Genomic DNA, 72089 nt, shown 5'->3' on the forward strand with positions numbered 1-72089 from the left:
CAATTTCTAGTGATTGTCAATTCACAAATTAAAACTGACTACATATTAACAATATCGCAACTACTTAAAGCTAATCAAAGAAATATATTTTAAGGGCTGGGAGTATGGCCTAGTGCCTAATATGTGTGAAGATCTGGGTTCAATTCCTTGGTATCACATACATAGAAAAAGCCAGAAGTGGTGCTGTGGCTCAAGTGATAGAGCCCTAGCCTTGAGAAAGCCCAAGGACAGTGTTCAGGCCCTGAGTTCAGGCCCCAGGACTGGCAAAAGAAGAAGTATATTTTTAAATTAAGAAGATGATAACGTCCCCCTTCATTCTTTTTTTGTTTCTGTCACCAAGTACTCAGTCCTCTCTCACAATTTCTTGTGCATGATTTCAGAGACATTGGGGGCATATAAATATAACAAATTCATATAATAATACATGAATAGCCTTGTCAATCATAACATGTCACTAAATAAAAAGCCTTGATTTACTTTTGTTGTTGTGGTAATGTATAGAGGGGTTACAGTTACATTTGTCAGGTAGTAGGTGCATTACTTCTCACACATTGATACCACTTCTCATGTTTTTGTCCCCATTTCCCTCTTCCCACCCCCTCCCAATCATCTTGTTTTCCCCCTTCCCTTTTGTGCTTATTCTATGACTCTAATCCACACATTTGTTTTGATCTTAGCCCTAAATTTACGTGGATTTGGCACAACTTGTTAAACTTTTCTTTTTGCCAGTCACTTGACCTCAGGGCCTAGGCATTGTCTCTGAGCAATTCAAGTTCAAGGCTAGCACTCTACCACTTGAGATACAGCACCACTTACAGTGTTATGGTGGTTAATTGGAAATAAGAGTCTCACGGACTTTCATGCCTGGGCTGGCTTTGAACCTTGATAATCATAGCCTCCTGAGTAACTAGGATTACAGACATGAGCCACTGGTGCCTACCTCCAGCTTTTTCTGTGTATGTAGTACTAAGGAATCGAACCCAGGGCTTTAGGCATGCTAGGTAAGCACTCTAGGCCATGCTTGTGGCCCACAACTTGTTATACTTTTTCTGAGTTTGTTTGTTTGCTTGCTTACTTCCCTATGCTCCTACCATTTGTGTCTTCAATTCTTTTTTTTGTGAGTCACATGGGGCTTGAACTTTTGGCCTGGGCACAGTCCCTGAGCTCTTCACCTCAAGGCTAGTGCCCTACCTCTGGGCCTGGGCACTGGCCCTGAGCTCTTCATATCAAAGATACCACCCTACCCTTGAGCCAAGCCCCACTTCCCATTTTCTAGAGGTTATTTGGAGATAAGAGTCTCAGGTCCTTTTGTGCCCAGTCTGGCTGTGAACCTTGATCCTCAGATCTCAGCCTCCTGAGTAGCTAGAATTACAGGCGTGAGCCATGGCGCCTGCCAGGCTGTGTCTTCATTTCTGGGATCGTTAAATCTTTTTTTTCTTTTTTTCCCTTTTTTACATCTTTCCCTGAGGCCTGACATGTCATTCTCTTTTCTTCATCCTTATCTTGCCAGCTCTTTCTTGCACTTTTGCTCACATCAGTAAAACCTTCAAATTCATATGAACTATTTGGTTATTTTTAAAACTTACTTTAGGGTCCCATTTCTAGAAGCATTTACATATGGCATCAATTTCTCATGTCCCCATTTCCTTTCTCATGTGTTACCTGTGCTTACCTCATGCGAGTTTCTTTTTGATTCCTGCTTTTAAGAGCCAGTTATTTGCAGAAGATTCATCTAGAATAAGAGAAACAGTTGTTCTGCTCAATAAAAAGAATTGGTGTTTTTCTTTTTATTTTGATCATGTTTATTCAACTCTCTTTCATCATCTCATTATACTTCCCTGAGCCCAGTAAGCATACCCAGACAGTACTTGTTCTACATTCTTATCCTTCATTTTAAAAAATGCATGCTAATAATTCATATAAGTTCACCAAGGTATTTCATTACATTCATGACACCATTTTATAAGACGGACCACTCATTTGTTCTCATTTTCCCTATTCCCCATTATTCCTTATTATTCAACAGCTTTCAGTGAGTGTCATTTTGTCATCTTCATTTACACATAGTATTTCAGTATTCTTTTTCTCCCACTCCCAGTTAATTCATTTGAATAATCCTATGAACATGTTAATTCATTTGAATAATCCTATGAACATATTACATACATTTTAGAAATGCATGCACTGATAGACATATATACCTATATAGTATACATATACATTCATACACATATATGTATACAGTGTATGTGTATATATCCATATAATATCATTTGTGTATATATTCATATGCACATGCGCTTACACATATGTTTGTCTAACCTGCATTCATAAGAGAAAATGTACAACTTTTTTCTTGAACTTGGCTTGCTTTGATTAACATGACACTCTGGTTCCATCCACTTCTTTGCAAACATAATTTCACTTTCTTTATGGATGAGCAATACTCCATTGTAAATTTATACTGCATTTTATTGGTCCATCCTTTAGCTGTAGAGCATCTAGACTGTTTCTAGAGCTTAGCACTGTGAGTAGGCTGCAGTGAAAATGGGCATTATGAGTGCCTCTGTTATATTCTGTCTTACATTCCTCCAGATATATGCCCAAGAGTGGTAATGAGATGGAGCCAAGCATAGTTCTATTTTCAGTTTCTAGGAGCCTCCATATTAATTTCCATAGTGCTTGCACTACATTACATTCCCACTCACAGTTGTATAAGAGCTCCTTTCCTACTATCTTCATCAGCAATGATTGTTGTTTCCAATCTTTAAGATGGCCACTGTCACTAGAATGAGAGGAAGTCGGGATGTGTTTTCATTGCATGAACAAGGATGTTGATCACTTCTTTAGGTAGGGTCCTGAAGAATCACTTGCACTTCTTTTGAGAGAAATAGATTCATCCTAAAAGTCCATACCCAGTAAGACAGTTTTTAAAATGAAAGTAAATTACTTTTCAAACACACAAATGTTGAAAGAATTAACCACATGGAGACCATCAATGCAAGTGTTATTAAAAGAGATTTTTTTGCCAGTCCTGGACTTGAGCTCAGGGCCTGAGCACTGTCCTTGGACTTTCTCAAGGCTAGAGCTCTACCACTTGAGCCTCAGCACCACTTCCAGCTTTTTTCTATGTATGTGGTACCAAGGAATTGAAAGCAGGTCTTAGTGCAGGCTAGACAAGCATTCTACCACTAGGCCAAACTCCTGGCCCCAGCAAGATTTTTTTTTAAAGATAATTGGGGAGCTGTTGAAAATGTGGTCTAGCCTTTCTCCTACAACTCAAGAACAGAATCACTTCCAGAGCTACCAGCTGGAAAGATTACTTCCACAAAGACAACCTGTCTCTGGATGTCTTTTTTTTGCCTTCTTTCTTTTTGTTTTTTTTTATAATCCCAAAGGGACTGTCAAGCTTCTAGCACCCCACTTGCACATGTTTCTTAAAATCTTTAAGAAATATATGAACAGGTTCTTTCTTTTCTGGGATTTGTTGTTGTCTTGAGTGTAGCTGGAGAGTTTCTGGAAAATTAACTGAACAGATTGTGAAGCACAAAACCAATATACAAACCCTTGGAGACACTCTCCGAAAAAGTCAGAGTTCAGTATACTAAAAGGCTTGATTTGGACAGAACCTCTACTTAAGCACAGAAAGGCAAACCTTTCCACGTACTCTGCAAGCCTTCCCGAGCTTTCTCACTACAGGGAGCAAAGACACTCATAACACTTCCTTTCTTTCTTTGCAAGAGAATTCATGCTAAGAGAAAATGGATGATGGCAAAGGTGCATACATCATACACTATCAAATCTTTATATGAAGTGCTTTCCCATTATTAATTCTCATGGCAATCACCACACTCGGTTGCATTCGCTATTAGATGATATACTGTATGAATAAGGAATGGTATTTGCTTGTTAATTATTCTGTCTGGTTTATAATTACTGCTCAATTACGTCTCAGTTTGACAACACAGCATTTAACTGAATTCAGTCAGAAGTGTGTGCTTTTGCACATACTTTTAAGTACCTTCAACAAAAGTGTAATTAAAGTTAGGTTTTGTTTTGAAATATTTTAACTGGTCACTGGTGGTTCATGCTTTAATTCTAGCTACTCAAGAGGCTGAAATCTGAGGATAGCAGTTCAAAGCCTGCTGACACAGAAAATGCTGAGACCCTTCAATTATCCCATAAAAAAAAGCAAGTGGAACTATCAATCAAGGGGTAGAGTGCTAACATTGTACAGGAAAAGTGAGGGTTCAATATCAAGGACCTGAATTCAAGCCCCCCTACCCAGCACAAAACTTAGAAAATGTTGCTTATTTGAAATAGGAAAGGGAAGGGGGGAAAACAAGATGATTGGGAGGGGGTGGGAAGAGGGAAATGGGGAAAAAAACATGAGAAGGGGTATTAATGTGTGAGAAGTAATGCACCTACTACCTGACGAATGTAACTGTAATCCCTGTGTACATTATTCCGATCAAAACAAAAAAGATCCTAAGAAATGAAAGTCGGGGAAAAAATGAGTGTTATACTTCTAAAGTGAAAAATAAAAATGTTGGCTAGAAGAAAAAACAACTTAAAAATGTTAAGCAGGATTTATAATATGGACCTAATTAATCTAAAAATGCAAATGTATGAAAAAGATTAGACTGATACATTCAGAATTTTACTATTCATTGAAGTCTTATTCTCAGGTCTCTTCCTAGGAACTTCACCCACTGCCATGATATTAATCTTTTTTCCCCATTTTTGCCAGTCATGGGGCTTGAACTCAGGGCCTGAGCACTGTCCTTGGATTGTACTTTTCTCAAGGCTAGAGAGCTCTACCACTTGAGCCACAGGACCACTTCCAGCTTTTTTCTATGTATGTGGTACTGAGGAATTGAACTCAGGTCTTCGTGTATGCTAGGCAATCAGTCTACCACTAGGCCAAACTCCCAGCCCAATGACATTAATCTTTAAGAACTGCTTCTAGCTTAATGGTTTGAGTCTATGTAGACTTCAAGGTTAATTTCTTTAATGCTTACTAATTACACATCCAGCAGACATTTTTGTTTTTTTGTCAGTCATAGGGCCTGACCTCTGGGCCTGGGTGCTGTCCCTGAGCTCTTCAGCTCAAGGCCACTTGAGCCACAGCACAATTTTTGGTTTTCTAGTAGTTAATTGGACATAAGAGTCTCATGGATTTTCGTGCCTGGGCTGGCTTTGAACCACAATCCTCAGATATCTTCCTCCTGAGTAGCTAGGATTATAGACGTGAGTCACCGGTGCCCAGCTCCACAGACATTTCTTGACAAACATATTTGAGATTGAAGTGAGGATTTCCTGGTCCTACATCAAAACTGTTCTTCCCCCTATGTTCCCTGCTCAATTAAAAAGAAAAAAACCCACTATCCATACAGTTATAGGCTCCAACCTCAGTCATTATTGATCCTTTCTTCTCCTCCCTATATTCTCCTTTCTTCTCATCTCTATATTTCTAGCTGATCTTAAAGCTCTGTAAATTTCTCCAATAAATGTTGATAGTTGTCACAATACATACATGACAAGAAAGTGGTTGGTATAGCATTTATTACAAAAGAGTTTCCCTCCTGTTCTTTCCTAGACTCACTTCCAATCTCTAGGGTGATGTCTTTTTCTGAACTTCTCTGATTTTAGTCCATCTGATCAAGTGGTTCTCAAATGGGCAAAATTCCGCTCCTTGGGGACATTTGCCAATGTCTGGATATTTATTTTGGCTAATAGTGGTAAAGACTAGTGATGCTAAAACTCACAGGACAGCTTCTGGCCTCAAATGTTAGTAGGTCTGAGGATGAGAAACCTGGTTAGAAATAATCTTCAAAACTCCTCAAACATACTTACATCTGAAATAAACTAATATGAAAACAAGACAGTTTAGTTCACTTATGTCACATTGCTTTTCATCCTCCCCTATTCCCAATATTTATAGTGTTATTTTAATCATACAGTCAGCTAACATTTGTTGAGCACCACTGTCTGCAGGGATTATTCTAGGAATTCGGATAGTAATGGTTGGGACAGAGATAATATTAAGCTTATGTGATTGTGAAGGAGGCCCACAATAAAATCAATGACAACAAACAAGATATCTAAATTTAATTTAAATACCACACATAAACCTTTCATAAACTTCAACCGGTTGTTATTCATTTTGTACTTTGTAATTAAAAGAGAATAGCTTTGAGGTCAGAGTATGGCCTAGTGGTAGAGTGCTTACCTACCATGCACGAAGATCTAGGTTCAATTCCTTGGTTACCACATACACAGAAAAAAATCCAGAAATGGTGCTGCAGCTCAAATGGTAGAGTTCTAGCCTTGAGAAAGCTAAATGACAGTGCCCAGGCCCTGAGTTCAAGCTGTAGGACCGGTAAAAATAAAAAAAAATCAAAAAGAAAAGAGAAAAGTTTGCTAGTCTTTCTCCTGCCTTTTGTCATCTTCTATATTCCAAATTTTGTCAGCTATGCTTTTTTTATTAAGTTACATATCTATTTGAAATATCATCCGATGAAGTGGTTTCTGAATTTTGTTGTTAAGTCCTGACCTGGCACTGTTCCTGAGCTCTTCAGGTCAGGACTAGGATGCTATTACTTTGAGCCATAGTGTCACTTTCAGTTTTTTTCTGGTGGTTCACTGGGGATAAGAGTCTCATGGACTTTGGTGCCTGGGCTGGCTTTGAACCATGATCCTCAGATCTCAGCCTGTTGAATAGCTAGGATTACAGGTATAAGCCATTGATGTCTGGTATTTGAATCATTTTGAAAAATTATATAAGGTAGTTCAATTGATAGAGTATTACAGCATTTATGTCATTGCCATTTCCATCTAAATATAGATTATTATTATCAATATCTACAGTTATAAACAAAAAGATTTCATGGGAAAGTGGGTTGTTAGTTATCAGAATGTGAATATCAGCTGGAACAGAGCTCCATGTGCATGGATATTTAAAGCAGAAAACTCCAGTGCACTCTCTTTATTTGAAAAGCAAAATCCCCCCCCCCAAAAAAAAGAAAAGCAAAATCCCTTTGATTTTAGAATTCCACAAAGCTAACCCTTTGGATAATAGTGCTAATATTTTTTATTGATTACGTCCCTTGGGAACTTCCAGTTCATGCTAAACCTTTCTTGGCTTCTGGAAGGGCTGCAGTTAGAACCATTTGATCATTTCAGACTACCCTGGGAGCCATGCAGCCATGCGCTCTACTTGTTTATTGTCTTTTGATATGACACAGCCAGGTCCAAGGTATAAATTAACTATATGAAGTTATGAGTGTACCTGTCCTATGAACAGTGGCCTGTATGCTTAGGAGTTAATTCAATCTTACCCTATCCCAATGACATAGTCATATTTAGGAACACCTGGGATTAGTTTCCGGTTCAGTCAAACCCAGTATAGTTGATTAAAAGTGGTTTAGGGCAAGTCCTCTGTGTTATTTAAAGGAGACTGGTCTCATATCACCCAAGACTCAATAAGTTGGTTTCCTTTATATTATATTAAAAACTCAACTCATTCTCTACCTTAATTAGCTGCATTTCTAGAGCAAACATTTTTTTTGTTATTATATGTTATCTGTTGCTGTACAAAACCACACTAAAACTCAGAAGCTGTAAACAGTTATCTAAATTGCTTTTTACTTTGTGGATCAGTAATTTGTACTCTCCACTTCCTTGAGCTGATTCTTCTGCTAGTCTTGCCTGAGGTCACTTATGTGACTGGAGTCATCTGGCAGATCAGATGGGGGTTAGTTTTCCTGAATTGCCATGGATAGTGAATAAAATAGAGAACACATAGTTAAATTTGAATTCTAAAGATGTAATTAATGTATGTGTGTGAGCGTGTGTGTGTGTGTGTGTGTGTGTGTGTGTGTGTGTGTGTGTGTGTGCTGGTCCTGGGGCTTGAACTTAGGGCTTGGGCTCTCTCCCTGAGCTTTTGTGCTCAAGGCTAACACTTTTCCACTTAGCCACAGCTCCACTTCTGTTTCCTTTTTTGCCGGTCCTGGCTTGAACTCAGGGCTTTAACACGTCCTTGTGCTTTCTCAAGGCTAGAGCTCTACCACTTGATCCACAGCACCACTTCCGGCTTTTTTTAGGTATGTGGTACCGGGGAATTGAACCCCGGTCTTTGTGCATGCTAGGCAAGCACTCTACCACTAGGCCAAACTCCCCAGCCCACTTTTGTTTCTTTTTGGTAGATAATTGGAGATACAAAAATCTCAAAGTCTTTATTGCCAGACTGTCTTCAAACTGGATCCTAGGATTTCAGCCCCCGAGTAGATAGGTTTACAAGTGTGCGCTTGTGGCACCTGAAGGAACTAATATTTTTATGCATAAATATATATACTTGTATAAACCACATAGAAATTTATCCAAATAAATTTATATGTATAAACATTTGGAATATATGTATATATACAAAAATGTTATTCTATGTTCAACTGAAGTGCAGATTGAATTTGAAGTTATAATATTTATCTAGGAACTCTTTGTGAGGGTCCTCTGTTAGATAAGTTCATCTCTGTTCTGCATAGACATCTCCTGTACAGAATAGCTTTAGTAGCTTCACACATGGTATTAGAGCATAAGGAAAACAAGCTTCATTGAAAATACATGGTTTAAGCCTCTTGACATTGGCAGGTCCAAGTCCAGGGGGGAGGAGACTAGATAATAGTATGGAGACAAGGAAGTATGGTGTGTTTGGCGATAGCCTTTTCTTAGGGCCTTTTCTAATTGTTCTTCTTAACTTATTTGCCTTCATCTGACTTTCTATTTTTTTCTAATCTCTCCTTTTCTACACTCTCAATTCATTTTTTACAGCAAGTCTTCTGCTATTCATGAATTCACCGATTACTGGATGTCTTATGTCATCCTACTCCAATTTGGTCTGGGTAATTGAGGATTGGTCATCTTACAAATAACCCTTATTGCTGATGTCAGTTGAGAGCATTATTTACCAGGTTCTGTAATTATCCTAAACTTGATTAACACCTCATTTTCTTAAAGTATATTCAAATATTTCCATAGGTCTATAAAAGATAGTTTATTGGGCTGAAAATGTAACTCCGGTGCTAAGAGTGCAAAGCCATAAGTTTAAATGTGAGTGTTTTTTGTGTGGGTCATGGGGCTTGAACTTGGCCTGGGAGCTGTCCCTGACCTCTTCCCCTCAAGACTACCACCCTACCTTTGAGTCAAGTCCCACTTCCCATTTTCTAGAGGTTAATTGGAGATAAGAGTCTCAGGTCCTTTTGTGGTCAGGCTGGCTTTGAATCTTGATCCTCAGATTTCAGCCTCCTGAGTAGCCAGGATTACAGGCGTGAGCCACCGCACCAGGTTAAATATGAGTTCTATAATAAAAAAAGAGGTAAACTTTCTGATTATGTTCAGTCCTGAAATCATTTCTTCCTCTTTCTTTCTTTCTTTCTTTCTTTCTTTCTTTCTTTCTTTCTTTCTTTCTTTCTTTCTTTCTTTCTTGTCACAGTGCCACCTAAGGCTTTTTCTGTGTATGTAGTACTAAGGAATCAAACTCAGGGCTTCGTGCATGCTAGCCAGGCAGTCTACCACTAGGCCAAACTCCTGGCCCTTGACAGACTTTTTGTAGAACGATCTATTTTTAATTTAAGTGACAGTTTCTGAGTTCTAGTCCTGAGTAATACAATAAATAACTGTATAGTTAAGGTATATAGTTGAGTCACATTAAGTACATTCAGATTGGGTTGGATGTAGCTCAAGTGATAGAGCACTTACCAAGCATGCACAAGGTGCCACAAAACGCACTTCTACACTGATATGGCACATCAAATATGTTGGATATAGCATAGTAAATCCACAGAAATAGAAAGTAGAATGGTTGATGACAAGGAATGGGGAGAGAGATATTGAGTTGTTGGACAATTTCAGTTTTGCCCCATGAAAAACGGGATAGAAAGTACAACAATGAGAATGTGAATATGATGAATACTACTTGACCATACTCTTAGATATGGGTAAGACTACAAATTTTATAACACTTTTTACCACAATAAGAAATAGTTCCAAGTGATAGAACTCAGCTCATAAATGCTAATGCAAATAGTAAATGATTTGTAGGTGACTTTTTCCCTGCCCACAGAAGCTTTTAGGACGTTTGTAATGTTTACTGTTTTAAAAAGAGAGTATGTTTAAGTTTGAGCATTTTTATTGTTTGTATTGGGCACATAGTACACTTATCTTTTAAAGTGAAGTAGGATAATAGAGACAAAAAGTACTAAAGATCAGAAGAGTACTGATGTATATATTTCCCATAATGAACAAATATTAATACTTCGTTGCATTCGTTTACAATCTTTTTCATATTTTCTTCTACTGCCTCTCAGAGGCCATGGATATTGCAAGATTAATGCACATCCTTCAGTCCCCAATTTTGATTTTGAAAGAAATTCATGCATCCCAAATAATATATAGCAGTCTTACATGTTCAAGATTGTATAAATGGCATTATTCTGTATTTTTCTGCAAGATGATTACTCCACACAAATTACGTTTGTGTGAATGATCAAGACTGATATATAGAGATCTAGTTCACTCACTTTTTATTGCTTCATAAATCTTATTATATAAATATACAACATATTATTTACTCAGAAACCTCCAGCAGATATCAACCTCATGCTGAGATATACACTATTAAAATAAGAAAGACAAATATGCACTGTATCATCAGTACCGTTATTCTGGAGGATCTTGACAGCAATGAGATAAGTAAAGGAATGAGCCACAAAGTATTGAACAGCAAGTGATAAAACTGTCATCATTTGTAAACTATGTTTGTCTACTTAAGAAGTCAGAAAGAAGCTTAGTGCCAGTAGCTCATGTATGTAGTCCTAACTACTCCAGAGGCTGAGATTAGAAGTCTGAGATCAAATGGATCATGGTCTTAGGCTAGCCCAGATAATGTTTGCGAACACTAATTTTAGCAGAAAAAGCTGGTGTGTAGGATGCGTCTCTTATCTCAGCTATGGCAGGAAATGTAAACAGGAAGATTGAGGTCCATGCTGGCCAGGTGACTAACGAGACCCTTACTCAGAATTAAGCAGAGCAAAAGGGACTGAAGGCATGTTTGAAGGGGCAGGGCTCCTGCCTAGGGAATGTGAAGTCCTGAGCTCAAACCCCAGCAGTAGCCTAATAAAAGGAGTCAGAGAGAATACAAATATAGTAATTTGGTAGAGAATAAAAGACTAGTTTATTGAAGTACTAAAGCCAGAAGGGTAAGGGTCACTAAGCTTCCCAAGGGCTGAAACATGTCTGGAAACGTTCCCATGGCAGAAATCTGCTCTCAATCATCAAAGAAACCCTCATCGCCAGCACATACATCACTTGCTTTGGACTGCAGGGGGCCGAATTTCCTCAAGTCAATTTGAGGTTCCTGGGAGAAATGGGCATGCTGCAGTAGGGATTTCAATGTCAGAATGTAGGAGGAAATGATTGCATATGCTTACAATCCCAGCGCTGAAGTAGTAGAGGAAGGAGGTTTGCAAAGTTGAGGCCAGCCAGGACTATACAGAGTTTTCATACTACCTGAACTATCTAAGACCATGAGTCTAAAACCAAACCTAACCTATACTAAAACAATGACAGGTAGCTGTAGAGAGGGTGCTGGGGCTAAGTACATGAGAATGCCACAATGGGTCACACAAACTCACCAGCAGATAAAAGGAATGTTTAACTAGTAGTGCTAGGCACTTAGTTATTTATCTGGGAAAAGTAAGCATATAACATCCTAATAGCCCAGCTTTCTCAAAAGTACATTTCCAGAAGCTTCATGACAAAACTTGAAAGGAGTCCTTTTCAGTAACCAAAGCATGGCAAAGGCCATGCCAAATCACTCATCAGAACAGAAGCAGTCCAGGAACAATAGCTTCCAGGATGAAAGAAAAGTGTGGGCAAAGTGAGGAGGAGTTGCACATTGTAAGAGATGCACGCAGAAGCTGTACCAGGCAGTTGGCAATCTGCCATCTGCACTCTGGAATAGCATTGTTCTGTCCTCTGAAGGAGAGGCAGAAACAGATCTCTGCCCCCTTCCTACCTGAATGGTTCCAAGGCACACAGATTGATTGGTGAGGTATGTGGCTATCTGTGGGTAACACCTACAGGTGATTGAATTTGGGTGGCAAGTCTCATGAACCTGGGAATCACAACTTTTCCTCTTTTCTTCGTGTAAGGGGAGTGGTGGAGAATAGACCACACAGTCCCAGGAGAGGAGGCACCTTAGGTAGGACAAAGGAGTTGTGGATACTAGTACTTTCAGCTACCAATGAAAAGGGTGCACAACCAGAGCCTTTTGTAAAGTTGGGCCAGAGTGTAACAATGATTGTGAACTTACAGGAGAAACAGCTTAGCCTAGGATAGCATTAAAAGGCAGATTGCTCCCTCTCCCAAAGTGGGGCAGCAAGCCCAGCATGCGAAGCCTTGTCCAATGTTTGTTGTGAGATAGTCCAGAGAGACTCTTGCAGTTGCTGCACAGAGATGAGTTTTGTAATCAGTGATTTGGGGATCCTATGGGATGGGGTGCCAGTGCTCTAGGCAATGCCAATGACAACTTGGTGCCCTGGGTGTTGGGTAGGCCCCAATGCTATTGAAACCCCTTTTGAGGAACCAAGGGGAAGAAGATAGAGTATTTGCCTCTTACCTGGCAACCAAAAAGCCAGTCAAGGAATGAACTGGAGATGAGTGCTTTGTACTCACACACAGTGAGTGCCATCTTGTAAGAGTGTACTGCCAGCCAATGCACAGGCTTTCAACAGGCCAAAACCATGCAGCAACAGAGGCAATTCCTGAGGTCTCTTTCCTTGTTTAATGATCAGATGAGGCCTTATAGTGCCATATGCCAGGGACCACCAACTCTCTGTATACAAAGAATTTGGAATGCAGTAGCATGCAAGCAGGAGAGGGTATAGGCTAAATTAGATCATAAGATGGGAGAAAGGAGAGCAGCCTTAGCCTCTGTAATAAGATAAAGAGGCTGAGAAGTGAAGTGTCACTGGAGACAGCATTAGCAAGCTAGGTTTGACAAAGCAGATATCTCTCATCTGTCTGTAGGCAATCAGGCTGGACAAGCCCATCACTCATTTAAGCAAGAACTCACTTGGGAGAAATGGAATCCCTTTAGTAGGGGTTGGGAAACAAGAAAAGGATCTCACAGGACCCTCAGGAAACCACAGAGAATTGAACATTATGGAGTGAGTTGTGGTGTGTCCATAACCACAAGTCACTCACTGGTCATCAAAAGCCTCAGGACCTGGCAGGAACAGCAGCCCCATTTGAGGTTGAAGGACTTTCCAAAGTAGATTGGGGGATCCTGGCAGTCTCCCAAGCCCACTGGCCAGCATGGAGTACACAGTTCAAGCAAGACACCTTAACTCACCTAGAACACAAACCCAGGGGGAACAGAGAAAAGGAATGAATAGAAATCTGTGTTCTGTGTGTGGGAGAGCAGTCAGAAGTCAGAGCACTGCTGCCAAGGCTTGGTGATCCCAGCAGGAGTGCAGAGGACTTGCCAGCAGAGGGCACCAGACACAGTAGAAACACAGCCCAATGAAAGCAGAGATGTTTAGTTCTACCATGGCTTTCAGGAAGGAGACCTAATCTTCCAACACCACAAACAGGTTTTGTGGAGGAAGGGGGTGTGGGGAAAAGGCTAACTGTCTTTAGGAAAGATCTAGAAGCTCAAGGATGGCCAAAGAAGAAAAAGTTGATATACCCATGAACTTTTGATTTCACATACAGAAGTACCCTCCCTCACCCCAGAAAGGCCAGGACCTGAAACAAACAACATGGAGGTATCTTTGATTGACTGGCCATAGAAAGCTTTTCCAAGCACCCTTTTCCTCTGCAGAACCAGCCCCATCCCTATGGGTAGTTCAGGGAAGGAACCACTGTCCCCTTCCTGGGCCCCACCCAAAGGTACAGTGAGAGGTAGGGAAGAAAAGAGACACCCACACACAAGTGAGGCAGCTGAAACCTTCTCACTCTATCAGCTACCAGTCAGTGCTTGGCATCCCAAGAAAGGAAGAAGGCTGGAAGTGGGTGTAACAGCAGCTTGGCAAGGAAAGGTGAAGCTGCAGCATGGGGCACAGGGCAAGGGCAATTGGTTGTTGTGATGCTGACGCATTAGGTGAGCACAGATTCTGCATGGCAGAGAGCCACTTCCTGTCTCCTCCTCCCACTACCCACACGCAGGAATGTTCAGGAAAAGTGATTTTCCTTCTCAGGCCTCCAGTCAAGGAGAAAACTTCATCATGAAATTCCTCTCTACCAGACCCTGCGCTGCTTCTGCCGCTGTGCAGGGAGTTAGTTCTCTCTTCAGGCTCTCAGCTTTCATCTTAACACCACCAACCTCCCTGTCACCATTTCCTGTCACCAATGTCCTCAGTCCCTTTCTTGAATCTTATTTTGAGTCCCCCCCCCCGTCTCTACTTCCAGTGAACCCTGAGAGGGTATCAGTCAGGAGGCATACACCCCAGTCAGGTGGTATTGGGTTTATATTTTGGCCTTTTCCTCATCACAGTCTGTCAACTCAAGGACAAGAGCCATGTGTCTTCTTTTGCCAAGCAAAGCACACGAGTTTATTGATGATACATACAGGTGCAGACTTGAGTGCAGGAGGTTAAGTCCATAAAATGGACAAGAGAGGAGTTAAGAGTTAAACAACAGGCTCACTATCCACCAGCTGATGTGGAAGGAAGGAAAGGAAAACATTTCCAACGAAGCAGCAGCGAATACATGTCCAGCACAAGCTCCCGTGTGGGGTTGGTCTCTGCCCAGCGATCCCACTTAAAGAAGCTACCATAGGCAAGTATGGAACTGTGGATGTTATGATTTGCCATGTCTTAATTGCAGCTGGCAGCCCTGGTGATTGGTCCCTTCACTTCAGGAAGCTAAGTTGCAAGGCAGGAAGTTACATTGCACATTGTCAGTGTACAGCCAGTCCCAGAAGTTCCCACAGAGCTCTGTGGGAGCCCCTGCCTGACCAAGGAGACAGTGATCCTCCTGAGCCACTGGAACTTTTGCCCAAGCACCTGGTGGCAGACATTTTGTGTTTAACATCTGTAAACCAAACAAAGTTCAGGTGCATTCAATGCTCTTCTGTTCCAGACTGCCACTTAAGGGACAAGGGTTTCCTGGAGAAGTTGCCTGCTGCCCCTTGTGGTGAAGAGGCCCAGGAAAGAGCACAGCATTTGGGCACCTAGCAACTCCCCTGCCAAGGCTGGCTTGTCAAACAGAGCCATGGGTGGTTCCACAGCCTGAGCCTTGGCACAAGCACTTCCCTCAGCAATCAAAGGAAACTTCAAGTCTGAAACACACTTGGCAAGCATGTTATTAATAAGTGTCATGCTCATTAACAAATGTAACGCAGCCTGCTGCAGAAGTGAGTTGCAGCATTGTGACACAGTCTCCTGACACTCTTCATCGATGTATATCTTAGTCTGGCCCTGATTTTCAGTACTGGCTTTCAGGTTATTTGGAGCTCCTGGAGCCTTCTCCCCAACAGTGGAATGGACAGTGAACATTGTGTTTCTGAGGACTGAGAGCCTAGCCAAGTAAGTATTGACTGCATGGTTAAGTGGAAAACCAGCATCCTTCAGCTCACCAAGAAACATTTTTCCCTGAATGGAAGGATATTTTGAAAGGTCAAGTATACAACTGAAAATTTTAAAGCTTTGAGCACTCCATGGATTTTTATGTTCATAGGGGAATGGCCGCTGTTTTATTGGGTGTGCTCTGTTGGCTTTGCCACCCCCTGATGGTCTGTCCTCAGAACCACCTGGGGCCCCAGGTTCATTCCAATCCCCATCCTCACTCCAGGGCCGAGCCATAGTTGTCAAATCAAACCAGATTTCCTGTTCCTCCTCATCCAGTTCGAGATCATCATCCCATTCATCTTCCTCTTCTTCCTCCAACTTGTCATTGTCCTCTCTTCCTATTGTCAGTTTGTAAACACAATAGCAGGCCCCAGCCCCAATCATCAGTCCTGCTGCCATCCAACCCATTTCCCGGGCCCGGCCCATGCTTATGTCCAAGCTGACCCTAAGGCTGGAGGTGAGAGGACCTTGCTCCACCTGATTTGAAGGAACACTTAGAGAAGGGGAGAATAATGGTTCAGGGTTGTTATCATCAGACTCTCCTAGGCTGTTTCTGTAGCTCTCACATTGAATCTGTGGATGAGAAAAAGGATTAGGGCTTTGAATTGTGCCTGGGTCTGGGCTTCACCATACAGCTTAGAGGGATTTTTGTCATTGTTGTTGTTGAGAAAATTCTATTACTAGAGAACTATTCATTTGTTCTTTTCTGTCTTCCTCTATTTACCCCCAGTGTTCACCTTTTCTCTTCTAGCATTCTCAGAGTAGGCCAAGAGTTAGGGGACATGGAAGCTTGATCTTCAGATAGCCTTCTCAACCACACACATCTCCCATCCTTTCCCCTCAAAAAGCAGACCCTGTTATCAACCTCCACCACAGTCTTCTGAATTGCTTCTTCCCTTGACTTCTGTTACTGTTCACTTGACAGTGATAGATGGATAGTCTGGCAGAAGGACAAATGAAAAACAAAAAAACAGGTAGATAGCATGGTATAGTATAGACGGTAGTTAGAACTGAGTCTGGAGTTGGAGGGATTTAACTACATGGATCATACAGGTCCCAATCTCTGCTTTTCTGAATTGTAGGCCTTAGGGTTAAAAATACTGCTCTTGGGGGGAAACAAGATGATTGGGAAGGGGTGGGGGGAGGTAAATGGGGACAAAAACCAGGAGAAGGGGTATCAGTATGTGAGAAGTAATGCACCTACTACCTGGCGAATGTAACTGCAACCCCTCTATACAATACCCCGACAATAAAAAATAAAAAAAATATTGCTGTTACCCTCCCTACTTTCCTTACTCAGGCTTCCTTGCCCCCCCCCCATCGTCCGCCATTTCCCCAGCAAAGGCCGCCACACCCCTTTCCCTGCACTGAAATGGGAGGGGGTGTGAAGAAAGAAGGGGCCAGGAGGGGGCGACTTGGACTTCTCCTGCACACATCCCAGCCCCCTCCTCAGCTGCCCCATCTCCATACCTCCGACTCTCTTTTGCACGGTTCCAATCAAGACAGTTTTGCTCCTTCTCTCGCCCACTTCGCTGCGACCTGCAGACCTGCAAACACACAGGGGACCAAGGGGGATGCAGTGTTTGGTGGGCGGATCAGCACCCCGAATCCCCTATCTGGATCGTGGAGCTTTTCTTTCCGTGCACTCTCCGTAATCGTCATCCACCCCCCCTCACCCCCACCTGAAGCCAGACATTTGTTTATCTACTAAAATGAACACGGAGTGCCATGGGGGTGGGGAGAAGGGAAAGGTATTTAAAAAGTGGGCGAAAAAGAGACACCGCTCCCATCAACCTGAACTTGCACCCTAGCGCTTTTGGGTCTGGTCCCACCCCTACCTCCTTCCAAACTCACTCGTACCGACCTGTATACTGTCTGAGCTACTTCCCTTCTTGCTGCACACGCCTGCAGAGTAATAGGCAGCTGGTACCCAGATGGAGGCGACTAGCAGGACTTCTGCTCTAGGAGGTTCTTGGTCATGTGACAGCCACGTCACCAGTGAGCTCTGGCCCCGAATCTCCACTCCCACAAGCAGTGCGGCAGGCGCCAGCCTGCCCTGTACGTCCCCACCATCACTCTGGGCCTTGGCATTCTTTTCGTCTATAACGATACCAAAAGCCAGAAGTGACAAGATCTCTCTGATGTTTCACTTTCTCTAATTATAGGAAGGGGGAGCTTCTTTTTTTCCCCAGGTTTATCGTGCTTTCGTCTTAGGAAATTGTCTCTTCATTTTTCTTGTATGGCTTTCCATAATTTTTCTCCCCCTTCACTTTAATCTCTGCACCAAAACTGGAGGAGGGGAGCAGAAAACAAAGCCCCGGCTGTAGTGCAGTTTTAATTATGTTTTTATTCGTTTACATGCTTCCATCCCTGTGGATTGAATCAGGCAACACTATTTTGCAAATAAAAGACAATAAAGCAATTTCCACTTGGACAAAAATTCATAAATTCATCTTATTCTTTTTTGTGTTTTCAATCAACATATTCTAGTTATAAGGAGGCTTCATTGACTTGACAAAGTTAATTTGTACCACACTGGAAAGATTTTTCTACTAAATAGCACTATTAAAATAGCATAGTCAAGTTTTAAAAGATGTACTCTTACAAACAAGCCCATTTGCTTTCCACATGATTTATAAATGGAGGCGTAAATGGATCTGTAGTGAGAAAGGCAGTGTTCTAATTATGACTATTCTCTGAGTGAACCACTGTCCCTTCCTAACTTCCTCCTGGCTGAACTCATGGTAATAGGTGTCAGATGACAGTAATTCTGTGGAAGGCAGCTGGATGGCTTTCACACTCACTTCACAGAGTGGACTTCATGCAGACACCAATTTCAGATGAATCTTACCATGTCAGAAGAAATTTACAAGTACTTCATGTATTAGTCTCTGCATTTCACTCAGAGGACTTTATTTAAAATCTACTTTGAAGTTTCATTACGCAACCTATAAATCATCCTGAAATTAGAGTTCCCTGTTATCCTTTGGATATAAAAATGATGTTGAAGCCACATGCCAGTGGCTCACACCTGTAATCCCAGGTACCCAGAGGGCTGACATCTGAGGATCATAATTCAAAGCCAGGCCAGGCAAGAAAGTCAGTTAGACTCTTATCTTCAATAAAGTACAAATAAAGTTGAGTAAAAGAAGCTCAGGACCAGTACCCATTTCCAGAGTTCAAATCCCTGCACAAGCACACACACACACACACACACACACACACACACACACACACACACACACTCACACTCAAATGAGGCTCGACACTGGTGGTATCTGTCACCATAGCACTGGGGAGTGTTCAGCATTTTCCATGGGCAATGAGGATGAGGGTTTGTGCATGACTGTGTAATGCTGTAAAACTCCTATCCCCCCCCCCTCTCTCTCTATCTCTCTGTCACACACACACACACAGTGACAAATGGAAGGACAAAGTACAGGATCTCAAGTAGTCATCAGGAAAAGAGATTTTCTCCCTCCCAGCTTTCTCTTCTATCCTCTCCATACCACCCACACAAGTATGTCAGTATGATCACAGAATTAAGGTTTGAAATGCCAAAAGTTAGCCCCTAGAGAGCCAACTGTGCCCCCTGGGCATCATACTCTAAATATACATCCTCCGGGCATCCTCTTTTTTAGAGTGTTAGAAATATGACACCCCAGCTGGAAGCCCTCCCTGTGAGGGGCCCCAGTGTGGAGGAGGAGGCCCTTTCCGGAGGTGAGCCAGGGAGCCCACAATGCCTTGCTGGCAAATTTCAGAAATCTAGATCATGTCACAACTTTCAAAACTTTCCCGCAACTTTTGTAGCTTAAACTGATCCTTCAATACCATATTCCTACTTTCTAAATCTCTACCTGATTTGTTTTTCCATTACTTTCGTAAAATTGTTCTTTTCTTAACTATTGATTTACCTTTGTTAGACAAGTGAATTCTATTTCTGAAGGCTTTTGAATAGAACACTCCAATTCAGCTGTTTTTCATTCCTTCTTTGGCTACTAGATACTTAGGTAAGTGTGTTTTTTGTTTGTTTTGAAGGTATAAATGAGAAAGAACTAAGGAAAATGTAAAACTTGACAAAGACAGACGCTTCCTTGTATTATGCATAGTTCCATAATACAGATTCATTTCCAGGATATTCAGGTTTTAAGGACAAAAGATTCAGTCCTACTTCTCCCCACTAGCATGTAAAATGTCTCCTTTTTTAGTATATTTTCCTGGTCTGGCAGATCTTTTCTGGTTTTAATCTTTTTTTCTCTCTAGAACTTCCCTAAACCTGTAGGTATGATATCTGTTTTTGTTCTTTGATCTCTAGGCCACTCTAATCCACATTTTCTACTAATGAATCTGGAGAATAACATTTAAATACTGCTTTGAGCTCCATTATACAACCAGAAACCAGTATTTTGAAGGACACATTATAAACCTGATATATCATGTTAAAATTGGAAAAGATGTTTAAGCAAGTCCTGAGTTAAGCCTATTAAAAGTTACTGAGGCTGCAAGAATAAAACCCTTTTGTGACGTTAGTATCAGAGAAATTTTTTGGGGCTTAGTGGTTGATCGTATCTGCTATGTGAGTTATAAACTATATGAAAACAGAAATGGATGTGTTGATGGTGATATTAACGGAATTATGGGAGGTGAGAAAATAAATTACAGAAGGTTGGTATCTGGAAATGGTCTATTACATTTTGTATTATGATCCTTTGTTTTATTGTATTGTGATTTAGTTAAGGTTGTGTGATTTCAGGCCATGGGACTAAATCTTGTTAATACACAGAGTTGGATGCAGAACACCAGGATCAGCTCTCATGGCTCTAGGTAGGAGAAAGCAACACATGGTTTTCTTAGACTGCCTTTGGTCCACTGATTTTCAACTTCTTCTCTCCCTGCTCAAGATTCAGAGTTCAGTAAGAGAGCTTTTGCTTGCTCCGCTTTTACTAGGGAAAAAGAGTTTGTAAAAAGACACTTCCTTCCTTTTCTCAGACTGAAATTGTTTCACATGTTGTTTATTTTTTTACCAGGCCTTTAACTACGTTATATATCTGTGACTGAGGTGCTGGTAACCTGTCTATCACAGCAAGTGTTAGTTGTAATTTCTACATTAACTAAACATTACAAAAATAAATGTTATGAGATGATATACATAAGGTTGTCTCGTGTGTGTGTGTGTGTGTGTGTGTGTGTGTGTGTGTGTGTGTGTGTGTGTGTTGGTGCCAGGGCTTGAGCTCAAGGGCTAGCATTCACAATCATTTTTTTTTTGTTGGTTGTGAGGCTTGAACTCTGGGCCGTCCCTGGATTCTTAAGCCCAAGGCTAGTGCTCTTCCACTTGAGCCACAGTGGCACTTCCTTGCATTTTACTTTTTTTCCCTCACAATTGTCATTCTACCATTTGAGACACGTCGATAATCTGACATCTTACTCTTTAATTTCAGATGCGATAATCTGACATCTTACTCTTTAATTTCAGATGGAGTCCTGTGGATTTTTCTGCCAGGGCTGGCTTCAAACTTTGATCCTTCAGATCTCAACCTCTAAGTAGCTAAATTTATAGATATAAGCCAACAATACCCCATTGTTATTTAAGGCCATGTGGTTCTCTTGACAGGATTCTGAAGGGTGCAAGTGCAGTTCTGAGTCTCATCCTCAGACTGCATGCCCTACCCTTGATTTTGTCTGTATACTGAGAAAAGATGCCTCTTTCAAGGAATGACTGTGATTCATAGAAACATATGTACACTGAACACTCAAGCCCACTGAGCCTCTGCATTTCTCTCCCTGTTGATAAGGCCACAAAGAAAGCTAAGTTTCAATGGAAATGACTATTGAAATATTTACCTTGAGATATACAATTGTCAGGTCTACTGGAAAGTGTCTGTCAGTCTTAGCTGTCAGTTTGTCCCAGACAGATAGGAGGACTGCTTGGTGAACATACAAAGAAAGCAAGAAATTGGTTATCTTAAGAAGTGGGTTGTAGCTGAGAAAGCTTGATGGGGATGATTTTGCCAAAGAAAGCTAAATGTTTCCTTAATCCAAGCTAGTACTCCTTCTACCAACAGTACTTCCTCTGCCTTTTTGAATATATTCCGTGTTTGAAGAAGCCCTTTTGCTGTGAATGATCATTCTCTAAATACAGAATCATATAGTTGAGTTGGCTTTTGTTTGCTAAATTTTAATGAAGTCTCAGTATTTCCTCCCAGAAGTGACATTGATGTGATTTTTTTTTCACTAGAGATTTACCTGTTTCCTAGACTGTTGAGTTTCTTAATTTACTTCCATGTCCTCTGTAGATTTTCAAGGATCTAGTCAGAGATAACATCGAAACCATTAGGAAATATCCCAGCTTTCTGGAAAGCAAATTCACTTTTGTACTATGTTGTTTTTGTACTGTGTGTTTGTTAAGGTTGCTTGCTTGTAAGCAACTGAAACTGGTCCTCATTAACTTGAAACAATGTAGAAACATAATTACTTTTATCCCTTTTTCTATCAAAAATAAAATTAAATCACAAATGGATTATTGAGCTCATCCAACCAGGGAAATGTGTTCCCATGATTGCTAGGTACCAAGTTCAGTCAAGTATGTCTTGATCTCAATGTTCTTCCAAAGCCTAATTTATAGTTGATAGTCACTATTTGTACCCAAGTGTATTTTGTGATGTTCTTTCTGTATCAGTGTGCATGCCTCTTTATCTCATCTCTTACACATACACCCTGAAGATGTGATTTTTATTAAAGCTTTTCTGTGAGGATTTCTAGGAGACCTCAAAGCCTCTTCCTTTGTAACATATTTAGGTGAGGGTCTGTTGCTCTTCTGTTCAGAAGATTAGCTTAGTCAGAAGATTTACATATTCTCAGTGACACTGATTAGCTCATTCAGGGTTTCTGTTCCGGGCTAGGCCCCAAAAGACATAAAAATTGCCCTGAGTGAAGTGGTGAACAATCTCCAGCAAGTGAGAAATGTGTGAGTTTCACAGGCCATCAAGCCAAATTGCTCTCCCACCTCCAGTCTTGTTAGTCCTAAAAATGTAAACAGCTTTACAATATTTTCCTCCTCATAAGCAGAACGTGGGCTGAAGGTGGGAGAAGGCAGTAACAAAAAAAATATTAGGAGAGTAAAAACTATATTTCCATTTCAGTTTGCCTTTTTGATCGCTTGTTCGTTTCAGATGTGGGACTAGATTTCAGAGGAAATAGGCATTACTAGCTGGGAGGAGGGGAGGTGGAGGGAGAGGCTGCTGTCCTAGGAACCTAGGGAAGGAAGAGTCATTTTTTTTTAAGTACAAGTGACCAGTAGCCTCAGGGGGAGATGCTGTCCTGCTCGAGTAACTGGAGGAAGGGAACCGCAACTTACTGGGAGGGAGGATTAGTGAGGAAGAAGTAAGAGGAGTAACTAGGCCTAGTATGGGGGAGGGAGAAGAGGGGGGCGGGCCCTCTTCTGCCGCACTGCTGGTGGGAGGGGAAATTGGGGATCCGAGTTGGTGGATGACGTAGCTCTCACGTGACCAAGAGCTGACGTGTGCAGAAGTCCTTCTTGTCCTGGTCGTTGTTCCCGTCTGAGTACCAGCTCCCTTCTTGCCCTGAGGACGGGCGGGCCTGTGGCAGAGGGAAGAAGGAGGAGGAAAAGGAAATTGTCTCGGATCCCTGCAGGTCAGTGCCTGGGAGATTCCATAAAGTGGGGGTGGTGGAGGGAGTAGGGTGGAGACCGTCTCTGGTCCTAAGGAGCCTTCGTCGTTTCTCCCACTTGCCACCCGCTTTCCAAGACATATGTCCCACCCGCAGCCCATTTCGATGCTGCGAAGCGGTGAGTAGGGGGTTTTGAGGCAGGAGTCCAGAAATCAGGAGAGGGAAATTCGATGGGAGCTGAGGCCCTCAATCCGGAAAGGGACTTGTGGCCTGGGTGTTGGCCCCCAATCCACCAGGACAGTGGAGAAAGGCTGGAGGTGGAGGTTTGCTGCAGGGGGGAGGGGGCGGAGAAGGGTCCGGGGATGCAGTGCGACGCATCGGAGAGGGGTTAGAGGGGTGGTGAATTTAGATAATCAAATCTCCGAATTAGGAAAGAGTTTCGTTCTCTGGGGACGGGTCCGTCCACCAAGTATTCAGTAGTGGCTGTTTTCCGTCCTTCTGTCTGTCGCTGTGTCTTTCTGACTATGGCTCTGTGTAAAGTGGGTCCGAGCCTCTCTCCGGTGGCCAGTTTTCCCATAGATTGCGGTACAACGCCAAGCAAGAGAAGAGGAAGGAGATTAACCCGGATCGGTGAAGGTCGATTTGAGGGTAAGATCATCTGGGGTCCCTTGGCAGGGTGGGGATGGCAATGAAGGAAAACCAGAGACGGCAATCTACATTCAGGTCTCAGCCTGAATGCGTTTCTGGCACGCCCGGGACTGTAGCGAAATGGCGTGCGCTGTGTGTGTGTGTGTGTGTGTGTGTGTGTGTGTGTGCACGTGGGGTTAGGATAGGGGAGACGCAATGACAGCAGACAAACCTATCGGATACCACGCTCGTAATCCTCTTCTCTCAACAGTACTTAGTCCTCATATTTTCGATCTGTCATCCTGTAGGTGTTCTGTAGCAGGTGGCACCGCTGGAAGCGAGGGAGGAAGTTTCACTGGATCAGCAGAGGTTAGTGTGGGCGTGGGGGCTGCCTGGAGTGGGGGAGGGGCTAGAAATCGACCACAGTTTGGAGCGGTTCACCTAATCCTACTTTAATTATGGACTGCCATTTGAGGGATGAAGGGAGGGAGGGAGGAGGAGGTTTGTGTATGTGTTAGATGGCATTTGCAATTTTTAAAAAACAAAAACAAAACAAACCTAAACCGAAACAGACAAAAAAAATCCCACACACAATCCTACGACTGCCTGAGGAATTAGGAAAGCAGCAAATACACAGTCAATCCATCAAGTGCCTTCTTCTCACTAGCTCTGGTCTCTCTGCAGATTAGAAAGATTGTTGGGCGTGGCACACGTCCTGGGAAGGGAAGGGGGGCACACTGCCTGTCTTAAGAAGGTTTGTGCAAAGGTGTTACTCCTTAGGGACACCTGAAGTTGAGGTGACTGAGGACTCAAAAGAATCTGAGAATGGGCTGTGAAGAGTTGGGAAGAGGGTGCAATGAGGGAACTAGACATTTTCTCAACAACGTGCATTTCCTATCCAACATTCATTTGCCATTTTCCTATGCTCTGTGCATCTGTGCATGGAGCATTCCAAACAGAAGAGCAATTCAAACTCTATTTCTTTCCTTTACATCTAGGTCTATCTCCAGAATCAGTGTTTTGACCTTGAAGTGGTTGAAGAACATCGCTCCTCTCAAGCCTGCACTCAGGCCCACAACCCCCTTCTCTCATTCAGAGTGACTTACTTCTTTTCTTGGTCCCTGCTGTTGCCAGGGACGATTGCATGGGCTACGCCAGGAAAGTAGGCTGGGTGACTGCAGGCCTAGTGATTGGAGCTGGAGCCTGCTATTGCATCTATAGACTGACTCGGGGAAGAAAACAAAGCAAGGAGAAAATGGCGGAGGGTGGCTCTGGGGATGTAGACGATGCTGGGGACTGTACTGGGGCCAGGTATAATGACTGGTCAGATGATGATGATGACAGCAACGACAGCAAGAGTATAGTGTGGTACCCTCCTTGGGCCCGGATTGGGACTGAGGCTGGGACCAGAGCTAGAGCCAGAGCAAGGGCCAGGGCTAACAGGGCTCGTCGAGCTGTCCAGAAACGAGCGTCCCCTAATTCTGATGATACTGTTCTGTCCCCTCAAGAGCTACAGAAAGTACTTTGCTTGGTGGAGATGTCTGAAAAGCCTTATATTCTTGAAGCAGCTTTAATTGCTCTGGGTAACAATGCTGCTTATGCATTTAACAGAGATATTATTCGTGATCTGGGTGGTCTCCCAATTGTTGCAAAGATTCTTAATACACGGGACCCCATTGTTAAGGAAAAGGCTTTAATTGTCCTAAATAACTTAAGTGTAAATACAGAGAACCAGCGCAGACTTAAGATATACATGAATCAAGTGTGTGATGACACAATCACATCTCGCTTGAACTCCTCTGTGCAGTTGGCTGGACTCAGATTGCTTACAAATATGACTGTTACAAATGAGTATCAGTACATACTTGCTAATTCCATTTCAGACTTTTTTCGCTTATTTTCAGCAGGAAATGAAGAAACTAAACTTCAGGTTTTGAAACTTGTTTTGAATTTGGCTGAAAATCCAGCCATGACTCGAGAACTGCTCAGGGCCCAGGTACCGTCCTCACTGGGTTCCCTCTTTAATAAGAAAGAGAACAAAGAGGTTATTCTTAAACTTCTGATCATTTTTGAGCACATAAATGACAATTTTAAATGGGAAGAAAATGAACCTGCTCAGAACCAGTTTGGCGAAGGTTCACTCTTTGTCTTTTTGAAAGAATTTCAAGTGTGCGCAGATAAAGTACTGGGAATAGAAAGTCACCATGATTTTTTGGTGAAAGTAAAAGTTGGAAAATTCATGGTGAAGCTGTCTGAGCATATGTTCCCAAAGAATCAGGAATAACTTGTTGACTTTGTAGTTTAAAAGTAACACACACTGTAAACTATTCCTTTTCTCCACCTTGTTTATATGGCAAAGGAATTCTTTCAGCTGCCAATTTTGACTAATGAATACCATATTGTATCATCATTGCTGATATTTAACCAAGTTGGTCTTCAGGTTTAAGCTGGGTGAATGAATATCACTACTTGTTCTGAAAACATGTTTGTTGCTTTTTATCTCGCTGCCTAGATTGAAATATTTTTACTATTTCCTCTGCATAAGTGACAGTGAACCAACTCATCAGAAGTAAGCTCCTTTTTGTCCTTTGCAGTGATTTAATTTGTGCATCAATAGACTTGTGTGTTAATGCCAGAAAGGAAAAAAAAAGGAATAGAGAAACTATCCTTGTCCTTTGGATTATCATCTAGTTTGAGAGATAAGAAATAAACAAGTCAAAAACAAACAAACTGAGGATATCTAGAGCATGCAGTCACTTTCAGATGTATGCCCTCAGAGTCCAGAAGAAGCAACACTTCTGTGGATTCACAAGGCAACTAAAGCTTCATGGAGGACATGCTATTATAAGTGAGTTCCCAGTGGGGTGGGGACTTAGGGCATTCCATGCTATAGGAGCCAGGGGGAGTAATATGAGAAAGATGTTGCAGTAGTTAGAGCCCTCTTCCTGTGTCAGTCAGAAGAGCAATCTGCTTAAAGTGGAGAGTGTGGTAAGTAGGATTAAATGAGCTTACAAAGCAGGGTAAAATCAGTTGTGGAAGGGTGTTTGAATATTATCCTACTGAACACCTAGTACCATTAAATATTTTCAACTACAAAAATAAGTGTAATCCATATAAATTTCTCCCTATCTCCCCTACAGTGCAGTGTCAGGAATGGTGTAGCACAATGCACCTTTTCACACTCTGATGGTGGCCATTTGGTAATGTGTAATGTTAAGGCTTAAAATATGTAAACCTTTTGTCCTAAGGAAGTAAGTGAATACCAGGCCAAAGATTCTATATACGAGGCTGTTCACATCAGCGCTGTCTAACGTAGAACAAATTGAAATCAGTTCCAGTTTTTAGTGTAGTGGATTGTTTGAATAAATTTAGGATGACCACTCCACAGGACATGATAAATACACTGATGGAAATCTATACTGCCAGGGAAAGACATTCATCATACATTATTAATTGAGAAAGGTAAGTTAGATAGCAGTATTCATAATATGATTCTTTGGGGGAGAATTAAATCATGTTTAAAATGATTTTTAAAAACTATGGAATTATATACAGCCAAATAGTAACAATAATTATCTTTGGGTAAAGGATAATCAGTGATCTTTACTTTTTTACTTTTTATTAATCTATAGGTTCTTATTTATCTAAAACAAATATTAATTTTTAGGAAGGAAAAGAAACTATCGGGAATAAAACAGGTGACTGATTTGCGAAGAAAAAACATTTAGACTGAAAGTGAGGTGGGTTGAAGTTTTATCTCCAAAATGATAGATGAGTGGTGAAGGGCTCATTGCAAGGATGAAATGAAAGGATAATTGCGAAATACTTTTAATTTTCTGGCATGTAGCAGTTAATTAAGGAAAATGAATAAGTATCTAGAATTTAGGGGTGATAATTTTTGGTTAACCTTTGTTTTGCTGGGGCATTCTACTATGTTTCAATGTCATTTAATAAAAATAATATCAATAAAGGATAACATTTATTGAGTGCTGTGTAGAGTTTTGTCATTCCTGCAAAGAAATTGTCAGAATGTCTGATAGGAATCATGGCTCCTTTCTTCTCTAAGAATTTAAAGGGTTTCTTCAGTCCTGATCTCTCCAGCCTCCACAATATATTGCTGATGGCTTTGGGAGGCAAGCTTCCTTTTTTTTTTGGAATCCAGGATAGGGTAAACTTTTTAATCTGGTTATCATCTCATTTTGTCCTCAGATTTTCATCTATGTACCCAAGTGTCTTTAATAGACAAAAGGACTAGAGACTGTGTGACTTATAAGTTGTTCCATATGTTGACTCTATTAAATCATGTACATATGGGGACATATTGGATACCAATTTTAAGTAGAGGAAGAGAGAAGAGTAATAAACTTTTTTCTTACCATTATTAGGTGAAAGAAAAAGATTGTAGGGAAGCTTGAGATATTTGTATGACATTCAGATGAGGATGTCCTCATCTAGCTAGCATTCACAGGAAAAGAATGGGCTTCTATCCGTGGATACATGGTAACAGAACTCGGGAGAGGGCACAAGGGAGAGACTTGAACAGTAGAGGGCTGCAAAAGAGCAGTATAAGGGGCTGTGGAAGCTGGAGAAGAAAACAGAATAGGACAATATATGTTTCACATACTGGTACTGTCTGTCTGCTTATATGTCCTTTATCTCAACATGGATCATAATGTACACAAGTTTTCAGACCCTTGTTTTTAGAATTTTCTTCTCTAAAACCAGTAATAAATAGTCACTGGAAATGGTTGAGAAACTAGAATCACTGAATATAAACCTGTCCCCTAACCCAGTTATATGCTCGAATATCTTAAAAAATTCAGATCCAGACATGTTGAACTTGAGGCACTGAGTGATTTTTATAGCTAGAGCTGGGGAGAAACGGAGGTTAAAGTAACTAATGCAAGTTAGTAGCAGGCACAGGCCTGACTAGAATCCAACTAATCATCTCCTTGAAACCTCTCAATTTTTATTCCTCTCCCTGACTCACTTTTGCCTTTATTTCTTCCAGGAAGATAGTTGGTTATATTTCTGGGCTTCTATATCTTTTGAGGTGACTGCTTAATTTCTATGGCACCGTGCTATATGTAGGGGACATTTTATATAGATGATTATATATACACATATATTAATTGTCAATGCTGAAAAACAACATTACTAGTATGAGTGGATGCCTAGATTCTTTTTGGAGACTTGGTTGAACAGAATTGACACTAAGAGAAATCATTTTCAATTTGTTTCTTTTCGATGTTCTCCTGTGTGTACTTTTTACATCCTCCTCCTCTCCAGCTGGCACTTTAAAAGCAAGTAATGTGATCTTTCAGACCACTGGGTAGAATATGTGGTATGTGGTCACTCTAAACCCTCATGTCCCGATATTTCACATAGAAGGTGTCATTCTCAATTATTTCAGTTAAAATAGTGATTATGACTATTTTCAATGTTAGCTTTTTCCAGTAACTTTACATTGTATGCCTGGCTGAAGGAAGGTTTTCTTTGTTGGGACTGTGGCTCTATTTGGCCTTTAGCCAAGAGCTGCCTGAGTGCCATTGTGGGGACCCCATTCTACCCTGCCTGAGGGCATGGTACAAGCAGTATAAAGGATATTTTCTTCCCAGAGTGTTAGCTCCATGCTTCACCTCTCCACTGGGGCCTTGTCATGCCTGTGCTCAGGCTTGGGCATGTGTATGTTTGAGGAGGAGTGTGGCAGGAGGGAGAGGGGAAGAGAGAAAAGGGAAGGGGAGAGGAGGGGATGGGAGAAGAGATGAGGGGAGAGGAGTGAGGAGAGGGGAGAGAAGAAGAGGGGAGGGGAGAGGAGAGGAGAGGAGGGAAGGAAGTTTTATTGTAGGATAAACTTGATCCTGAAAGGCTCAAACACATGTAATTGCATCTTCCAATGAGAGTGGGGAAGGTGTCACCCTCTGGCCCTGTTGACCATTAACATGCTAAAAAAGCATCTTAGGCATAGAGCTTCCTTATGAAGCTGGCAGAGGGCATTACATGTTATGCAGTGGAGTGGTACACCATTGGGGAAATAAACTAGAATGGTCATTTATGTTACTGTAAGAAATAGAATTATCAAGTCAATCATATTCATGGTGATTGCTGCTCAGGACATTCTCTCCCTAAAGCCAATCTAGATAAGAATCCAAATGATCACCGAAGGTTGTTTAATGTTTAGAGGACCTAGTCAACTTAGAGAGCAGCTGGTGCAATGGGCATAATAGATCCTAGTATACCCGTCTCTGCTATGGGAACTGACTTGGTGCTAAAAGCCAGCACTTTTATTCAAGAGTTAGAGTACATTTCTCCCTGGATAACATTTTAAATTTTGTCTGTATAGACAATGCTTTGGTAGAGGGAGAATTTCAGTAAGTGATAGTTTTATTACTCTTACATTGACCCACACATACTTTTAAAGAAACACATACTTCATGTGAATCATTCCTGAAATTATTAATTGAAGAGTATACATTTTCAGGTACAATGTGCTATTTTGATACATGTGTATATTGCAGAGTAGTTAAAACAGGGTAATTCATATGTATATTATTTCACACAGTCATTATTTTGTTGTGATGACTACAATTTTTTGGCCAGTCCTGGGCATGAGCACTGTCCTTGGACTTTCTCAAGGCTAGAGCTCTACCACTTAAGCCTCAGCACCACTTCTGGCTTTTTTTCTATGTATGTGGTACTGAGGAATCGAACCCAGGGCTTCGTGCATTCTAGGCAAGCACTCAATCTCTAGGCCACATTCTTGGCCTCCGGATTTTCTTTTTTTAAAGTTTGAATAGTATTCCCTTATGTACTTACATCACATTTTTGTTACCCATTCATCTGCTCATAAGCACTTAGTTTGTTTCCATTTCGTGGCTATTCTGCATAATGTTGCAGTAAATACGAGAGTGCAGGTGTGTCTTTGAAATATTGATTGCACATTCTTTGATATACATACAGTATACCCAGCAATGTGATCGATACATCATATAAAATGCAATTTTTTTATTTTAAGAATCCTATACACCTTTTCAAAATAGCTGTACTAATTTCCATTCCCACAGACTTCAAGAATTCTTTTTCCTCCACAACTTCACTGATACTTTTATTTTTTATTTTTCTGGCACAACAGACAATCTAACATGTATGAAGTGATATCCCATTGTCGTTTATGTTCTTATATTCTTAATTATTCAAGGTTCTGGAACATTTTCTTCACATATTTGTTGACTGTTTTGTGTGTTATTTTTAGAAATGTCTATCCAGATCAATTGCCTATTACATTTTTTTTATGGTTTGAGAATGGAAAACAGGCCATTGTGTCTGCTGCCACTTATTTACACCCTTATCTCAGTTTGCATTTTTTTGAGATAGGGTTTTGCTGTGTAGATCAGTCAAAGCTAGAACTTCCTATATATTCCAAGCTGACCACAAACTTCTAATTCTTCTGTATCAGCCTCCCAGACACTAGGATTACAGGCTACACATGGCTTCAAGATGCCTCTTTTTAAATCAAATTATTTGATTTTTTTCTAACTACTGAGACGAGTTCCTTTTATTCCTAGACATTAATTCCTTTTTGGATGAAAGATTTACAAATATTCTATGTCATTTGGTAGGATTTTTCTTCATCCCATTGATTGTTTCATTTGCTGTGCAGAAGCTTTTTAGTTTGGTATAATCCAACTTGCCTATTTTATTTCTTGTGATTTGGGGGCCATAACCAAGAAATTCTTGTGCAGACAAATGTCATGGAGCTTTCCCTGTGTGTTATCTGAGAGATACATACTCGTACAGCAGATTTGCAATGCATTTTTCTTAGATTAGCTTCTCCCTTTCCTGAATTTTTGATGGTAACAGCCTACCATAAAAAAATTGAAACCTGAGTAAAACGGCTATTCTTCCATTTTAATTTCAGTGTGTGCTAAAATTTGATTTAACTATATGTCCATGCTAACTTTGATGTCTTTCTTTTAATAAGCTATAACGAAAATCTAGGACTAATAGATAAATAAAAGAATATTTTTCATTTTTATTTCCTCCCATATTTCTTTTGTGTGAGTGTGCCAGTACTGGGGTTTGCACTCAGGGCTTGGGCGCTATCCCTTAGATTTTTCATTCAAGGCTGGTGCTCTACCACTTGAGTCACAGCTCCATTTCTAGCTTTTTGGTGGTTATTTGGAGATGGGTATCACAGGCTTTTTTGCCCCAACTGGATTTCAACCTTTTACTCAGGGGACTGAATAAGTAAGGATAATAGACATGATTTCCAGATCCTGGTATTACTCCCAGCATTTAAATGTACTGTGTGAAGATATTTCTTTTTTCTTTCATTTTCTTCAGTTGATTTATCCCTTGTTGTCATTGTTTTTGATTTTGGTACACTGTGTCTTATTCATATATTTATTTGAATTAGGAAGGGAAGGGAAACAACAAAATGGTGAGGGTGAACCGATGCAATGGCGATACTCAGAAGACAATCATTTGGAAATGAACTTCACAATTGGGAAGGGATTTGGGGGGAACAGGAAAGTGGGAGAAAAGTAGGGAGGGGGTAACAACATTCCACAAGAAATGTACTCATTACCTCATGTATGTAACTGTAACCCCCTCTGTACATCACATTGACAGTAAAATTTTAACTATAAAACATTTATATTACTTTCTATAAAACTTCTCCATTTATTTTTGATAGTCCACAGTAAATGTAAGATACCTTTTGTTTTTGCCAGTACTGGGGCTTGAACTCAGAGCCTGAGCACTATCCTTGGGCTTTTTCAAGGCTAGAGTTCTACCACTTGTACCACAGCACCACTTCCAGCTCTTTGTATGTATGTGGTTTATGTGGTACAGAGGAATTGAACCTGGGTCTTCGTGTATGCTAGGCAAGCACTCTACTACTAGGCCAAACTCTCAGCCCTGTAAGTTTTCTTTTTGAATTTCTCCCTTCCTTATCCCCCTCCCTCCCTCCCTCCCCCCTCTCCCTCCCTCCCTACCTTTCTACCTCCCTCCCCCATCTCTCTTTCTTTTTCTTCCTTTCATTCTCTCTCTTTTTTTCTTGTTCTCAAGTTTATTTTTCAGTAGTTGACAAGTTACAATTTCATAAATCAAATACAAGTACAATGCATCTTGATCAATGTCACCCCTTCTATTGTTCTCCTCCACTGCCCTCCTCCCTTCCCAGGTTTTTAAGTCTGCGATTAATTTTGCAATTTTTAATAGGCTTTAGATACACTTCAGAGAGACTGTTCCATATTTGAGTATGGTAATACTGCTAGATATGATGCTTAATTCTCCTATGACCCTGGAATTATTGTCTATTGAATTTTGCTGGTCCTGGGGCTTTAGCTCAAGGCCTAGGCACTATCCCTAACAATCTCTTTTTTTTTTTTTGCCAGTCCTGGGCTTGAGCTCAGGGCCTGAGCACTGTCCTTGGACTTTCTCAAGGCCAGAGCTCTACCACTTGAGCCTCAGCACCACTTCCGGCTTTTTTCTATATGTGGTACCGAGGAATTGAACCCGGGTCTTCATGCATGCTAGGCAAGCACTTTAACCACTAGGCCAAACTCCTGGCCCCCTAACAATCTCTTACTTAAGACTAGCATTCTACCACTTCAGCTACAGCACCACGTCTGGCTTTTTCTGTGCTTTACTGCCTGTGCTGGCTTAAACCACAGTTCTTATATCTCAGCCTTCTAAGTAGATAAGGTTACAGGCATGAACAACCAGTGACCAGATTTTTTTTGGTTACTGGAAGAAGTCTTAGTTATATTTGTTTCAACTTAAAAATATAAAAATTAGCATGTATTGCAGCTTGTTCATTGAAAAGCAGGATATTGAATCAAATGAGACACTTGACTAGCACTCCGAGACAGCTTTGGGAATTAACAGCATTTTGAGAGCTCATTTTTCACAATGAATGCTATTTAAATCTTCATTCTGTTTATCTAAACCCTGAAAAGCACACATGTCTACTAAAAATTTAAGCAAATAAATATACAAAGGAAAATATAAAAATCGAGCTGTTGCCATCCATCTCTACAGTTATGGGCTATTATCAGTCACTTGTTCCACACACATACATATAAACATACTTATTATATATATGAACACACATAGCATATACATATATTCGCAATTTTAACAAAAATGGACTTAATCTGTATTTTTCTGTTTTGAGATTTTTACACATAGTTCATTTTTTTGCCATATACACCTTACTTTTCTCTTTAGATTATCCACCATTTTGGGTAGTTCTGTCATTTACCCTTTTCCATTATGGTTTCTAGTATTTTCATGTTCACCCAGTATCTTCAAACTAAGATTGTAAAAGATTTTTTTAGCAATTGTCTTTGCTCTTTTAAATATCTCTGTCACTCTGTGTGTATGTTTCTCCCTCCCCTCAGTGTGTGTGTGTGTGTGTGTGTGTGTGTGTGTGTGTGTGTGTGTGCGCGTGCGCGCGCGTGCACATATTTCTTGTTAATTCTTCTATTATGTGTCTTTGTGTGTGGCATGAATTAGAAATGCAATTTTAATTATTTTCCTGCCCCCAAACATTATATAGGCTATCCATATCTCACTTTTTGACAGGACTTTTCATATGCTATTACTTATATGATGTGTTCAAAATGTTACTCTTCATTACAAATATAAATATACCTTTTGTGTTTATTATAGAGATAAGATAACTTGTGCATTGTTGATGTGGCTCTATCACAGAACATGATTTATAAAAGATGAAAATAGTAATGTTAAGTTGTGAGTCATATAATTCATTGTTGTAAAAACATTTTAAAACCAGGGACCGGGAGTTTGGCCTAGTGGTTAAAGTGCTTGCCTAGCATGCATGAAGACCCGGGTTCGATTCCTCGGTACCACATACATAGAAAAAAGCCGGAAGTGGTGCTGAGGCTCAAGTGGTAGAGCTCTAGCCTTGAGAAAGTCCAAGGACAGTGCTCAGGCCCTGAGTTCAAGCCCAGGACTGGCAAAAAAAAAACATTTTAAAACCAATATGGTAAATGAAATGCACTTTGAGCTATGAATATGCCAAAATTTGTTAAAAGGTAGTCTAAGATATGGCCTGAGTATGATAGCTTGCTGAAAGCAATCTTAGTGTTGTCCTTGTGCATATCACAGTGAATGATTTAATCAACATATTTGAGATTTTGAAAGCTTGCTGATTAATTCAGTCTTCTGTGCAAGAGAGTTATTATGTATTTTCAAGGTACCTTGAAAGTAGAAATAAAAAACTGATTTTTTTAGCCGGGCACGGTGGCTCACCTGTATTAGCTACTCAGGAGGCTGAGATCTGAGGATCAAGGTTCAAAGCCAGCCTGGACACAAAAGGATCTGAGACTCTTCTCTCCAATTAACCTCTAGAAAATGGATAGTGGGGCTTGGCTCAAGGGTAGGGCAGTAGCCTTGAGCTGAAGAGCTCAGGGACAACGCCCAGGCCCAGGGGTAGGGTGGTAGCCTTGAGCTAAAGAGCTCTGCAACAGCACCCATGCCAAGTTCAAGCCCCATGACGCACAAAACAAAACAAAGCAAAACAAAAAACCCTGATCTTACAAGAGTCATATAAGGTGTGATTGTTATTCTTAATGTACTATGTTATTTCTCATCTTACCTTGTTATCTGATATATTGTATACATGTTTATTTGTTTATTTGAAATAGGATAGGGAAGGGGGGAAACAAGATGAGGGGAGGGGGTAAGGGAGGGAAATGGAGACAAAACCATGAGAAGGGGTAGCAATGATTGTTAAGAAATGTACCTTCTATCTCAGGAATATAATGTAACCCTTCTATTAATTACAATAAAAAAGTTTTAAAAAACCTGATCTTTTTGACAAATGGAATGAACTGCCAACACTTGAACATTACAAATTAAAACATTACAGACAATGTAATTATTTTATACAGAAAATGCCAGGTGCAATGCAGAAATAAATTCATAAAATTCACTTGGATAAAAATGGAAAAAATTGCCCAGCACTAGTGGCTCACAGTTGTGATCCTAGCTACTCAGGAGGCTGAAGCCAGCTGTGACCGGAAAGTCTGTGAGATTCTTATCGCCAATAAACTACTCAGAAAAAGATGGATATGGCACTGTGGTTCAAGTGGTAAAGCACCAGCTTTGAGGAAAAGAAACTCAGAGCAGACCCCAGGCCCAGAGCTCAAGCCCAAGGACCTAAAAAAAATAGTGTCATGAAAAATGAAATAAATATCAAAGGAACACTGAAACAATTGGTTGATGTAACATTGTTCTGTGGATTACTTTGATACACCACTCACCAGAATTTGAGTCCTTTTTAGCAAACAAAATAAAGTATAAATGTGATCCCTGGGGTTTCCAATGTAATACACTACAAAATCTTGCTGTAATAAAGAACAGGTATTGATTTGTGGGTGTGTTTATTTTATACTCCATTTCTTCTCATTTTTCTTTTTAGTTTTCCAAATTAAATTGTCTGTAGTGATTTAGAAGAATACCGTGTAAGGGTGTAAAATAGGTCCTACCTGAGGCATGGGTATTTGTGGGAGAAACGTGAATGGACAGGGCCAATACAGTCAAAATATGATCAAAATACTTCATATGCACACATGAAAATGGAACAGTGAAGGCTGATAAGTTAATTTGGGGAGGTAGTGATGGAGGGAGTAAATTTGATTAATGTATGTATGGACATGGCCAAATGAAACCTTTTTGTACAACTATTTGATGCTTATAAAATGTGGGAAATTAAAAAAAAAACCTGTCTCACCCCTCTCATTTCACATATTTCATTTCATATAAGACAGCCTTATACTCATTTTGTAGGGATTTATAGATTTGTCCAATTGAAATACCTGCTCTAAGACATTGGGTACAGTCAGAAGGCAAGAATCTTCTGAAAATTGGCCTAAATCTAACTGAGGGGCCAGCATGGATGAATGCCATTGACAGACAGCAACCCTGATTCAACGCTAGGCTCATGCTGTGATCTCTGAAGATTCAGAAGGGAGGAGACCTACCAGAATACATCTTACAGGCTAGAAAGATGACCCAAGACAATACAAGGAGTTTTCTGCCAAAGAACTGTGAATAAGGGCAGAGTAGGTAGAGCTACATCTCAAGACTTCATCAGGGGTCTAGAAAAGATCTATTCTGGGGGCCAGGAGTTTGGCCTAGTGGTAGAGTGCTTGCCTAGCATGCACGAAGACCCGGGTTTGATTCCTCAGTACCACATACAGAGGAAAAAGCTGGAAGTGGTGTTGTGGTTCAAGTGGCAGAGCCTTGAGAAAGCCCAAGGACAGTGCCCAGGCCCTGAGTTCAAACTCCAGGACTGGGAAAGAAAGATCTATTGTGGTTTTCATGTGGAATACCCTCCCCTCTATGTTTTGGCTGAGTTATTTTGTGGGAATTTGAGCAGAAAGGATAGGAAAGGACCAAGAGTACTTACTTAGGTTTCCACTTTGGTCAACTGTCCATGTATTGTTTGGGGGAGTGAGCAACAGTCTGGTGTTTGAATTCACACACAGAGAATCTCTGCTGTATGGAACATGGAAGCAACAGTAAGTTCTCCTCATTTTGAGAGGGCAAGAGGACCATAGCCACTTCATCTTTCACCCTGTCACTTCCTTTAGTCTCAAATTTCTTTGTTGAGATTTGGATCTCTTTATTTCAAAAGATTCAGTCTAAAAACATTTAAAAAATGAGGCCACATTTATATTTCTTGTGTTGAAAAATCACTTCCCTTACTAAAAACAAAAAGCAAGGGGCTGGGATCGTAGCCTAGTGGTAGAGTGCTGGCTCAGCATGCACAAAGCCCTAGATTCAATTCCTCCAGACCACATATATGTAAAAAGCCAGAAATGGTGCTGTTGCTCAAGTGGAAGAGCACTATCTTTGGGCAGAAAGTGTCCAAGGACAGTGCGCAGACCTTGAGTTCAAGTCCCAGGACTGGCAAGCAAAAAAAAAAAAGAAAACTGGACTAGCCAGATTCTGGTGGCTCATGCCTTTAATCCTAGCTACTCAGGAGGCTGAGATCTAAGGATTGAGGTTCAAAGCCAGCCTAGGCATGAAAATTCATGGGACTCTGATCTCTATTTAACTAGCTGGAAACTGAAAGTGGCTCTGTGGCTTAAGTGGTAGAGCACTAGCCTTGAGCTGAAGAGCTCAGGGACAGGGCCCAGACCCAGATTTCTAGCCCCACAAGCAACAGAGAAAAGAAAAGAAAAGAAAACTGGACTAAGGAACTTGCATGAAGTGATTTCCCTCTTAATCTGGAAAAATTTTATTATAAAGTACACTCCAAAATGGATTCATTATCTTTTATTTTTGGCTGTCGGGACTAATGGATTGTGGCAGAAATGCTATATTCCACAGTTTCACTTGTACAACTTCTCTATGTCTAGTCTATACTATTTGTTTTCCAGTCCACCAACTGAACAGAAAGAACTTTCAGAACCTAGAGGAGGATAGTGCCATAGGTAGAATCATCCTGAGACCTTCAGTGACCACATTCAGTAGTGCCTCCTGGTTGACCTGGAACATTAATCTTAATCTTTGTTGTACATGAGAAGTAAAATTTTACTTTTACATTTAATTTTTCATTTTTGAGTTATGACATTAAGAGTTCCCTGCTACTGCATTGAATATACTTTTTTCTTTTTCTTTATCCATTCTCCTTACCCAACCCTCAATGCAATGCAGTTATGAGAACTATACTAATTATATTCCTATTATAGCATATCATTTTCATTTCTTTTCTCTATCTATTCATTCACTATGTCATTTCCTTTCATATTTGTTATTACCCGATCTCCCTCTCCAGAGGCAAGAGTTTCTGCATATTTGATGTGTATGTTTTTGTTGGAATACTGTTTTTCAGATAGTACTAGGAATTGAACTCAGAGCCTCATGCTTGTGAGACAGGTGACAGGCTTCTAACCACTTTTTTGCCAATCTTGGGCTTGAGTTCAGGGCCTGAGCACTGTCCTTTGGTTTTCTCAAGGTTAGTGCTCTACCACTTAAGCCACAACACCAATTCCAGCTTTTTCTATGTATGTGGTATCAAGGAATCAAACCCAGGTCTTTGTGTATGCTAGGCAAGCACTCTACCACTAGGCCAAACTCCCGGGCCTCCAAGCTTTTATGTGTTAGTTATATTTTTGAGTTCCAATCTTTCTTCCTGCCCAGGAACATAGCTTGCCTATTTTCACTTCCCTTTTAACTGGAATTACCTCTACTACTGGACCTAACTATTGGTTGAAAAGGGGCTTTAACAGACTTTTCTTTGCAGGCTGGCCTTGAACCACAACCCTAAGAATTATAAGCCCTTCAAGTAGCTAGGATTATAGGTTTGTGCCATCAGTGTGTGGCATCTGAGTTCTTTTAAAACTTAAATTATTGTGCTGACATTTATATATTAAATTTATAACTTAGAGAATTATATGGTGCTGTGAAACTCATCCTGTTTACCCCTACCTGTTTGTGTGCTTGTGTGTGTTAAAGATAGTTTGTGCATATATAGCCTACTCTATACTTCTGCATAATAAACAAGTGAAAACCTGAATTAATTTACTACATTTTCTTAGAAATGAAGTCTCCATTACTTCAAGTGTTGTGATGAAGGTTATAATACATACCCCCTTAGGGACCAATGTGTGAAATAACCTGGAAAAGAAATATGTAAAAAGAAATAGTCCACAGGGTAGATGTATGATTAATTTAAGTATTGAAAAATTGCTTTTTGGAATCAAAAAGCAAATTTAAACTTTGCTGAAGTTTAAACTATAATCAGCAATATTTTTCTCTATCTCCACATTCTTAGTAACAATTGGTATGTCCCAGCTTTGCAGTTTGGATAGTAGAATTAATACAAGTGTATTGCATTTTAATGATCAATTATCTGCATAATAATAACTTTGAACAGTTCTTCACTGACTTCTAAGAATTTTGTCTTCCATTTGTCAAAGCATGATTTTCACATATGTCATCAATTTAGGGCAATGTGTTCTCCTTTATCTTTTGGATTTGCAAAAGTATTTTGAATTTGTTAGTTATTAGTTCCTCCCTGAAGAAATTGAAAATCTGTTTTCTCTGTTATCAATTAACTTTGTTCATGGCACCTTTGCTGAACAGAAATTCTTTTTCTTTTCTTTTTTTTTTTTTTGCCAGATCTGGGCTTGAGCTCAGCGCCTGAGCACTGTCCTTGGACTTTCTCAAGGCTAGAGCTCTACCACTTGAGCCTCAGCACCACTTCTGGCTTTTTTTTTTTTACTATGTATGTGGTACTGAGGAATCAAACCCAGGTCTTCATGCATGCTAGGCAAGCACTCTACCTCTAGGCCAAACTCCCAGGCCCCTAGAAATTATTTTTATGCAAGCAAGTTTGTTAATTTTCAGTCATTTATCTTCTGATGTCTACTTTTTTTTCGGTGCTAGAAATCAAACCTAGGGCACTGTACATGATAGATAGATGTTATGTCAGTAAACTACATCCTCAGTCTTCTGTTTCCAAGGTATTACTTAATTCCAGGTGACAAATATATTTTCATATACTCTTTCCCTTTTAATTTCATACTTTCAGATTTTTTCTTCAATTTGAATAGGATTTATTGGTATGACTATGCATCAACAAATACATCTTTTATTTTTTGCCAGTACTGGAGACTAAACTCAGGGCCTGAGCACTGTCTTTGGACTTTCTCAAGGCTATCACTCTATCACGAGAGCCACAGCACCATGTCCAGCTTTTATCTACGTATGTGGTACCAACGAGTAGAACGCTGGTCTTCATACATGCTAGGCAAGCACTCTACCACTAGGCTAAACTCCTGGCTCCAACAAATACAACTTTGTCATAGGTTTGGCTTTAATGTTCACATCATTCTCCCTCTAGAGTCCAAATTCATACTTGATACTAGGGAATGGTCCAGTTTTACTTTTATTTGAATAGTGAGAGTCTGATACCATATACTAACAATCTTTTCTTCACTGCAATATATTGCAGTATATTGTTTCTTTATTTAAGTCTAACCTAATACTATGCATTTGTCTACTTTTATTTTCATATTACTTTCGTTATTATACTATGGCAATGATCATACATTCCGAATGACTTTTGCACTAGCCCTCTCAGCCTTCCTTGTAGGTAGATTGTGACTATATGACTACAGAAAAAAATTATATATTAAAATAACATGAATGACATCTAGTCCAAGGTAGTTACAAAACAGTATAAAGCATATGTCTTAAGGTGGAAGAGTCATAAGACTAAAGAAGACTGGATCCCTGACTATGTAGATTTGAGTATTCTACATACTTCATACAGCATAAAAAGCTAAAGTCTTGCTTCTCTCTTTCTTTCCTTCTTTATTTCTTCCTTCCTTCCTTCTTTCCTTCCTTCCTTCCTTCCTTCCTTCCTTCCTTCCTTCCTTCCTTCCTTCCTTCCTTTTTCTTTCTTTCTTTTTTTGTGGATCATAGGGCTAGAACTCTGGCCTGAGCACTCACTGTCCCTGAGTTCTTCAGCTCAAGGCTACTGCCCTACCCCTGGGCCTGGGTGTTGTCATTGAGCTCTTCAGCTCAATGCTACTGCCCTACCCTTGAGCCAAGCCCCAATTCCCATTTTCTAGAGGTTTTGTGCTGGGGTTGGCTATGAACCTTGATCCTCAGATCTCAGCCTCCTGAGTAGCTAGGATTACACTGCGCCCACCTGCATTTTTCTTAAAGTATTTTTTAAACTGGATCCCCTAAATTTTGATATAATTTTCATTATTCAGTTTTCAGTATATAATTTTCTGTTCTTCTTTTTAAAACTTTATTATATTTATTTATTTATTTATTTAGCCAGTCCTGGGCTTGAGCTCAGGGCCTGAGCACTATCCTTGGACTTTCTCAAGGCTAGAGCTCTACTACTTGAGCTTCAGCACCATTTCTGGCTTTTTTCTATGTATGTGGTACCAAGGAATTGAACCTGGGTCTTCGTGTATGCTCGGCAAGCACTCTACCATTAGGCCAAATTCCCGGCCCATCTGTTCTGCTTTTTTTTTTTGCCAGTCCTGGGCTTGAGCTCAGGGTCTGAGCACTGTCCTTGGACTTTCTCAAGGCTAGAGCTCTACCACTTGAACCTCAGCACCACTTCCGGCTTTTTTCTATGTATGTGGTACCGCAGAATCGAACCCGGGTCTTCATGCATGCTAGGCAAGCACTTTAACCACTAGGCCAAACTCCCGGCCCCTATGCTTTTTTAAAATCTAAGAATATTTAGAAATCATAGTATAAAATTGTCAAACACAGAGCTTTCTTTTGTTTGTTTGTTTTTGTCCTGGGCTTTAGGATCAAGGCCTGAGCACTGTTCTTGGGCTTTTTTTCTCAAGGCTATAGCTCTACCACTTGAGCCACAGCACCACTTCTGGCTTTTTTCTATATATGTGGTACTGAGGAATCGAACCCGGGTCTTTGGGCATGCTAAGCAAGCACTCTTCCACTAAGCAAACTCCTGCCCCTGTTTGTTTGCATTTAAAAAATATTTTTGCTATCTTTAAGTAGTTGTACAAAGGCACTGCCATTCACAAAAACAATTAATGAATACAGTGCATCATAATCAATATCATCGTTTCAATATTCCTCACCCACACCTCTCAATCCACCCCTTCCCTTACTTACCTTAATTTTAAATTATGTATTAAATTTTTTGCCTTTTAAACAAGTTTGCTTGTACAATGCATCTTGATCTGTGTTATTACTTCAGTATCTCTTGCAATCCATTCATTCACTTATATTTCTCAACTCTGTGGTATAAAAAGTGAATTCTTGCCTGCATTCTCTCCCTTACCATGTCAATCATTTAACCCTCTCCCCTTGGCCCCATCTTACCCTCTTCCAAGTACCCATTTCCTGGTATTTAGTTTGTTGGGATTTAACTTATTCTTTTAAAAAAATTACACGATTAGGCCAGGAGTTTGGCCTAGCGGTAGAGTGTTTGCCTAGCATGCACAAAGACCTGGGTTCAATCCCTTGGTACTGTATACATAGCTCAAGTGGTAGAGTTCTAACTTGAAGAAAACCCAAGGACAGTGCTCAGGCCCTGAGCTCAAGGCCCAGGACTGCCAAAAAAAATTTGTAGTATTAGCAGTCTCCACAGTCTATGAGACTATGTCTTCCTACTTAGCCCAGGCTGGCCTGGTACTTAAAATCCTATTCCTTGGAGTGCTAATATTACAGATACATGATTCCATTCCTAGCTCACAGGTTAAAAATGGTATCCTAGCTGAGTGTCAGTGGCTCATACTTCTAAATCCTAGCTACTTAGGAGGCTGAGATCTGAGGATCACTGTTAAAAGCCAACCTGGGCAGGAAAGTTCACTATACTTGTGTCTCCAATTAACCACCAAAAAACCGGCAGTGTAGGAGCAGTAGCTCAAGTGCCAGTATTGAGAATAAAAACTGAGTGACGGCACCCAGGCCCTTTAATTAAGCATTAGTGCAGGCATACACCCACCCACACACACTCACAGCCCCACACAAAATATTATCTTGGGGCCACTAGTATAGTTTAGTGGTAGAGTGCTCACTTAACAAGCATGAAGCCCTGGGTTTGATTCCTCACTACTACATACTCCTACATACTCAGAAAAAGCTGGAAGTGGTGCTGTGGTTCAAGTGGCAGAGCATTATCCTTGAGCAAAAAGTGTCTAAGGTAAGTGTCCAGGCCCTGAGTTCAAGCCCCGGCTACATATATGTGTGTGTGTGTGTGTGTATGTGCGTGTGTGTGTGTGCGTGCGTGTGTGTGTGTGTGTGTGTGTGTGTGTGTGTGTGTGTGTGTATGTGTGTGTGTGCTTGAGCTCAGGGCCTGAGCACTGTCCTTGGACTTTCTCAAGGCTAGAGCTCTACCACTTGAGCCTCAGCACCACTTCCAACTTTTTACTCCATATGTGGTACAGAGGAATCGAACCCGGGTTTTCGAGCATGCTAGGCAAATACTCTACCACTAGGCCAAACTCCCATCCCTAACTGTATTTTTTAAATGTACAGTTACTGGGGCTTGAACTCAGAGCCTGGGTGCTGTCCTTTACTTTTTGCTCAGGGCTGGTGTTCTACAACTTGAGTTATACCTCATCTTTTGGCTCTTTGCTAATCAATCAGAGATAAGAATCTCTTAGATTTGATTCCCCAGGCTGGCTTCAAACCATGATCCTAGGATCTCAACCTCCTGAGTAGCTAGGATTAGAGGTGTGAGCTACCAGTGCCTAGCTTTGATATTTTAGGACCTTATATATGGTGAATACCTTCTAATGTCCATATAAAAGTATATCAGCGTTCCTTTAAATTGGTTATTGATAATGAAATAGTCTTTACATTTTGGGGGCATAACATGATTTTTCTAATGTGTGCTTACATTATGGAATGGTTAAATCAGTCTAGCTAACGTGTATATTGCCTCACACACTCTTTCTGTTTTTGTTAGAACACTTAGAAGTCTACTCTTGCAGTGATTTTCAACTATATAATATAGTGCATAAACTTTGTTTGTTTGGAGAGACCTAGGATTGGATCCTTTTTTTCCAGTCCTGGGGCGTTGGACACTGTCCTTGAGCTTTCTCGAAGCTAGTGCTCTACTTCTTGAGCCACAGCACCACTTCCAGGGTTCTAAATTAGAACCTCACACATGCTACCTATTCTAAATTGCTACCTATTCTATATTTATGATAGTTGTTTATATTTTTTGTCAGTTGTGGGGTGCTGTCTCTGAGTTACTTTGAGCCACAGTGCCACTTCCAGTTTTTGAGTGGTTAGTTGGAGGTGAGAGTCTTACCAGGACATTTCTGCCTGGGCTGGCTTTAAATCACAATTCTCAGATCCCAGCCTCTGGAGTAGCCAGGATTACAAGTGTAATCCACTGGTGCCTGACTATATTTTTTATGAATAAACACACTGTGTGTTGTTAGGCAAACTAGGTTGTTACACATGTAACTTTCATCTAGTTTTTCTCTTAGAAACAATGTTGAAATGAATGGATTTTTATACTCATCCTGCAAATGATTAGAATTTTTTCTCTGGGAAAAATTGTGCAAGTAAAATGTTTAAATAGGTATATCTTTAAAGTTTCTTATGAAGATTACCAAGGTTTCCTACAGAAGAAAACACCATCCATCCTTCCATTATCTATCTATCTCCATTCATCTATCTATCTATCTATCTATCTATCTATCTATCTATCTATCTATCTATCTACGGTTCTAGTCCAGTTCCTATTTTTAGTCCCTCCATAACCTATCCTACATCTGCATAAAAATTAAGAGTATCAGAAAAGAAAACTGGGTTTGGGAAATCCTCTGAGAATCTTCCTTTCTCTGTTACAATGGGCCAGAGAGGATAAGAAGGAAGATACATTTGCTTCCAAGGTAACTCAGGAGTGATGGTAAATGTTTCAAAAAAGGCCTTTCTTTTTTTTTTCCCCGAAGGAAGACCAGCTTATACTCTACCCCTACGGAACCAGCCAGGGGTCTGTACCAATATTCTCTGCAATGCTGATTTTTTTCTCATTCCAAATGAGAGCTCATTTGGCAAATGTACGGTCCCCACAATTGCTTATGACAGATCCTTTCCCACCCTTGCACCAGATCATACAACACTGCCTCTTTATTGCTCCACAGTGAAGTGTCAGGTGGCAAATCTTGGTACTTTCCCACTCCTGTCCATCTCCTATAAGTCACACACCTTAACATTTCCTTTAGATACAACCTCACCTTACTCTTCATTATGTTATTCTTAGTTTATTGTGTATTTCCATGAAATGTTCTAGTTTCCAGTCTCTATGCCTAAGTCCATTCCAGTTCCAATCATTCTGGCACAATGCTGACAGTTTATTTTCCTTTTCTATTTTTTACATAAATATACATATCTGAGTATAATAGAGTATAATAGAGTATAATCTGAGTTATAATAGAGACAATATATAGAGGGGTTACATTTACATAAATCAGGAAATGAGTAAATTTCTTTTTGGACAATGTCACCACCTCCCTTGATATCTCCATGTTTATTTTTCCTTTTCTTAATTTCCTCTTTCTCCCAGAATATGCCAATATGTTTCAATATCTCATCTTGGGGATCAAGATCTTCCTTAAATTTTTCCTCTTTCTAAATTACCATCTTTATTTCTCATTACTCCTCTCACAATTTCTAGTTTAAGCCAAGTGGCTTCCTTACAGAGTTCCTACCTCCATGCCTTTCTTTGAGCCATTTCACCTTTCTGGACTGTCCTATGTCTCTTTTCAGCCCAAGCTGAAGTGTACCTTTTTTTTTTAAAGTAACACTTTCTCAGAAAGCCCTGTTTCACTTAGCCAGACAGCATATATTTGATAACAAGCAAATGCTCAGGTATTGAGGTTTTTCGTTTTCATTTTTAAGCTAGATTTTAATTTAAGCATGAGAATAATGTCTTGTCATCTGAAACAGACACTTTTATTGATGACACACAAATGAAGTCTTTGGTGGATATATTCAAGTCAAAACAAGCAGAGTAGGCCATTCATGGACAGGCTCACAATCAATTCCCATAGAGGAACTAGTAAAAAAAATATTCCATCCAAGCAGCAAATTAAAGTCACAAATGTGTTTTCAGTACAAGAGGACTATTTGGTATTGATAACATGGTTCAGCTTAAAGCTGGTGACGGTCACAGATCACATTACTCTGGATGATATTTTATTCCAAACTGGCAGCTGGAAAGATCCCTTTACTATTTGAACAAGTAGAAAAACAGTAACTTCCAATTTTCAATATTTCCCAACCATAAAATCAAGAAATTCAGGTCTTTTAAGAAAACACATACTAATCAGAATTTGTTCACTAACTTTATAACTTTCACTTTCACCAAGAGATCGTGATGATTTGCCAGGGCTCGGATTTTCTTAACACACACTCCAGATGTAGTGCATAAGTAAAAGAGGGAACCTTTGTTGAATTCTCTGTAGTTGAACACCTCTGCTCTGAGATTGTCATAGATAATCTCAAAGAGAGTGAGAGCATTAATAAGAATTTCTGATTCCACATAAGAATTATAGAGGGAACTAAATGATGATGGTACTTGGGTACTGAGAAGTTTTTTAAGCATGTCTGGATTTTCAGCGAAATTTGAAAGTATTTTCAGAATCTCAACCTTGATTTTTCCACCTCCCTGAGATAACAATCGGAAAAAGTTTGTGATGGAATTGACAAGCAGATGCTGGTAGTCATTAGTAATAGTCATGTTTGTCAAAAATTTTAGTCCAACTACCTGTACTGCTGAGTTCAGGTTAGAGGCCATGATGTCATCCATCACTTTATTCATGTACACCTGCAACCGGCCCTGGTTTTCATAGTTTTCACTCAGGTTATTCATGGCCATTAAGGCTTTTTCCTTAATGTGAGGATCGGTTTTGTTGATCATGTTTGCAATAATTGGGAGGCCTCCCAACTTGCGAATTGTCTCTTGATTACAGGAATAATTGGCATTGTTGCTCAGGGTGAGCAAAGCTACTTGCTGGATGAAAGGATCATCCGATTTCTGAAGCAAGGCCAGTACTTTTCTGAGATCCCGGACACCTAGAATTTCATCAATTTCATAAGGAAACGGGCGTTTCTGCATTGCTACAGATCTTTTCCCCTTTCCTCTGTGCTGGACCTCAGGTTCAGAGTCTGAATCTGACTCTGTGTCAGTCCACCCGGACTCACCTTCCTCAGAATCAGGGACCTCTGCTAAGAAAGCTTGTCCTCCATTAGCAGAGGCTGCAGCAGCTGCCGCAGCCCCATCCCCAGGACGGAAGCCCATCCCTAATTCATCTACTTCAACCTTATTTTTCTTGTTCTTGCCCTTGCCTCCATTCCGGGACCTGGATCCACCTTTGGCACCACCTTTGGGTACAGCTCCAGTAGCTGGCCCAGCCTTAGGGATAGCCCCAGTATGAGTCCCAGGGGTTGCTTTCTTGGCAGCTCCTGCTGCTCTAAAGGACCCTGAAGTGCCAGGAGCTTCTGCAGTCCCAGCAGTTGCTGCTGCTCCAGCAGGCGTTATAGGAAGAAGTGTCTCAGCCACCTCTACAGGTGCCTTTCCTGAAGCCCCGGTGGCCCCCATAGGCACTGCCACCTGAGGAACATCTAGAACCTCTGTGGCTGCTGGCATGTGAGAAGATGTTCCTGCCCTGGCAGGTGCTGCTGCCCTGCTATGGGCTGCTGCTCTAGGAGCTGCTGTTGCCCCAGGAGGTTCTGTTGCCCCAGAAGGTCCTGTTGCCCTGGGCGGTCCTGCTGCCCTAGGAAGAGCTGCTGCCTTGGGAGGCACTGCTCCCCCGGGAGGCACTGCTGCCTTGGAAGGTGTTGATGCCCCAGAAGATGGTGCTACTCTGAGAACAGTTCCTGACCCGGAAGCAGCTGCTGCCTTGGGAGGGCTCGTTGGCCCAGATACTTCTGTTGTCCTGGGAGCTTCTGCAACTTTGGGAGCACCAGCTATTGTAGGGACCTCTACAGCTGTGGCAGCGTCTGTAATTCTAGCAAGTGGTGCCATTGCAGAGACTGCTGCAGCCCCAATTCCTGCTTCAGCTTTAGGCCTAACCCCAAGATCATCTTTCTCCTGGTTCTGACTTCCTGGCCCATGTTGAGTCTCTGTGCTGAGTGTAGGTGGGAGCACTGTGTCAGCTCTAGCCATAGAAAGAGCAGAGACTTCATCTTGGGCCTGCTCCTCTGCCCCAACATTGAGTAGCTTGGGGGAAGTGGCTTCTGTCCCAAGGTCAATTTTGAATGTCGACTTTAACCCAGTTTTAGCCTTGGCTCCAGTTCCTGCTGCAGCCCGGTTCTTGGGCTTGGTCAGTCTCTTCTTCTTTTGGTCTTTTCCCCTGGTATACTTGTAGACACAGTACCAGGCGCTAGCCCCAATCACTATCCCTGCAGCTACACAGCCAGCATCCCGGACACGACTCATGGTATAGCTTGGGTGATTGTCTGATGGAGGGTATGGAACTGGCCTGCACAAATGAGATGAGTTCACTTCAATGTGAGGGTCTTCAGCTGAGGTGTTGAGTTGTGCCAAGGTTTTGGAGCTGAGCAGGACCTGAGGGTACATGTTTGAATGAAGCTTAGCCCCTTGGATTACTGTTTCTAACAAGGCCAACTTTTTAGGAGAGTTTGGGCGTACAATGGTAAATGTGCCAAGGCCTATATTTACTGATTTAGAGGCCACTTCATATCTTCAACTATCTAGGCTGTCCTGTCATGGCCAATATCTGCAATTTCCCTGCCCCTAAATAAGGGAGTAGAATGAGTAACAGTATGTAAGGCTGGTGGAGAGCAGGAAATCTCAGATTCAGCTTTGATGTCTGTATCCCACCCAAATGTTCCTAGATAGCGCTCAAGTACATACCAGCGTCCAGGGATTAGTAGCTGCTTGCTCTTTTCCACCGCGCCTGCAGGTACACAGAATGTAAAAGTTCAACAGACCTATGGATAGATCACAGAAAGGGCATTTTTGAGGCTTTGGTGGACAGATTTGGTTCTTTCTTTTTTCTTGATTTACATTCGTGTAGCCCCAAATTTCTCCCCTCCTCCAGCTTTTCCTTTCCTTCTTACCCATTTTCCTCTGTCAATTAAAAAGATGCCACACCTCTTGTGCTGCACCTTAAAAAGTGCAGGCTGGGGCAGAGGTATGGGAGAAAGAAAATGCAGGAGGATTCAATGGTTTAGAACTCTGCTCTGTTTTCTGGGCACACCCACACAAGGGAGTTTTCATACAGTTTCCATCCCAAATACCGACCTTCAAAAATTCTGGGAGGTTGTTTCTCCTTCCTTCAGTTCAGCTAGAGCTTCAGGCTAAGGGTCGACAGAAACACAGACTGCAGATAGAAAGCCTGGTGGACAATCAGCACCCAGGACTAGAGTCCCAGTAATTGCGTTTGAGTGTTTATAAACCAGAATATCGAACTATCTCTCACATAAATTCCTAGGAATTTAAGGCTCTTTACCCCTCACATCCCACCCAAATCCCCCCTCCCCAATTGCGTACAAACTCTTCACTCAACCCCTCCTTCCACTTTGCCCCGCCCCCAGCCGCCATTTCTTCCAGACACACCGCCACACCCCTGCTCCTGCACCGAAGTCCACGGTGGGAGGGGGCGGGGCGAGGGTGCAGGCAAAGCTGGAGCAGCCGCGGCAGCGAGGGGCGTTCTTGCCAGAAAATTCTATGATCTCTCTCCTATTGTCAGCCATTCTTCACTCCTCGGTCTCTAAGCCCTAGTCCGCAGAACAAGGGCCCCCGGCTGGTTAGGTTCAGAATCGTGATTTTCCACGGCTTCGTTGCTCTGGGCTCCGCCTCCCACCCCCCACCCCCAATCCTCCCTTAACCGCCATTTCTCCTTCTAGCATACCCGAATTCGTTTTCCAGGACCAAAAAAGAAAAATAAAAAGACGAGGGTGAAGGGCTGTGTGGGCCGGAGGTATCTGGAAAGTAGTGTTGGAGTTAGTGCGGCGATATAATACTACACTCGTCTCCCCCCAGTCTCCCGTGAGGCTCAGACATCTCTCCTACAGTTAGAAGAAGGTGGCACACCCATTTCCTAGCACCCCCAACTGGCAGAGGGCTGGCCCAGGGAGGGGAGAGGGCGGGGTCGCTGGTAACAGGAGGTGTTAGGAAAGCGAGGGTGTCAGTGAAAGGTTCAGATTGCTTCCAAAACGCTCGCCCGCCCCTCAGCCCCATTCCCAACCTCCCCGCTGGCCTGATATGCTCGGCAGCCACGTTTATTTCTCTTCACTCCTTTGCAAACAGGACTGACTGTGGGTACAGGCCTGGGTGTCAGAAACAAAAGGAAAACAACAACAACAACAACAACTGGTACAGGAAGTAATCGGACTTTTCAGGAAACGTAGTTAGAATTGTTTTTTTCATTCCTCCTCCCTCTTTTCTTGCCGCCCACCTAAACGAACTCTATCTGAGGGCTGGGGGTCTAGAAAGCCCATTCCGAGAGGTCGAGGCACAGGCGTCCACAGTCCTAGTCTATTCCAATCCAAGACATCCCAAGCCGTATCCACACTCACCCACCCGCCTGGATCTGGGGTAATTTTCTCCTCCTCCTCCTCCTGCTCTTCCTCCTCCTCCTCCTCCACACCCAGAGGTACCGAGAGCAATGGAAAAGGTTGGTACCGCTGGAGGACGGAGGCTGGCGGTCAGAGCTTTAAGTATCTTTGCCCACGTCAGCTCCTGGTCACGTGACAGCTGCGTCGCCAGTAAGCTTGGGTCCCCCAAATTCCACTCCCACCAAGAGCAAAAGCCCCCTCCTTTATTCCCACTCCCACCTCACTCCACCACATCAGTTCCTGTCACTCATCCTTTGCCTCTGTAGTTCAGGGGGCCCAAAGTGCACTTCTCCCTGGAAGAATGAGCCTTTCTCTCTTTCCTGGAAAGGTGCTGCATCTTCTCAAAGAGCTATTGACACTTTTTATTTTATTTTATTTGCTCTTTTGGAATTTTCTCAGGCTACCACATGCTTTTGCCTCACTCCACCTTCAACTCCTTACCTACTTAGTTCCAACGTTTGTCCTTGCAATTTGGGTTTCTACATTGCTTTCACAGAAGAGACAAGGAAGAGTGTGACAGATCTGTACTTCTAGAATATCCTCTCCTTGTTTTTATAACTCTTAACCTCACTATATTTTTTACAAGAAGAAAATATTACAAAACAAGAATTCCGTGTAGGACATAGTAACAGCACAGGCATGGTTTGTTGAAGAAAAAAGAAAACCTATTTCCCATTTCTATAAGAAAGCTCTATCACATAGAAATCAAATTCTATTGGCTGCATGGGAAATAGCTTGTAGAGCACACTGAGGTATTTGGACCTCTAAACCCCAAAATTTTCTCAATAAAATTAAGCATATTTCCATATGATCTGTAAATTGATCCATGACATAAGTTTAGTTGTCCTACTTTAATCTATTTTGGACATACAACACCTTACATTTTCCTCCTCTGATACAGATTTTAAGTTGCATATATATATATATATTGTGTTAGAAAAACTCATTTAATATTTCTAAACCATTACTGACTGTTGTGTGAATCTGCTGACATCTGATGGCTGTAAACCCAATACTTTTGAATATCGGTCCATAGGTTAAGTTCTAGTTTAATGAAAGCCAATGGGATGAAAAGGACAGGACACTGCACCCCTCCCTGCCCTGTCAAGAGGGAGAAAGGCTCTGTCCCACTGCTCCATTTCACACTCCAGACCCTCTTTTCTTCCTTCATTTGGAAATCTGTGTGTTGCTCACTCCAAAATTATACATAAACAGATAGCAAAGGTGATGACTTTAGCCCTCAACTGTGTCCCTCAAATTCCTATAATGGCATGTAACCAATGTGTAGAAGAGATTGGCATTCTTGTCTGCCCCTGAGGATTTCCACCTAGCTTGATTGTTGGGGAAGTTTACTGGGCCTGCTTGCTGGGAACCACTATTCACAGTATCCAAGTGAATGCTTCTTTTAACACTTTCAGCTAAGAAGCATACCCTGGTTCCTTCCTTTCATCTCTGGTCTCAACTCCAGGATAGCAAGAAGCAACTCCCTTGCTGCAAGGTCACCACTTGTCTGTCCACATGCACCTTGGTGCTTCCTCAGTCAAATATATACCTAGATTCAATCTGTAGGCAGTTCCCACTAGTTGCATTGACTAAAATAGAGTAGGCTGTCTTACGTAGGCAATTATGCAGACCACCTGGAATTTGTATTTACCTCTTAGATTTATTTTGTGATTGCATATGTGGATCAATGCGGTTTGGAAAACAGAATAAGAAGTCAACCTCACCAGTTTCTTCAGATATTATGAGCCAATATATGGACCAAGTAGACTGTACTACATATAGTAGCCTATATTAGAACTTTTTTCTGGTAATAAGTATTCAAATGAAGATTGTAAAGGTCGCTCAATGGCAGAAACCCAATCCAGCCTGGAATGTTTGGGGCCTTGGGTTTAGTGTTCAGCATGAGAAAACAAATCAAAATAACAGGAAATATATAAAGTATCCAGTGAAAGCATCTTATTCTATCTCTTTCACTCCCAGCTACTGCTAACAATTTTAACTTTCTTTTTTATGCACATATTCATAAGTGAATCTGTGCTCATTAATCAAGTTCCAAATTGAATGACAATAGTGAAAGAAATAGACATTGGGACTTGTACAATAATTGCAGGAAATCTGAAGATTAGCTTGAGGAATATTAACATCTTAAAATTGAGATTTCCTCTCCAGGAATCTGGCTTGTCAACTTCATTTTATTCCATTCTATTTTTGTGTTTTTAATCAAATTTTGTAACTTTCTGCAGTAAAGTAATTTGTATTACGTGTTCAATTTTTCTCATTCAGGATGAAGTGATATTTTTTGAATGACAATTTCTGGTAGGAAATTTTCTTTTCAAAGAAAGTGTGGTATTGTATATTTATTTTATAGTGGGTAACTTTTGTGATCTGTCTCATTGCAATAGTTTTTAGGTGATTCTTTTGTCTAGGTATATGTTGTAGCTCAGTGTCTTAAAACAGTCTTTCACTTCTTCCTTTGCAATTTTTATGCATCTTTCTCTTTTCTTTACTGACGGGCTTTGTGAATGGAGGCAAGTCATATGTTGTGTAATGCTGGTAGCTCACACAGATGTAATGAATTTGCCAGATGAGTGGAGTTCTGATATATTCTTTATTAGGTTAAGGTCATTTTCTTTGTAATTTAATTTGACCAAGTATGAATAATTAAATGACATATGATGCTTTACTACATAAATGAAGTTTCCCCTATTTCTATCTTACTACTTATTTTAAAATAAAGAATGATGACTTACTTTGTCAACTGCTTTGATTGTAGGGATTTTTTTCATCTCTGGTTTGCTTTTCTTATGTATAATACAGATAGATCAGTTTCCCTGCTATTATCACTCTATAGTTTATTCTCAAACATCCAAACATGTTGCCCTTACTTCAAACTCTGTCTCCCTCCTTGTGTTGTTTATAGTAAATACAAATGTTCTCACTACAATTGAGAAGCCCCTACATACTGTATACAAGCTTCATTACATTTCTTCCTTAGCTTCTATTGTTTTCTCTTAGTAGTCATTGGACTTGGTATTTCTGGCCTAGTACCTTCATGGAACATTGCTGTTTGTCTGCATTCTGTCCATGATGCTCTTCCCATATGTGTGACCTTATATCCCTTGCTATCTTTAGATTTTCTCAAAAGCAGACTTTCTTCATATAACACATACTGTATATACATTGCATCTATGGAATATATTCATTGTACAAAGTAATGGCTTCATTGTGACATTTTCAAACATGTATGTAATGTATCCTGATCATATACATATTTTTAATTTTTTTTTGCCAATCCTGGGCCTTGAACTCAGGGCCTGGGCACTGTCCTTGGGCTTTCTCAAGGCTAGAGCTCTAACACGTGAGCCACAGCACCATTTCTGCCTTTTTGCTATGTATGTGGTACCGAGGAATTGAACCCAGGTCTTTGTGCATGGTAGGCAAGCACTCTACCACTAGGCTAAACTCCCGGCCCTATATATATATATTTTATTATCCTTCTGTTTTTCTCTCCCTCAAATTCTCTATCCTTCCACTTTCCTAATAGTACTCCTACTATCATTTTTTTTAAATTGCAGATGAGGATAAACATGCAATACTTGTCTCTCTGAGTTTGGCTTATTTTGCTTACCATAATGATCTCTACTTCTGTCTATTTTTCTGCAAACAGACATAGTTCTGTTCTATTTTATGGCTGAATAATACTCCATCATTTATATGTATCACATTTTCAAAGATAATTTTCTAATGAGCCATCTTTTCTAAAAGTTCAACCCATCTTGATTTTATGTTGTTTTCCTTTTATTTTTCCATGTTGATACTTAACATAATATCCTATACATTTTGTTGATTGTATTAATTCCTTGTCTCTTTCACTAAAATTGGCAGACATAGAGTAGAGATTGGGGACAGCTTTTCTCACTACTGTAGCCACAGTAGTGAGAACAATACCCTGCACACAGTACGTGTTCAGCAACTGTTTTGAATAAGTAAATAATTGAATGAATGGCTTCCCAACATTGAGCCACCCTTATAATCCAGAAATAAAGCCTACTTGGTCATTGTATGTTACCATATATATAAACTCTCAGAAAGTGATGTCAGGTGGTAAGATGTAGGGAAGATTAAGATGGTTTTTAGTGACATATGTAAAAATAATTAAGTCTTAAGAACTATTGCTTCTGACACATGCCAATAAAAGTAGTGACTCTTTTTCTTAAATGAAAGTAATTCTATCATATCCAATAATACAATGAATCTACAATTGTATGAAAAATAAGAAGAGAATATTGTTATCAAGTAACAGAATCTATTCCCACTCTCTGCTTTTTTTTAAAGAAATTATGTTTTCATTATCTTTAAATAGTTGTATAAATGGGTTACCATATGGCAATCAGCTTATGGGTACATTGTAGCTTGATGGATGAAGTCATTCATTTCATCATTATCCCCCATTCCTCCCAATCCAACTTTTGCTTCATTTTGGCACCCCCTATCTCTGGTGTACAAACATTGAAAAGAACAAAAAGCATGATGGTGAAAGCAGCGAGGTTTGACAGTGTGGTCAGCCTCTGCCTCACTAATAGTGGCAGGAAAAATTTGAGATGAGAAGTCACCAATCACATGGCTTTACCTGGTTAGGAGCCTAGGTACTAAAGTCTGGGTCCAAATAGGTACTCTTGCCCATGGTGCCAGCTTCCTGTTTCCTTGAAAATGATAACCATGGCCAGTGAAGGAGAAGGACCAGGAAGAAAACTGCCCATATCCCTGCAGTTTGACATGAGGCTGGGTGTTGATTGCAGATTCCTGGAGTGAGAGTTGAAGGTAGCAGCACAGTTTTCAAGGTTGGAGACACTTTTCTGCGTCTCCATCCCCATGGATAGCAGAATCATGCCTCTTTCTCATTTTATCCCTTGTGAAAGACAGGGAAGTGGCAGCAGCAGAAATGGTTGGAAGTGATGACCTGAAAACTTGGAGGGTAAGAAGCAGTTATCAAGTAGCAGAGCAAAGGGCAACTGGAAGATGAATCAGGCTTGACAACCTAGATCCAAACAGGACAGTCTCAGGTTTTGGATCCATCTTGGCATATTGGAATATCCTCTGGACATAACTGTTTGTTTCTTATGGTGCTGATTTGTCTAACAGTAGTTGGATTGATGATGCAAAAGGAGAAACCCACAGTCTCATAACCTATAATCTTAGCAACTCAGGAGGCTAAGACGGTGGGATCAAAGTTAAAAGCCATCCAAGGGGGCCGGGAGTTTGGCCTAGTGGTACAGTGCTTGCCTAGCATGCACGAATACCCGGGTTCGATTCCTTGGTACCACATACATAGAAAAAAAAAGCCGGAAGTGGTGCTGAGGCTCAAGTGGTAGAGCTCTAGCCTTGAGAAAGTCTAAGGACAGTGCTCAGGCCCTGAGCTTAAGCCCAGGACTGGAAAAAAAAGCCATCCTAGGCAGGAAAGTGTACGAAGCTCGTTATTTCCCTTTAATCACCAAAACGCTAAAAATGGAGCCGTGGCTCACCCGGTAGAGGATTAGCACCAAGCATAAGAGCTCAGGGACAACACTCACACTGAATCCAAGTCCTAAGTTTTGGCACAGAAAACAAATCCTGGCCGCCAGACAACTCTCTGTATATATGGAAACTAGTTGAAATGTTGCTAAAAGAAGGGAATTTTTTTTTCTCACCTATAAAACTCAAGGTAACTCAAGAAGCAATGAGAGGGTATTTAGGCAAAGGAGTTCTGTGACACTAACAAATGGGTTGCCCAGTTGAACTAACACCAATGTGGTAGCCCTAGGCAGTTAGTGAAAAGATAGTACCTTAGAGATATTTAAACTTTGAGTCCTCATATTACTAATATGGAAGAATACACAGCAACATTTCTTTGTGTGGTTGTGTCACTCATGGAGTATTGTCAAATTTTATGAGACATAACATCAAGAAGGCAGGTCTGTGGGTTATTGTTGAGAAATGTATTGTCATTTCAGGTTTCATAGATCTGGTACTTCTGCAGTAGGCCAGAGGAAAAGTTATCTTTGTTATAGCTGCAGTTACTGGCCACGCTCTTTGGAGCATCTAATCGCTATCATGTGAGAGATTTTTCCACAGCTTCAAGACACTATTGAACTAGGGCAAAGGTATCTCCTTGATTAGTAGCTCCATTTTTTATATTCACTAACCCTTTTCCAGAATAGACTTTTTGGTGACTGAGGAGAGAATGATATCTTTTAACCCAATTTATCTTGCTCAACTTAACAGAGCAGGTCCTAAAAGAAGTAGATTAACCAAGATGCTAGGAACAGTGATGAGCCATTAGATAAGTCATTTTTTTTTCATTTTGAAAGCATATAATTAAGTGCCAACAAAGTGAATTGTAATTCAATTTCCTTTCCTCCCCCGTTCTTAACTGGCTTTATTTATAAGCAAAAAACATACCTTCTGTGGTAGTGAGATCACGAAAAACCATAGCATACTACAGGGCACAATGTGAAAGTCCCTAAAATAAGTCTAAATAACAAAACTTCCCAATTTCCAGATAATGACCTTTTTTTATTCAGTGCTAACTTTTCTCTCAGAGCTATGTTTTCATAATATCTATTGGCCATAATAGATGGGTCAATTGGGAATACTAACTTTCACTTTGTAAAGAGTGAATAGTTGGGGCTGGGAGTTTGGCCTAGTGGTTAAAGTGCTTGCCTAGCATTCACGAAGACCTGGGTTGGATTTCTTGGTACCACATACATAGAAAAAAGCTGGAACTGGTGCTGAGGCTCAGGTGGTAGAGCTCTAGCCTTGAGAAAGTCCAAGGACAGTGCTCAGGCCCTGAGCTTAAGCCCAGGACTGGCAAAAAAAAAAGAGTGGATAGTAATAAGGACATCAAACTCTGGAGCCACTATCACCTGCAGTTTAAAAAGTCCCTAAGCTCTCACTAAAGAGTTGGGATCTTAAGCTTTCTTTATCCTTAGTGGGTGACAAAGGTGATCACAATTGAACAGAATGTGTAGGCTGCTTTAAGATAATTATAAAGCGGTTTGTGATAAGGACAAGAAAAGCTCCTGAGCAAATGTGCCAAGTAATCAAACCCTGCATTTATTTACTGAAGTCTGTTTTATAGCCATATACTTATAGCTCTTACAAAACTATTATTATTAGAATTCCTGTAGCAAATATAACTGATACTGCAAGTTACAACTTCTATAGACCTTGATTCCATTTTTCCCCATTGAAACAAATGTTTTTGAATAGATTTTTTTAAAAGATGTAAAAAAAATGTGCTTCTTTGAAATGCAAATACTACTTTAGAGGAGAGCATGATGTACTGGTGAATCATGTGAAACATTAGGTAACCATGACAATCATGACTACTAAGCAGAGAAGTGCCTTTTTGTTATCTACATCTGGAGTCTCTAAGCATCCAAAAGTCCATAAAAATATAGTTAACATATTTTAGTTTTATTTTGAAGGTAAGTCTAAAACTGATTCACTGGTTCACCGTATAATCAAAATCTCATCAAGAAGGCTTGGGGGATTCTAAGACAATCTACTAGAATGTGTGAACTTTCCATGCCATATGACTTAGAAGATTCTACAGTTCTTTTTTCCTTAGAGTTAGGGCAGTTAGGGCTGCTAGGACTGTTGGGGTTGTGAGTGTTAGGGTTAGCTTCATAGTGTTGTTAGGACTGTTAGAGTTGTTAGGGTCAAGGTTTGCTTCATTTTATTTTTATAGGAAGATTTTCTTTTCTTTTCTTGCCAGTCCTGGGCTTGAGCTCAGGGCCTGAGCACTGTCCTTGGATTTTCTCAAGGCTAGAGCTCTACCACTTGAGCCTCAGCACCACTTCCGGCTTTTTGCTATGTATGTGGCACCGAGGAATCGAACCTGGGTCTTCATGCATGCTAGGCAAGCACTCTACCACTAGGCCAAACTCCCGGCCCCGATTTTCTTTTTTTTAAAAATAGTATTTTATTATTGGGGTGTGGTTACAGTTACATTCGTCAGCTAGTGTGTACATTGCTTTTTGAACACTGATACCCCTGCCTCAGTTTTTCTCCATTTCGCTGCCCCCACCTTCTCTCAATCATCTTGGTTTTTTCCCTTTCCTTCCCTATTTCAAATAAACATATATACAATATACCAGGTACCAAATTTTCTTGAGATAGGAGATCCTTTACTTTGGACTATCCTAGTCAAGACACTGGCTTATCACTCTCACAATGATCCTGTGGCTTTCTCCTCATCTAGAAAGTACAATGTTGATTTTTGGTTATGGAGACAGTATCCTTCTCAGGCACTCCTTCCTTTTTCTGTCACCTAGCAGAAAAACTGAAGCTTCTAGATTGTCTTGGAACAGAAATAGAAGTTATTAGAATGGTAGTGAATGTAAGAAAAGCTTTGTGTTAGCTATATTGAATTTTACAAAATTTCAATGGAAATAGATATCAGCTTAGAAATGAAGAAATAGTGACTCGGAAAATTTAAGTTGTCTTGGCCAAAGTTCATTCAGCTAGAAATTAGTGGCAATGTGAGTTGTCTCTAAAACCCATACTTTCTTCAACACTAGATTATGTTACCAAAAAGTTATAATTCCCAGGCTCTACCGACAAAGATCTGTACTTCTGCATGACAACTAGATTTGTTATTGTTTTAGTGCAGGAGAATGAATTCAGGACTCTATGCATTTTCAGCTCACCAACAAGCTACATGTTCAGCCTCTTCATGATAACTTTTGACTACACACATCATGTTTGACCACATAAACCATTTTTTGAAAATAAATTGGATTTTTCATTACCTGTAATATTTTCCATAGACCAATTTTTTCATTGTTCTCTTTCTAAGAAAAATATCTATACTCACCAATGGGAAACATTATGTACAGTATGGAAATGGATTAAAATTAAATAAAACATCTTTTTAAACGTATCACACTATCATTTTCATCTTTATAAATGGTGATCACTTATGCTTCAATCTAATACTTTTGAAATGTCAATGTAACTGGAAATATACCAATTAAGTCAGAGTCTAGAGAAATTACAATTCAAATTTAGGTCAATGTGGTCTAAAAATTTAATTATCAATGGCACAAGTATTAGATTTGTTTGGAGGACAAATAACAGAAAATCCATGCATGGGAGAAAGACTTGAGGCCAATAAGACAAAACCTTCTGTTTGAGCAAGATTTATTATCCTTATCTTGAGGATACCTAGTCTCTATTAGTTTAGTCTTCAAAATTAATTCATTAAGATTTTTTTAAATATTTTCAGATTATTATCTAAAACATTTGAATAATTATTTACTACAAGCAATGCTATTTTAATTGCAAGTTTCAACATTAGACCTATACTGTCAATGTTAATAAAAGAGTTTATCATGAATTTAATTAATAATATAGGGTTGTTATACTAATCATATCCTGATGGATTTGTTTTGTATGCAGTTCATTGTGCAAGATTTGATAGCATGTGCTTGATGATACCATGGGCTATGACAATTCCAGAAATTACAAAAAGACATTTGATCAATGTCTTCTAGCCCAAGGTGTCTGAGTATGCTACTAATTGCTATATCTGAGAACTTGTAATACTATTCTTGGCCAATGGTTCCTAAAAGTTTTGCTGTTGGTTTTGTTGTTGTTTTGCTGTTGTTTCACCTGTATGAGGATTTGAACTCAGAGCCTCATGCATCCTAGGCTGGCAATTGCCCTCTCGAACCATAGCTTCAGCCCAGCATTTTATTACTTATTTTGGAGATAGAGTCTTCTGAATTTTATAGCTGTTTTGTCCCTAAACTCTAAGTCTGCAATTCTCAGTCACCTGAATAGCTAGGATTATAGGAAGGAACTACCAATGCCCAGCTTTGAAAAGTTTCTGTTATGGGTTCCTATGGTCAAAAATAACAAACATTCAAATATATAAATGTTTATCTCTGTATAAATTAATAAGCATATAAATTACACTACTATATTATAAAGTATAAAACTTAATTTGAAAAGTGAGATAGAAAAGTAAAACGCATCTTATAGACTCCTTAAATACTATGTATTCCACTTGGAAGATCACAAATTCTAAACAAAAGAGATAACGAAAGTTACTCTGGCTAGGTCCAACTAGGAAGGGCAATATAGATATTAGTATAAAATTCTGAAAAGAGTCAAATACATATTGAAACTTTGAAATGAAATAATTACAAAAATAACACACTTAAAACAGACATAAGGAAGTCCTTATATTAATGAGAGCAGTTTCACTAGCTTGTGAAAACAATGTATTTCTTTAGCACAATAGTTATGTCTTGTGTATGAAGTGTCATCCAAAATGCTCATGTGCTAAACCTGCAGTTGTCTGCTGATAGGTCTTTGGGGAAGTAATGGGATCATGAGGATTCATAATTTGATGGAATTATTTGGAAGATGCAGGTCACTGGGGACAGGCCTTTGAAAGATATATCTTGTTAATCTCTTCCTCTTTCTCCTTCCTCTCTCTCTCCCCCTTGTTCTCCCCTTCCCCTTCTCTTCTTCTCTCCTTTCTTTCATCTTCCCTCTCTCCCTCCCTCTTTCTCTCCTTCCCTCCCTCTACCCTTCACTCTCTTTCATTCCCTTCCTCTGTCTCCCTCCCTCCTTGCCTCTCCTCCCCTCCAATATTCTAGCTGCCACGACATAAGCTGCCTCCACTACCTCCAGCCACAACACAAATCAATGGAGCCATCTGACTATAGACCGAAGCTTCTGGAACTGAGAGCCAAAATAAAGGTTTCATTCACTTACCACAGCAATGAAAAACTGACTAACAAAACAGTCTAGAACAGATGAGTCTCAAAAAGGAATGATTAACTGGAACTTGGCCTTAGAAGAAATTATAAGAGGTACAATTAAACTGATAGGATAAGATAGCATTAACTTTGCATTGTAAATGTTAACAATGAAGGAATTGTAAACATGGATTTGTGCCTAATAGCATTTCCAACATTTACAAAATTATATTTCAGGCTGATGGTGTAGTTCAATGGAAGAGTCCTTGCTTAGCATGAAGAAGTATCTGAGTTCGATCTCTAAGATCCCATCTACTTTAGCTAGGTATTTAAGAGACACTTCAATTTGAGTACCTATTATAAAGCCAAAAGGAAGAGGGTTTAGATATAAAAATAAAATAAAGAGCTACTTAACGATGAAAAGTCAAGATTAAATGCAAAATTGGTAAGAAGAGCAGCTAGCATGGGATCTTGCAAAAAATCGCATTAGCTTGAATAAGTGGCATCCAGGCTGACAAAATCGAAAAAATACAGAATTATCAGAATATTATATACCACTGGGTATCAATAATGATCTGTAATAAGAAATCATACTGGATAACTGAAAGGATGCTTGCACTAATACCAAGGTCTACAGTCTCCCAGCAATAAATTATGAAATTATTCTGTGATATTCAGTTTGATGAGACAGATCATAGAAACCTATAATGATTACTTTTTAGAAATTAGAGGAGAACAATAACTTTGGAGAATAGGAACTTTACTGAGGTAACCACACACAGGGTATAGTTCATTTTTCAACATAGTGTCTAGTGAATGTCACTGCTTTATTTATTTTTTCCATATATTTTTATTGTAATTAATAGAAGGGTTACATTATATTCACCAGATAGAAGGTGCATTACTTCACAAACATTGATACCCTTTCTCATGTCATGGTTCACATTTCCTACCCCCCTCGCCCGCCGCTCATCTTGATTTCCCCCTTTCCCTATCCTATTTCAAATAACCAATTAAGCATATATAAAATATATCAGATAACAAGGTGAAATATTGTAACAATATGAGATAACCAAGGGACAGCAAAAGAGATGAGAGATAACATAGTACATTAAGAACAACAGTCACTCATTATATGACTTTTGTTTCTATATCCTGGAGGTCTTTACATTTAGCATCATACTATATGGCCTTATGTATCTAGATTTTGTTCTATTGTAAATCTTTGCTAGGAGAGCCCAAGGTTTCTACTGATTATGACAAATGAGGGAAACCATTGAGCCTATGTTCTTATGAGTCTGGCTTACTTAATATGATTTTTTCTAAGTCTTTCCATTTCCTTACAAATGGGGCAATGTCGTTTTCTTTCTAACAGCAGCATAGAATTCCACATCTTGTTGATCCACTCATTAACTGAGGGATATCTGGGTTGGTTCCATATCTTTGCTATGGTAAATAATGCTGCAATGAACATGGTTGTGCTAGTGGATTTAGTATGTCCTTGTTTCTGGATGATTGGGTAAATCACTGCTTTATTTTTTGCCCTTTGTCACGCCATTTTTTGTCCCCTTACCCTCCAAGGAGATTATTCTTTCAGTGTCTTGTATTCATTTTCTGTGTGTGTGCCAGTCTTGGTGCTTGAACTCAGGGTCTAAGTACTGTTCCTGAGCTTTTATGCTCAAGGCTAACACTCTACACTTGGCAAGTGGTAGAGTGGAGCAAGAGCTCCACTTCGCGCGCGCGTGTGTGTGTGTGTGTGTGTGTGTGTGTGTGTGTGTGTGTGTGTGTGTGTGTGTTGGTCCTGGGGCTTGAACTCAGGGGCTGGGCATCGTCCTAGGGCTTTCTCACTTGAGCCACAACACCATTTCTTATTTTTTTCTGTGTACATAGTACCAAAGAATTAAATCCAGGACTTTGTGAATGCTAGGCAAATATTCTACCAGTAGGCCACACTCCACATCCCCTCACTCAAAACTTTTGCTCTACCACCTGAGAAACACTTCTACCTCCAGCATTTTGTTGGTTAATTTCAGATAAAAGTCTCACAGATTTTCCTACCCGAGCTGTGATTCTCAGATTTCAGCCTTCTGAGTAGCTAAATTACAGGTGTGAGCCACAGTACGCAGAGGGGTTAGAAGTAGATATTTCTCTCTGAAAGCTAAACAAGTAAAACTCAGCCAAAATGGGTGTGCACCATTAGCTATAGAATACAACAAAAGGCCCTTGTCTAGGTATAACAGAATGATATACACACATGACCAGCCCACTCAAGGTCAATTAGCTCCAGAGAGATGAAAATGCATGAAAGATATGCTCTAAATCCAGAATATGCAAAGCTAGTTGGTAAGACAGAATTCAGAAATTTTCAGTATTGCCAAAGCAGTAAAGATGAAGTAGACAGGGGCAGAGAATTGAAAGCCTTGTGTGCCCTGTTAAGATTAGATGGAGTGTGTTATCCGTAAACTGGGAAGTCAATATTGAAATGTTTTAAGTTGTGAAAGAATACAGATTTTAGGAAGATCTATCTGTCTGGCTGTAGGGGATGTTGGAATTATTCCCATCTACACCAGCATCTGGCTCTGTTGCCAGATGCCTGGCTCAGGGGCCAGGAGGCTGCTCCATTTTACAGGATAAATATGGCCTGCAAAAGGGAAGCAAGAGTGACATCCAGAAGGAGTTGTCTAACAAGATATTTTAGAAATACATAAATGGTATCTTAGTCCATTTGGGATGCTATAACAAAGATCACCAGACTGAGCACTGTACAGACAAACAAAAAAATTTAGAAAATTCTGGTAATTGCTCAGTGTTCTTAAGGCTGTTAATACCAAAATTAAGGCACAGGTACTTTCAGTATCTTCACCTATGGTACTTTTTAATGTTCCCACAAAGAAGAAGGGTATAAAGTTCTTTTAGGCCTCTTTAATAAGGGACACTAATCCCATTTCTGGAGCTGGAGCCTTCCTTAAGGCCTTACTTCCTAATACCATGACATTGGGTATTAGATTTCAACTTGTGGATTTGGGGAGACATTAACATTCAGATCATACCAGGTGGTCTGTATGAGTGAAGGTTATCTGGGTTGTGTAATGAAAGGATTGCTGATGCCATTCACTGAAAGTGGAAACAAGAGGAAGAAGAGAAGGGGGGGGGGGAGAAAGAGAAGGAGCATGAAGAGAAAGAGAAGAAGCAAGAGAGGAGGAGGAGGATTTCTCAGAATAAGAAAAGGTGAGCTGTAGGAGTTAGTGCATTTGTCAAATGGAACTCACTTATGACCCATTGGTTGCACAGCTGTAGAGATCAGCTGGGAGATGTATAGTGGAAAATATGGAGGAGGGATGTTGGCCTTAAGGACCAAAAAGGTGAGTCATCTGGCTGGAAATAGCCAGACCTTGCAAATGGAGGAGAAAAATGAGAGAAACCAAAAACCAAAAGGCTAAGATAGAAGGCTGGAGGCATGGTTTGTGTGATAGAGCACTTATCTTGCTAAGGGCAAAGGACTGAGTTCACACCTTAGCACCACAATAAAGCCTTCCCTTCCCCACAAGAAAAGCAAGAAAAAAGGAGGTATAGTAGCAACAACAATGTTTGTCACATGATGTGGAAAGGACTTTTATACCATCTCAAAGGCATGTTATTTCACTTCTTTCTTCTGGAATTTTGTACTTCCTATATGTCTTTGCTCCTTAGGGGCTGGAAATGACTAGGAGCTTGTTCATTTAAAAAAAATGTGAAACCAATGCATTTATACACTTTCATACCACCAAACATATTTGTTTCTGATCTTTTAAGACAAATCTAGGTGCCACATATAAGGGAAAAGATGTATCCTTTGTCACTCAGGGCCTGACTTACTTAACATAATTTTCTCCAGGTCTCTCCATTTCTTTCTTTTTTTTTTCTTTGCAATCTGTCACCCAATGGGAAAGTGGTGATTACTAAGGCACAAATACAAGCCACAATCATTTCTCCTCCTTATTCAAGGCTTCATACAAATGCCAACTGTTTTTTTCACCTTTCGTTTTTTTCATAAGATACATTTAGTTTTATGTAAACATTGTCTCAGGTCCAATATCAACAGGAACAATCATCCTGAATCAAAAGCTCTGAAAATGGGAGCTAATGCAACCATTTTCTCTCATCGCATTGATTTACCTCAGATATTAAAGACAGTTGTGAAAAGCTGACTAACACAAAATACAAATGCTCTATTATTTGTTATAGTTAGGCATATTTTCTACACCTATTTCAAAAGTACAGTAGAAGAGGCCAGATTGTGGGACAAGGTTGGATGAAGACCTGGCATGTCCATGTGTGCCCCATTCTCTGTGACCCTCCTACTGTGTGACATTTTAAAATTGTATTTTATTATTGGGGTGATGTACAGAGGGGTTACAGTTACATTTATCAGGTAATAGGTACATTACTTCTTTTTTTTTTGCCAGTCCTGGGCTTGAGCTCAGGGCCTGAGCCCTGTCCTTGGACTTTCTCAAGGCTAGAGCTCTACCACTTGAGCCTCAGCACCACTTCCAGCTTTTTCTATATGTGTGGTACCAAGGAATCGAACCCAGGTCTTCGTGCATGCTAGGCAAGCATTTTAACCACTAGGCCAAGTTCCTGGCCCGTACATTACTTCTTGAACATTGATACCCCTCCCCATGTTTTTCTCTCACTTTCCTTTCCCCCACCTCTTCCCTAGGGAAAAAAAAGAGAAAAGAAATAACTTCACCCAGTACATTAGGAACAATCACAAAGATAAATCTCTTGTATCTTTATTTCTTTACAAATGGTACAATATCATTCTAACACATGAGTAAAATTCCACTGTGCGTTTATGCCACATTTTCTTGATCCATTCATCCATTGAGGGGCATTTGGGCTGATTTTATATCTCAGCTACAGTGAATAATGCTGCAACAAATATGTTTGTGTTGGTGGCCTTACTATATCTTAATTTGTAATCTTTTGGATAAATAACCAGGAATGTCATCTATTCTGGGGAGAGTTCAAATAGCATAATTCCTTAGAAAGCCAAAAATCAAAGTTCAGCAAAATAAAACACCAGAAAGTGGATACTCAAAAAGGATGGGTGGGATCAAGGGGAAAGAAGTAGACAAATACAGAGGAGGAAAAGGCAGACAAGATACAATGTATATCCTCCAAAATTAAGAAGAGTGAGGAAGGGGTAGGTAGGGAAGAGATGGGTGAGATTGTTGAAAAGGGTGGTATTAATCCAGATACATTCACAAACTGCTTTAATAAATGCCAACTCCTTTGGACAACTACTTAAAATATTTTAGCTCAAGGCTACTGCCCTACAACTTGAGCCACAGCCCCCCTTTCAATCTTAGACTGGGTAATTAGAAGTAAGAATCTCAAAGGGACTTTTCAGCCCCTGCTGGCTTCAAACCCCAATCCTCAGATCTCAGCCTCCCAAGTAGCTAGGATTACAGGTGTGAGCCACTGCCACCTGGCCTAATTATATCCTTTTTTTTCTGGGGCATGGGGCATGAATTCGGCCTGGGCGCTGTCCCTGAGCTCTTCACCTCAAGGCTATTGCCTTACCGCTGGGCCTGGACATTGTCCCTGAGCTCTTCAGCTCAAGGCTACCACCCTACCCTTGAGCCAAGTCCCACTTCCTGTTTTCTAGAGGTTAATTGGAGATGAGTCTCAGGTCCTTTTGTGCCAGGGCTGGCTTTGAACTTTGATTCTCAGATCTTAGCCTCCTGAGTAGCTAGGATTACAGGCAAGAGCCACCTTGCCTGGCTAATTATATACATTTTTAAATACAGTATGGTTTTAGTGTTATAGCTAAGTGTACTGTTTAACACAGAGTTGAGAATATATATCTATACTCTTTTCCATCTAAGAATTGTAGTTTATTTTTTTTATATTGAAGTCTTTTTATAGGGTGTGAAATGAAGGTAAAGTACTTTCTATTAGCATATGGATGTTCCATTTCCTAGCACCATATTTTTGAAAAGAGTGTCATACCCCCTCATGGAATTAGTTTAGTCACTTTCTGGAAAATCAATTGGCAATGAAAGATTATGTAGATTTTGTATTGTTTCATTGATCTATATACCCATACCTATTACAATGCCACACATACTATAGCTATATTGTTAAGTTTAAAAGCATGTTCAACTGTGCTTACTGGAGATAACTTACTTACTTTCCTTAATAACTGGATACTTACTAAATTCAATTTTTACTCTTAGGCAGCAACATTTTAGGCCCAGGAACAAATCAACCAGGCATGACAGAATGTGAGCTGTATCAATTTATTTGTTCACAAAGGGAGAATTAATTTTAGCTTCTGTCAGACATAGTAACGAACTAGCATATTATTGCTGCATCTCTTTCTCTATAGTCTTGACCCCCACAAATAGCAGTCTAGTCAAAAGCTTCTCAACACATTGCTTAAAAAACTGTGAGTGAATTATAGCTATTTTCCTGCTATCCCATGATACCACCCAAAGAAAATATTTTTCTTCCTTTGTTCTCCTTTGTCATTTCCAGACAGTATTTCTTTCCATTTTTCACACATTGTAGCCCCTTTCGACCCTAAACTATTAGACCAAAGTAGGGCTAACCTTCTTGGCTGCAGTTACCCTTAATCCTCTGGGGTTGTCATTGCCATTTTCTGAAGAGATTAACATATGGATTATTGTCTGTTGTTTCTCTCGCCTATAGTTAAATTTGTCATTATTGTTAGTGAGTAGAATTCCATATAAACAATCTATCGAACACTTCTTATATTCATGGTCTTATCTTTATCTTATATCATATTCTAGACCTCATCATCACCAATAATGGTACTCTGTCAAATATTGCTACTTTGTTGTACTGGGATTTGAACTCAGAGCCTCATGGTCACTTGGCTTGCTTGCTTGGCTGGTGTTCTATCAACTGAGATATGCTGCTTGCCCCAAAACACTGATTTTAAAAATTATCTTTTCTTGTTATGTTTTTCCATCTTAATTCAATGATAATTCAATTCTATTGTGATCTCTGATCCACTGGCCCTACTACCATGGTTTACCATCCATGACACTCTTCTTTTTGTTGTTTTCAATCTATCTTAGTCTAGAATTACACAGTCCAGGTAATTTATTTCTTTGGTCATAACATAATGGAAGGCATGAAAGAAGAGAGAGAGAGGGAGAGAGAAATAGAGAATTTGCAGCCTTATGTATTTTTTGTCTTTATTTATTTATTGTCATCAGCATGGCTGGAACTCAGGGCCTGGGTACTGTCCCTAAGCTCTTTCAATCACATCTAGCACTTTGAGCCACAGGTCCACTTCCAGTTTCCTGATGGTTAATCGGAAGTAAGAGTGTCACAGTCTTTTTGCTTGGGCTGGCTTTGAATTGTGAACCTCAGATCTCAGCCTCCGAGTACATAGGATTACAGGAGTGAGACACCAGGTCCTGGAGAATATCTTTTTATATCTATGAGCTAATTCAGTTATCATTCTTTTTTATATATCTTTCATTTCCTTGCTTTACTTTGTCTATGTCTTTAAACAAAAAGCCAAACTTTAGTTTCAATCAAAGCTTATTTGGCCATAAGATAAAGGCCTTTCCTTACCCTTAAATAAAAATCTTTGGTTTTTCATAACTGCCCTCCTACATTTCTTACATTTTTAAGCAGTTAAAAGCACCCAATTCTGCTAGCTGTTTCTTCTTAAGTTTTGGCCAGTTGGTAATGAACAATGCCTGTAATCTTACTACATGCCCTTAAAAAGTCCTTTTCCTGTCCTCTAAGATGCTATATACTTTCTCTTCAAAGCCTTCAACACCAAGTGCAATGTCCTTATAATATATTTGCATGTAATTTTATCACTGTTGAAGAGGAACTTTAACTGACAGAGAAAGAATTATTGCTTTGACAAGTTCCCATTGTTTCTTTGCATGACTTAATCTCTGAATTTCTCTTGTGGGTTTTCTTCTATCCTATAAATTCAAGTTTATGTCAGAGGAAGATTAATGATGGAGTTCTGTTTTGGATTATTCAGATCATCCCTCATATCAAAAACAATGAAAAACTTTGGGTAGAATATTCAAGTCTTGTTAAAACTCTCAAGCTCAAGATCAAAATCTAAGTGTATCAAGCTCAAGATCAAAATCTAAGTGAAAGCAAAATCCAATAAGTAAGGAAGGTACAGAAACTTCCTTCCCTGGGGGTATTTACAAAACTATTGAATTCGAGCTATATGTTTATGGGCTGATGAGATCTGAGAAACATAAGACAGTGTTTCAATGAATCTGCTAGTGGTGAGCTCAAAGGAAATATCTCCCAATAAAGATGCAATATAAAAATATTAGAGTAACTTCTTTCAATCCAAGGAAGTGGTTTTTAGCACTGAATAATCTGGGGAGTCATAGGAGAGTAAAGATTAATACTTGCTAGCTGAGCATTTTCATGCTACCATTAGCAAAGTAGACTTTTTTTAAAAAAATAAATGTACTAAAAAAATAAAGGTACTGAAACAAGAGGGACTGTCAGTGGATACTAGTCACCAAGAAAATATTAAATACACCGTAGTACACAAAAATTTAAATTTCTTTGTGCCTAATGATATAGCATAAAAATGAATAAACAAAATTTGACAGTAAAATGAAACAATAGATAAATCCACAATTGTAGTAAAAATGTTAATATATTACTTGGGAATGGATAGTTTAAGCAGACAAAAAAAATCCCTGAAAGAATATGAAATACTTTATTTGCATTCCTGTTCTTTTATGGGTTTAAAAAACTCAAGACTGATGCCTCATGTTCTCAACTACGGAGAAGGCTGAAATATGAAATATGAAGATCAGGGTTTGAAACCAGCTCAGAAAAAAAAGTCCACAAGTCACTTATCTCCAATTAACCAGGAAAAAAAATGTCAGAAGTGGAGTTGTGGCTTGAGTAGTAGGTTATCAGACTTAAGCCCCAGCAAGTGTACGTGCACACACACACACACACACACACACACACACACCTACCAACCAAAAAATCATTGCCTGTTAGGTATGAAATTTCTTGCTTTTCATTAAAAAATAAGGAGTTAGAGTTGAGTACCAGTGGCTTATGCCTATAATCCTACCTATTCAGGAGGCTGAGATTTGAGGAATGAAGTTAAAGCCAGCCTGGATAGGCAAGGCCATGAGATTCTTATCTTGAATAAACGACTGAAAATTACAAGTAGAGCTGTGGCTCAGACAAGGCTACCCTTGAACAAAAGAAGCCCAGGAACAAAACCCAGGTCCTGAGTTGAAGACCTAGGATCAGCATATGAAAAGTGATTTAGTCATAGATCCATTGATTTATATATTCCTAAGTGTCAGCCAAACACACTCAGTGAGCAGCATGTAGGTATTCATTGTGCAGTATGATTTTTCTACATTGTTAATGATTTCCTTAGAAAAATTTATATATCTATCCACTAATTCATGCAACAAATATATACTGAGTGTGTACTTGGCACTGTTGTAAGTGCTGAGGATGCATAAGGAAAAAAGCAGACAAAAATATGTGCCCCTACACATTAAGCTTTCATGGTAGTGGAGGAAGAAAGTCACTAGGGAACAAATATTGCGGGTGTATTACAGAATATGTTAGAAGATAGCAAGAACTATAAAATCAAATGGAATATGTTACAAGGATTTGGAAGGTCACAAAAAGGATTGCCAATTTCAAAGCAAGGATGAAATGGGCTCCATTGATAACAATGTTTATTCAAAGATCTGTTAGCTGGTTATTTTCTCCTCAAGTAGTTTTACAGAGGGCTTTTCATTCAACCCGCCCTGTTTATGAATACAATGTATCTTTAAAGGAGGAGAGGAATTAAGCAATGCAGATGAATAGGTGGAAAAAAAGATTTCGGGCACAAGCAGCAGAAAGGACACTGACTTCAGGTAGTGTAAGGGCCATTATCATTGCTACAAGATCTCTCAGTCTCCTCATGCTGGTTCTATGCATGCATTCTCCCCAACATGCATTCTCCCCATTTCTTTCTGAAATGTGGCATGTATTACTTTTGTGACCTTAAGCTCCTTGAATTGCTCCACTTGCCTGTTCAGGAAGCCAGAAATCCTGGGACTTTATGTCCTCATGTAGTCCCATAGGCAGTGACTAGAGTTTAGAAATAGAAAAGCCTAACTCCCTTTGCTCAAGACATGTACAGTTCTTAAGCATAATTTATACTTATGAATTCCTTTTGGAATTGAGGCTGAAGTTTCTACTTTTGTATGAAATTTCATTCTCCCTTAGCTTCTTTCCTTTCCCAGTCCTGCCTTTCCCATCCTCTTACTGGTTTCCCTTGGGAGAATTTCCTTAATAAATCATTCATACATGAATCCTTATCTTAAGTTTGCTC

General features: G+C 40.2%; 3 protein-coding genes across 13 annotated transcripts; 1 reads left to right on the forward strand and 2 right to left on the reverse strand.

The window, feature by feature from the left end:
• Positions 1-14616: 14616 nt before the first annotated feature.
• Positions 14617-17583, reverse strand: Armcx6 (armadillo repeat containing X-linked 6). 2 transcript variants are annotated; one of them, XM_090325611.1, is made up of 4 exons: positions 17494-17583; positions 17100-17176; positions 16367-16569; positions 14617-16202 (listed from the first exon to the last, which is right to left on the reverse strand). In XM_090325611.1, exon 4 carries the CDS (start codon positions 16053-16055, stop codon positions 15150-15152), a length of 906 nt encoding a protein of 301 aa, XP_090181737.1. In that variant the 5' UTR covers positions 16056-16202; positions 16367-16569; positions 17100-17176; positions 17494-17583; the 3' UTR covers positions 14617-15149. The 2 variants fall into 2 exon arrangements, with proteins under 2 accessions (XP_090181737.1, XP_090181736.1); XM_090325610.1 differs by lacking the exon at positions 16367-16569.
• Positions 17584-23125: 5542 nt separating this feature from the next.
• Armcx3 (armadillo repeat containing X-linked 3) lies at positions 23126-27868 on the forward strand. Of its 4 annotated transcripts, none has more exons than XM_090325656.1 (4): positions 23126-23279; positions 23796-23903; positions 24191-24251; positions 24881-27868. In XM_090325656.1, the coding sequence occupies exon 4, from the start codon at positions 25027-25029 to the stop codon at positions 26164-26166; it is 1140 nt and encodes a 379-aa protein (XP_090181782.1). In that variant the 5' UTR covers positions 23126-23279; positions 23796-23903; positions 24191-24251; positions 24881-25026; the 3' UTR covers positions 26167-27868. The 4 variants fall into 4 exon arrangements, with proteins under 4 accessions (XP_090181782.1, XP_090181784.1, XP_090181783.1 ...); XM_090325658.1 differs by having other exon boundaries at positions 23824-23903; XM_090325657.1 differs by lacking the exon at positions 23126-23279 and adding an exon at positions 23311-23433.
• A 17470-nt stretch (positions 27869-45338) lies between these two features.
• Positions 45339-51055, reverse strand: Armcx2 (armadillo repeat containing X-linked 2). Of its 7 annotated transcripts, none has more exons than XM_090325809.1 (6): positions 50928-51055; positions 50597-50678; positions 50261-50333; positions 49651-49706; positions 49261-49303; positions 45339-48865 (listed from the first exon to the last, which is right to left on the reverse strand). In XM_090325809.1, exon 6 carries the CDS (start codon positions 48820-48822, stop codon positions 46708-46710), a length of 2115 nt encoding a protein of 704 aa, XP_090181935.1. In that variant the 5' UTR covers positions 48823-48865; positions 49261-49303; positions 49651-49706; positions 50261-50333; positions 50597-50678; positions 50928-51055; the 3' UTR covers positions 45339-46707. The 7 variants fall into 7 exon arrangements, with proteins under 7 accessions (XP_090181935.1, XP_090181932.1, XP_090181934.1 ...); XM_090325806.1 differs by having other exon boundaries at positions 45339-48951; XM_090325808.1 differs by having other exon boundaries at positions 49261-49337.
• Between the last annotated feature and the right edge of the window lie 21034 nt (positions 51056-72089).

This window comes from Megascapheus bottae, chromosome X (genome assembly GCF_031878675.1).
Source record: "Megascapheus bottae isolate mThoBot1 chromosome X, mThoBot2.hap1, whole genome shotgun sequence".
NCBI lineage: Eukaryota > Metazoa > Chordata > Mammalia > Rodentia > Geomyidae > Megascapheus > Megascapheus bottae.

Coding starts and splice junctions, on each gene's coding strand:
- Armcx3 (XM_090325656.1), top strand. CDS start 25,027: ATGGGCTACGCCAGGAAAGTAGGCTGGGTGACTGCAGGCCTAGTGATT.
- Armcx2 (XM_090325809.1), bottom strand. CDS start 48,822: ATGAGTCGTGTCCGGGATGCTGGCTGTGTAGCTGCAGGGATAGTGATT.
- Armcx6 (XM_090325610.1), bottom strand. CDS start 16,055: ATGGGCCGGGCCCGGGAAATGGGTTGGATGGCAGCAGGACTGATGATT.